This window comes from Canis lupus, chromosome 5, assembly GCF_048164855.1.
Source record: "Canis lupus baileyi chromosome 5, mCanLup2.hap1, whole genome shotgun sequence".
NCBI classification, from domain to species: Eukaryota; Metazoa; Chordata; class Mammalia; order Carnivora; family Canidae; genus Canis; species Canis lupus.
In genome coordinates, this window is record NC_132842.1 from 3,552,776 (window position 1) to 3,624,864 (window position 72,089).

Here is a 72,089-nt window from a genome sequence, read left to right on the forward strand (position 1 = left end):
AGTATAGTCAACATACAATGTTATATTAGTTTCAGGTGTACAATATAGTGATTTGACAACCCTATGTGTTATATATGCTCATCACAAGTGTAGCTACTGTCTGTCACCGCACAATGCTATTACAATACCACTGACTACATTTCCTATGCTGTACCTTTCATTGCCGTAACTTATTCATTCCATAGCTGGAAGCCTCTATCCACCCCCCTCCGTACCCATTTTGCCCATTCCCTCCACCCCTCAACCCCTCTGGAAACCATCAGTTTGTTCTCTACAATTATGGCTCTATTTCTCCTTTGTTTTGTTTTTTAGATTCCACGTATAACTGAAATCATATGGTATTTGTCTTTGTCTGACTTATTTCACTTAGCATAATACTCTCTAGTCCATCCTTGTTATTGCAAATGACAAGAGCTCATTCTTTTTTGTGTCCAAGTAATCCATTGTATATGTATACCATATCTTCTTTATCTATTCATCTATCAATGGATATGGATTGCTTCCATATCTTGGCTATTGTAAACAGTGCTGCAATAAATATAGAAGTGCATATATCTTTTCAAATTAATGTTTTCATTTTGGGGAGAGTAAATAACCAGAACTGGAATTACTGGGTTGAATGATATTTCTATTTTTAATTTATTGAGAAACCTCCATGCTGTTTTAGACAGTGATTATATTAATTTACACCTTCTCACCAATAGTACACAAGGATTTCCTTTTCTCCAATCCCTGCTGACACTTATTTTTTGTCCTTTGAATACTAGCTATTCTGATTGTTGTGAGGTGATATCTCATTGTGGTTTTGATTTGCATTTCCCTGATGATTAGTGATGTTGAGCATCTATTCATGTGTCTGTTGGCCATCTGTATATCTTTTTTGGAAAAATGTCTATTCTGATCCTCTGCCCATTTTTTAATTGGATTTTTTGCTTTTGGTGTTGAGTTATATAAATCTTATATATTTTGGGTATTAACCTTTTATGAGATATATCATTTGAAAATATCTCCTTCCATTCAGTAGGTTACCTTTTTGTTTTGTTGATGCTTTCCTTCACTGTGTACAAGCTTTGTATTTTGGTGTAGTCTTAATAGTTTATTTTTGTTTTCATTTCCCTTGCCTGAGGGGACTTATCTAGAAAAAGAATATTGCTAAAGCCATAGTCAAAATGATTACTGCCTAGATTTTCTTCTATGAGTTTTATGGTCTTTAATCCATTTTGAGTTTAGTTTTCTGTATGCTGTAAGAAAGTAGTCCAGGTGCATTCTTTTTCATGTGGCTGTCCAGTTTTCTGAACACAATGTATTAAAAAGGCTCTTTTTACCCCATTATATATTCTTGCCTCCTGTGTCATAGATTAATTGACCATCTAAGTATGAGTTTATTTCTGGGCTCTTTATTCTGTTCCAGTGATCTATGTATCTATTTATATGCCAGTATTATATTGTTTTGATTTCTATATCTTTATAGAATATCTTGAAATTTGGGACTGTAATACCTCCGCTTTGTTCTTTTTTCTCAAAATTGATTTGGTTATTCAGGATCTTTTGTGGTTCCTTACAAGCTTTGGGATTATTTTTTCTAGTTCTGTGAAAAATACATTTTGAAAGGTATTGAATTGCATCTGTAGATTGCTTTGGGTAGTATGGACATTTTAACAATATTAATTCTTGCAACCCATGAATATGGTATATCTTTCCATTTATTTATGTTATCTTCAATTTCTTTCATCATTGCTTTATAATTTCCCAAGTTTAAGGAAACTTTCACTTCTTCAATTGAGTTTACTCCTATGTAATTTATTATTTTTGCTGCAGTTTTAAGTGGAATTTCTTTCTGATCTTTTGCCATTAGTATATAGACATGCAACAGATTTCTGAATATTAATTTTTTATCCTGCAACTTTACTGAATTCACTTATTCTAATATTTTTTTTTTATTGGAGTATTTAGGGTTTTCTATGTATAATACCACGTATCTACTAATAGTGACATTTTTGCCTCTTCCTTACTAATTTGGAAAGCTTTTATTTCCTTTTCTTGTATGATTGTTATTGCTATGATTTTCATTTTTATGTTAAATAAAAGTGATGAGGGTAGACATCTTTGTCTTGTGTTAATGTTCAGAATGATGTGTATGTGTGTGACTGTGTATGATATGTGTGCATGCATGGTGTGTATGAGCATGTATGTGTATGTAAAATAGGTACTGTAAGATTCTCTGTGATGATGTGTCTATGGGATTTGCATTTCTGGAAGCTCCCACTTTCAGAAATACTTGAGGATACTATGTAGTCTCTCCAGTACTTCTGCCAGGATTTCTATCTTTAAAAAGAAAAATTCCTATGACTGAATCTTTTTATGGTTTGTGTGTGTGTGTGTGTGTGTGTGTGTGTGTGTGTGTGAAAATTAATAAGATGCTGAAATCCTTTTAAATATCTTATATTCAAATTACTTTTAAAATAAAATATAGGGTATTTATTTTACCATAAATGATGAGATGCTTATCTACCTAATTTTGTGCTTGCTTTTTTTCTTATACATCCTCAAGATTCTCCGTTTCCAGCTTGTTTCTAGCAATGCAAACAAAATGGTTTTAGGTGTCAAAACATAACACCCATTACTTTTTTCTTCAAGTTCAGTAATTGAGAGTTAAGAACCAGAAGAAAGATAAATATAGATCAAAAGTCAGCTTCTTTACTGATAAGTCCAGTTGGAGAATGTGTGTCTTGATTTGTGAGCAAAAGAACTTGTTCAAATGTTCCACCTGGATTAGATGGAATTATGCCCTTGTCACTGGTGGCCTTGGGCATCTCCAAGTTGCTATCTGTAGCAGGCACCAACTACAAGGCAGAGAGAGAATCAAGCATTATGTCCACTGTAGGCAGGCTGGCTTTCAGGAGGGTAAGCAGAAAACACTGACGTCAGTTTCCTCTACTGACTCATTAGTTAAAAAGTCACTCATCACCAGATGCCAAATGAGCTGGGGGACAGGAATGAGAGGCAGGGAGGGCAAGTTCCACTCAAGTGCTTCCTTGTGGAAACATAAAGAGTGAGTGCTGAATAAAGAGCAAACAAAATTGGTTAATTCTTTGAATCACAATATGCAGTAAGACAAGTGATTTATGTAGAGACTTGATTCTGCAGTTAGTATATTTATCTATGGTAGGATGTATTCCTTTTTGCCAAGACAGTCTTATTTGTGCCTATTGGCCTATAATAGCTGCTAATAATAATAATAAACTCAATCCTGTTTCAGTGTGGATGATAAATTATATGGTCCCCATAGCTTCTGGGGATGAAAAGGTCAATAGATTGGCCTCCTTAGATACCCTGAGAGTAAACTCATACTTGTGTTATTCTTGGAGTTTTCGATTATTTTCCAGGATATTCATTTGGTGGAATTTCATATTAGTGAGAACTGAAACTATTCATCATTGTGAACAATAACGACAGTGTTTGCAGCAATGTGAAACCACCACTTCCCATGTGACTTTGGTGAAGACCTTTCCAGACTGCATATGATGTCTTTCTGGACCAGACATTTTTTCATTTCAGAGATGATGATTTAAAGAGAATATCCTCCTTTTCCATGACCACAGCTGCAGCGTTTATTGACAGGTTTTGTCTTTTATGACATAGGGATTATGATGGCATTAAGTCTCCAGAAAGCAAGGGATTCCTAGGGGAAGGGAAACTAAGAAACAAACTGAGGAGTGAAGGATAGAGGTAGAACTTAAGAAGACATTATGAGTTGTCCTGGAGAAGTGATATTTACAGCAGGATATAGAAAATTATTCCAGCCCCATAGCATGGGAATGAAATGGCTGTGTGACTGGAATTCAAGGCAAACTATTTGCCTGCTCTCTCTGTTAAGCTATAAGAGGGCAAATTGTTATCAGCAAGGTTGCACATGCTCACATATATTGCCCCTGGTGTTGAGAGGAAAAATTTAAAATGTCTATTAAAAGTGTTGTAATTCAAGGTCAGGATTTGAGTTTCTTCTATTAATTGATGAAAATTTGCTAGGCTCTGTCAGAAGCCATTTCTTCATCAGGGCCCCAAACTAAAAGAGATATTAACTAGGTAGCTGGGCTACTATTTTTAGTAATCCCCATCCTGACATGCTGTGCTGATATATTAATTTCTGACTCAGCGTTTGAGAAATACTTTGGCTGCAATTAAAGTTCTGTAAGTCTGAGGTGTTATACAGAGAACTAAGGTAAAAATTAAGCATTTGCATCTGCATATTTCTTTAGACTGTGTGACACTGCACTATACTGAGGAAGTAAGAAGAAAATGTTCAGCTATCAATGGCTATGTTTGCATAGAATTTTAATCTGTAAGAGTTAGAAAGGACTCTTAAAGATAATTTACTCCCAGGCTTCATTTTACTGATGAGGAAACAGGATCATAGACCCAAAGAAAGATTAGTTCCTAGACAGAGTAAGAGCAAAAACCAAGAGGTGAAAGGAGATGTATTAAGAAATAAAAGAGACTCAATATGATTATAGCATAGAGTATGATAGAACGAGGGCAGAAGGAGGCAACTTGGAAGGGATAAGTAGAAACCAAACCTGGGAATAGAAGAAGGTCTTAGAAGCCATGCCACAGATTGGGGAGTTTATCCTACATGTGCCCAAAAGAGCCGAAGTAAAAAAGGGGCTGCTTCGGGATCCCTGGGTGGCGCAGCGGTTTGGTGCCTGCCTTTGGCCCAGGGCGCGATCCTGGAGACCCGGGATCGAATCCCACATCGGGCTTCCGGTGCATGGAGCCTGCTTCTTCCTCTGCCTGTATCTCTGCCTCTCTCTCTCTCTCTGTGACTATCATTAAAAAAAAAAAAAAAAAAAAAATTAAAAAAAAAAAAAAGAGGCTGCTTCTAGAGGGCTGAGGACACATGTCTCTTCCCCTCTTGACTCCACTTCCTTTTATAACATAAAATAAGCCTTTAAAAGATTATATGTATAAGAGAACTGGAAGGTTAGAGAGTAAGTTATCTTTGGATAACCTGCTCTTAACTATTTGGAGAAATAGTAAAAGATAATTTCCACAAAGGGGAGACAATTGTCAGCCTTAAGAATACAAGAATACTTCCAGTACTATGTACAATGAGTGACGAAAGACCAAACCACTTTCTCCAGGAGACCACCTGGAGAAAGCACAGGTTTTCAGAAAAGAGGGAAACAACTTACTTACAGAAGAAAAAGAATCCCACTTGTGGCAGAATTCTCATTAATGAAGACAATGAAGCCCTTTCCAAAAGTGGGTCTACCTGACTGACTGAGCACATACCCCTTCTTTACTTCCTTCCCTGCCAAAAGAGGGGAATGTACATTCAACCTTAAATTTCACATGGTAAAGGAGCATTCAAGTTCATGAGAAATAAGACAATTTGATACACGCATGGACTCAGGATTTACTGTACACTAATCATCCCTGAAAAAATGATTCAATAGCAGCATCAAAATAAAAAATAAAGTTAAGAAATAATGATGGTCACAGTAAATAGGGAGTAAGTAACAATCCAGAACTAAAATCAGTGGTGTTTATCAACCCAGGTGTGGTGAGAGAAGAGTGAGTGTGACAACACACTAAGGATCCTTCTATTTCTAAAGAGAATACTGAAATAAGCATATTTAGTTTTGCGTGTAGAAATTTTAAGAGTGACTTATTACTATAAGAATATTAGAATTTATCACTTCTGGATCACTAGAAGGGAAAAATGCAATGAAGAAAAACTGATCAGTAGTACCAATGCAAAAAAATAAAATAAATAAAAACAAAAATTAAAAAGAAGGAACAGACAGGGTGCCTGAGTAGCTCAGTCAGTGTCAAAATCAAGTGTGTCTTGATTTTGGCCCAGATCATGATCTCAGGGTTGTGAGATCAAGCCCTGGTCTGGCTCCACACCATACGTGGGTCCTGCTTAAGATTCTTTTTCTCCCATTGCCCCTGGCCTCCAGCCCCTCACTCATGCCCTCTCTCTCTCAAAAATACATAAAGAGCTTTAAAAAAAGGACAGAAACCAACAAGAATGAATGTTAAATAGAAAAAATATTATAGAATTAAGTTTGAATTAATGTGAATTATGTTCCACTTTTCAAAAATGATCACTTTCAGACAAACATATCAAAAACCTGTATAACAGAAAAATGTTGAAAATAATAAATAATAATAAAAATATGTTTTTCCCTCAAATAAACTATACCTCAATCTCATGAACAAATCTGATGCAGTACTAGAGAAATTTAATCATAATTAATTAAAAAAATTTTACTTGATTATGGTGTATTAAACTTAGGAATACAAGGATGTTTCAACATTAGAAAATATATTACTGTGACTAATTATAAGTAGACAAAATATCACATTCAATTGTATAAAATAGTTGTATTCTCTTCAATGCAGTACTTTTTTCTTATCTATTTACATTTCTTTATATACTCTGGAAATTAACCTTCCTCTGATATTTACATTGCAAGTGTTTTCTTCCAATGTCTTATATTTTGAATAATTTGGAATGATATTGTTTTTGAAGACTGAGAATGTCTTATTTTCTGGGTTTTTATATCTTATTGAAAATAGATTTTCTTTTTATCTTTTAAATTCTTCTGTATTTTCTTCTACTACTTTTATAATTTTGTTTTGCTACATTGCCATTTGTAAAAACAATAACCTGGGAACAAACTAAATGTCATTGACAAAATCATGGTGCATTCATACAATGGGACACTCGGTATGAGTTCAAATGAATAAGCAGGATTATATGAATGTGATGCGGAAAATGTGAGAGTTACATGAATACAATATGAAAAGAGCTCTAATACATGTTAAGTGAAAAAACGAAATCACAGAATGAAATATAATGATTACATTAATGGAAAAGATGTCTTTATAGAATAGACATGCACAGAGAGTGTCTAAAGTGATACATACTATTGCACACCAAAAAGTGGCCACTTCTGAGAAGGTGAATTAAAGTTTTCACTCTGGTTTGATATCAAGAACATAATGTTAGAATAAAGAATAAGAAAGAGGAAAAATAAAGATATAGGAAACATGTCCTATGATAATCTTAATAGCTGCTCTTTTGAGCAGCATCAGATTTGAGCCAGGTTTTTGTCCTCCTGGCACATACCTCTCTGAACTTAGCCTGTGTAACCATCAGAGCACTGGACTCATAGCCAGCAGAGCACTGGACTCATAGCCAGCAGGTGGTAGTAACCTGGCTTCTCAACTGTCATAAAAATTTCATGAACTCAGTTGATACTTGGAGAGTCGCCATAAGGCAGGAACCAGATCACCAGATAGAGAGACCTAGTTCAAGAGACCTCGGTTCAAATCCTAACTCTGCCCTTCCAAATTTCTTTATCTGTTTGTAGGAGAGGAACAATAATGTATACCTTATTGGGTGAAGGTAGGGTAAAGTAATATATTTGTAGCATGGTGCCTAGTAATTATTTCTTCTTTTGGATTATAAAAATAAGTTTTTAATGTTCTTTATGGTTTTAATGTTTTATGGGTCTTTTGAAGCTGAGGAAGGTGGGATAGTTCTTTTTAGTCATTTACATCAGATACATGAGCAGCGTTTATTATGGTAGCCTCTCACTAAGGCCTGCTGGATTAGATTAATTATGTGCTATGGATTAAACTGGATTTTAATTATGGGCTCAAATAAGATCCTGGTGTGATTATCCAAGGCAATGTTAAGACTTTATTTTTTTCTAATGGTTCTGATAGAAAGAGTGGAAGGTTATTCTTGGAACATGAAAAAGGCATAAATAGCCACAGTTTGTTTAATTACAACTAGGAAGAGATCAGAGGGAAGAAAAATGATGAGGTATATGATCCCATACTATGCTAATTAGAAATTTTCAATATGTTGATTTGCAAAATACTATTCAATACATATCAGGTATTTTTGCAAAGACCTTGAAGAGGCAAATTACACTGTTTTATGAGCCTCTACTTTCTTTGAAGGTAGTAACTTTCCAAACTACACTGGTCAGGGGTGAAAAAACAACTTTCTGCAAATATTCTGCAGTCAGGTTTTTGCAATCATGGTGAATGAAGTGAAAGTGCCGATTAAGGGCTCTTCAGGAAAGTGACATGTGCAGAATTGTAATACGAAGGTGGCAATAATTCAACCATTGGGTCATTTACTTTGGCAACTATCTACTGCAGGTGACAAGGCCACAGCCTTGTGAGAGTCATCCCAATTATGTTCCACAGCATTTGCTTATTACTCCATTTCTACTCCTTATGTAATTTTGCTCTTTACTCTAGTTGTTTGCATATTTGTCTCTCCAATAAGGTTTTAAGCTGTGTGAAGGCATAAACTAGATATGCATTCACACTTTATCCTACAACATTTAGCATTAGCTAAATTAGCTAATTTGCACTTTGCCCTAATAGCTGCTTAATAAATGCTTGGTGAATTGAATTTTCAAATATCTGGTGTCCTGTAGATTTATTCTTTGGATTCTAGTTTAAACAGTTGGCTATAAGCATAGGCAGAGATAGGGAGAAAGTTTTGTGCTTGGTCTGAGAGAATTTGAAACTGACTCTTTTTTAAAGCTATTGGCTCCCATTTTACATTTGACAAAATTGCTTGAGTGCATTTCTGGTCAGGAGCTATAGTTGTAGAATAGCACCCAAGTTAGTCTGATTTTTAAAAATGCCAAAGGAGGAGGAATCAATCAAAGGAACTGAAATCAGGTCTTAGGTGACTGATTCTAATTTTGAACACCTCTTGGTATCAGTAAATCCTTTGTTCTTTCTAACTCCAATCTCACAAAATACATTTTAATCCCTTTTTTTCTTCCCTTTTCTCAAGGGAGAGATGGGCTTTGGTCATTTTACTATGTTATGTCAAAATAGCATTTATGCTCTTTACCATGGCAGCAAGATTATCTCTTAGCCCCTGGTAAGGTCTGTTTTTTCCATTAACTGGTGAACTGCAGAGTTAGAAGCCATCAATGTAGATTACATTTTGAAGCTCTGCTGTCACTATGTGCCTGATTAATTTATTTAGCTCTGATATTAGTCCAGAGGCAGAAAGGTTCAGTTTGGTAAAAAACGTTAACTGCCTCCTTCATTTGGGCTGATTGATTGGTAGCTAAACAGAAGGCATATATATATATATTTTTTTTGGCCCAAGATTAATGGAAATTCCACTTCAGATGCTCCCACTGAACACATAAGCTTTGTTATACTCATGCAAGAATGGTGGGGAGGGGGTGGGGAGCTCAGATCAGGTTTCTTCTGTTCTTAACTATTCTTAACAGCGTTTTCAGAATCTTAGTTTTCCTCTTCTCTCAGCTAGCAAGGAGAGCTGGTGACAAGACATTGACTTTGAATTGGAGGATGGGATTGAAGACTGATCAGCTTCTTCCCCAGTCAATGCATTAATAAACAGCTCAGAAAATAACACGTCAACTCAGATTTCCTCTCTCAGCAGTGAATAACATTTCAGAATACTTTGGAGGTGCTCACAAATGCAGTGAATTATTTGTGATTGATCCGCACTTCTCCCCCTAGTATGCAAATTCATTTCCTCTTCCTCTTCCTAAGCAGATTTAATATTTCCTGCTTATCTGAGTACCATTTTCCAGGGAAGGAATCATATCTTTATCCTGCATTTTAGCTTTGCAAGTATAAATGCTTGATGTAACCATAAATGGACTGAATTTTATGTGAACCAGTTAAAACTTGGGACAAAACAATGAAACAATTGAAGCCATTTAAGAAAATGTTACCTAATTGTAAAATTATCTTCTAATATTAAGCAGTTACTTAAATATCAAGCAAAGTAAATTTCTGTTACCTGCTACTCAGGCTGAAACCAGAGGTATTAAAAGGGATGCTTATAACTTTACAGGAAGAATTAAGCTTTAAATCTGAATAGAGATCAATGTATAATAATCATAGCTAACATTTATCAAGTGATTATGCAATAAGGCAAGTTTAGAGAGTTAAGTAAATTGACCCAAGGTTACATGGGCAAGAAATAGAGAAGGTAGGACTTGAACTGGAACCTACTGGCTTTAGGTGAATACAGTAAGTCACTTATCAAAGTCTGTATCAACATACTTATCAAATGTATCAACATTTCCTGATAGACTATGAGTGATTGAAACATGTTCCTGTTGACCACCAACTGCTTAACACCAGCTTCTGGGATACTGTTCCTCAATATGTGTAGTTGGTATCAGTATTACTCTTATCTTAACATTTGCTTTTATTTTAATTCTAGAATATTTGCAAATACATGTATTTCAGCTGATGAATAGGTGATTGTCTTAGCAGGAAAAAACAATGCCACTTCAGGCCTCAAATTGGCCTTGAAGAATGGACAGGGTATGGAATAATTAAAAGGAGTGATGATGGTAAGCTGAGGAATCTGCTGCCATACGCTATAGCCTAATGGAACTGAGCCTTTCAACATTATCCTCAAAAGGCAGAAAATAGTTTTCTTCTTAAGTGAATGAAGAACGTTATTCATTTAACTAATTGCAATGAACTTTACTGTAATTTTTATTTGTAGTCCTTTCAAATGCTTTAGTTTTATATAGTACTATGCATGAACATGTGTCAGTTTTGGGCTTTCCAGCATTTGAACACCCTTCTACTTGGGAGCTCTCCTTCATTATGCTGATCTTGGTAGAAGGGAAGGCCAAGATCCCCAACAAAAGCAAAAGGAGGGGATAAACAATCCTCTTTCCCCACTTCCTGCCTCTGGTGTGACCTGGACTTGGCTAATCATATGCTCCTTCCCAGCCCTGTGAGGTGATCTGTAGGAATTTATAGTGCTGGTGAGTGTTGGGAGAGGTAGCCCCAGCACTGGGGGCCTAGCCAGACCTTCTGGTGTAGCCGTAGCTGGGTTCTGAGCTACTAGACTTGCTCAGTTTTCTGCCAGTATTATTCCCTAAACTTCCCAGAATGTTTTGTGAACTCCCACTACCCAATATTTAATACATATTAAGTAAACCACAGTTTTTAAAATAATATTATTGAAATATCATTTATATTCTAATTCTCACAGTTGGCTTTTGATATATGTACTCACAAATCCCAACTGGTATAGGTTCCCTTTAAGAAATGTATAACTGAATTTTAAATATACAATGGAATGGTAAAAAATTAAGACAAATCTCATTAAAGAAAATTTATGAAACATAAAAAATCATCCATAATCACAGCATTCTAATATAATTATTACACATTTGTGGTTTTAAAATTATTTTTTTAACTTATACACATTTTCACAATTATCTCATGTCACATCCAGCTTTAAAAATATTCTTGTTGGGACCAGAGAGAATGGAATTCCATTTCAGAGAATGGAATTGGTCATGGGATTCTGGGAGATGCATTTCAAAAGTGTGTAATAATAAAGAGCCAGGATCAGATAATGCTCCTTCTTCCAATTAGCATTTATGGAGCTAAGCATTAGCCAACTTTAAGAGAAGTCCTGTTAGCAAATAAAGAACAATTGTGTGTAGAAGTTTCTTCATTTACACAAAGATGAGAATGTATGGGTCATGAGAGAAGGTCAATTTCTAAGGAGGAAGCTGTGTGGCAAAAGCCTATTCATGATCCTCTCCGATACATACATTCAAATTGTATGATCACATTTCAATTAGATTATGCAGATATGTTACTCACGTGCTCAATATAGGAAAATCATTCCTTAGCAGTCTCTATTCTCAAAGACTTTACAATCATATTGGTGTGATAAGATGTGTAACATTGGAGAACTAAAGAACATGACATGATGTATAGACATAAAATCTATGTAAGGGACAGGGGGATGTGTGTTTTCAGTGCCCAGAAAGGGCTCCATGGACTTAAGGGCACTTCAGATGTGCCTGCTGAATGATGGGCAGGGAGTACAGCTTGAAGGGCCAGTAATAGCTCAGAAGTGGTAGAAATGGAATGTTCTCCGACTAACTTCAGTTGTGTGATAAAGATAACTTGGATCAGTATTTCTCAAACTTTATGATCCTGAGATCCCTTTACATTTTTTAAAATTATTGAACATACCAAAGAATTTTTGTTTATGGGGGTAATTTCCATCAGTATTTATTAGATTTGAAATTAAAAATGAGAAATTTGGAAACATTTATTTATTACCATACTTAACATAACAATGCTAAATCTCTTCAAGTTAAAGTAAATCTTTTAATGAAATCTAATTATATTTTCTAAAACAAAACATTTTTGTGAAGAGTGACATTGTTTTTGCAAATCTTAAAAGAAGACAGCTGGTTCTTTCATCTGCTTCTGCGTTCAATCTGTTGGAATATGTTGTTTCGGTTGAAAAAGCTGAAGAAAATCTGTCCTCACATAGATATGTGGTTAGAAAGGGAAGTGTTTTAATAACATTTTCAAATAATTGTGAATAGTCTTCTGTGATATTACACTAGAATTTGACAAGAAGTAATTTTTTTAAAAAATATTTTATCTATTCATGAGAGACACAGAGAGAAACAGAGGCAGAGACACAGGCAGAGGGAGAAGCAGGCTCCATACAGGAAGTCTGATGTGGGACTCGATCCCAGGACTCCAGGATCACACCCTGAGCTGAAGGCAGGCTCTAAACCGCTGAGCCACCCACGGATCCCTGACAAGAAGTAATTTCTTAAAAATTAGTTGCAAGTATAGAATCTGAAATCATTACCAATAAAATTTTCATATTCTGCTACATTATAATACTCTGGCCTATTTGTGCACTTTGGATGGATCTTTTACCTGTGTGTAATTTTGTAACTTCGTGCATTGGTCATTTGGAAAATACTAGTTGACTGCATTGTATTGATATTCCAAATGCTGACTTATTCCATTAAACAACATCAAAGGGGATCCCTGGGTGGCGCAGCGGTTTGGCGCCTGCCTTTGGCCCAGGGCACGATCCTGGAGACTCAGGATCGAATCCCACGTCGGGCTCCCTGCGTGGAGCCTGCTTCTCCCTCTGCCTGTGTCTCTGCCTCTCTCTCCCTCTCTCTGTGTGACTATCATAAAAAACAAAAAACAAAAAACAAAAAACAAAAAAAAAAACAACATCAAAGATCACATTTGTTATATCATCCCTCCATCTCATTACAATAGCCTCTAACTACTGGGAAACTGTGAAGCCTATGGTGGCAGATACAAGTTTTCCAGCATTCTCATTTTTACTTGAGAACTAGATTTTTATCATTGGCAAGTTCTGTTAGTCTTCCCCTTGAAATGACAAGGTCATGTCATTCATTTTAGAGACAATGCCTGACAAATACCCAAATCTGAAGGACCATAATTTATCGGTCAACAGTTCTTTCAGGTAAAAATCTATTCCATGAAAAAGTGGCTTGTTCAAATGATTGAACAAGTACTTCCTCTGCTTTGGTATGCAGCAAAAGTGCTTTATTCATACTTCCTGTTTTGTCTTAATAAATCTTAAAAAGACGTACTCATGAGTTGAGATTTAATAAAATTAATCAATTTACTTATCATATTGAGGATATTCTTGAGTTTTTATGTGCATTGACTTTTTTTACTGACTGTGTTGCAATGAAGACTACAATGACTGGTCCCTACTACCTTTTGAAGCCTTGATTTGTGTGAAGTGGTCAGTAGTTCTACTCACCACTGCTTTTGTTTCATCAGTGCAAATGTTGTCAGAGTGGAAAAGGCAAATAATATCTTGGTGTTATTATGAAAATAGTTTTGACCACATGATACCCCTTCCCCTTAAAAAGTCTTGGGACCCTCAAAAGTGTGTAGAATGCACTTTGAGAACCACTGGCTTAGATTTAGAAGGTATGCTTATATACCAGGTATTTTGCTGTGATCTAAATGTACTAACTTATTTAGTTCTTACACTTCTTTTTAGGAAATCATATTACTATCCTTACTTTACTGAGGCCCAGAGGTTACCTTTCCAAGATCATGCAGGAGGGGCATGACAGAGGTATAATCTAGCTTTAAGTCATTGGTATGTGGCCTCACTTCTGAACCAAGTTGGATAATTGCCATCCATTCTGAATGGCAGCTTGAGTCTCACATTCATTGTAGATGGTCCTGTATCATCAGTGTCCTGATAGGAAAGAGGAACCAATGAGAAAGGCATGTATACAAGTATACATGTATACAAGTTCCTTCTGCTAGATACCTTCCACTGCCTTCAGAATGCACCCCCCACCCTTTCCCTAACCCTGTTGACTTGAAGTCCCTTAGAATAAGTGCCAGTGTGCACCTTCGTAAGCCTGGGCTTGAAGAGAAAAAGAGGAGGAGTTTGTTAGGTAATTTGGTAGAGGGATGCTATAGGTTAGCCTATAGCCACCCTAGAATGGGATCCTGGGGAATATTCATCAACCTCCTGATTCTCCATGCCTTCAGTTTTCTGATCCATCTCCTGCTGGAAACCAGAAAGCAAACGTGTTCCCTGAAGCAGTCCGTGGAAGGTATCTAACACAATGAACTCCTAAGAGTTCCTTGATTGGCATATCATATTTCGCCTTGTTTTTAAGTCTTATATTTTATTCATACAGTTGGAGGATGAACTGGTATTGGCCTACAATGGTGTTAAGGCCATATTATAGATGTCACAGTGATTCTTCCTGGCCTGTCATGGTGAGTAGGTCTTTCCCTATAGGTCTAGCTCTGGCTGCTCATTTACAGGGTTTGCATTTGGTTACCCACTTGTTTCCCGTTCCCTATCTGCCTGGATTGAAACTTTTGAGTCAGGAATTTGCCTTAGGATGGAGAGCCTTCAGTTCCCAATCTAAAGTACCTAAGTGGCAGTGGAAGCTGCTACATTATTTCTAGATCCTAACCTCAGGTGTCCATTTTTCTGACATCTTGTTAGTGACCTCTCTTCGACTGATTCAAAGACTTCGATCTCAAATGGCTTCTGCACTCCTCCCCAGCACTCTCCAGCCCTACTGGAGCCCATCACTTAGTAGTAACCACACTTGTTCTCTTTGGAGATACAAACATTAACTAAATAGTCTTTAGTAAATAACTAAAGAGTTGGAGGAGCACAGAGTTAAAGCACTTTTCCAGATGGCTAAGGGGCTGAGTCACCTATGTTCTGTTCTGTCCAGATACTTCCATTGAAGGTTACTGTAATGATTAATTTTTTGTGTCATCTTGACTGAATACGATGCCCAGCTGTTTGGTCAAACATCAGCCTAGTTGTTGCTATGAGTGTATTTCTTAGATGTGATTAACATTTAAATCAGTAGATTTTAAATAAAACCAATTACCCTACAAAATGTGGATGAGCCTTACCAATCACTTGAAGGCCTTAACTAAAAAGACTGATGTCTCTTGAGAAGGAAGGATTTCTGCCTCTAGGCTGCCTTCAGACTTGAATTTTAGTATCAACTCTTTCCTGGGTCTCCAGTCTGCTGATTTGCCCTGTAAATTTTGGGCTTGACAAGCTCCATAATAACATTAAATAATTCCTTAAAATAATTCTCTCTATATATACATTCTATTTGTTCTGTTTCTCTGGAGAACTCAGACTTAAATGGACATTGATTTATACCTGGAATCTAAATAGACAGGGCAAGTTATTCAAGAACACAACTTTATTGGCTAAAAAATGTGCAAATCTCTTAAGGAATTATAATGGTTAGTTTACTATTTTTAGGGGTAGCTGCATATTAGAATCACCTAGGGAGATTAAAAAAATACTGATGCCCAGGCCCCGCCTCAGATCGATGAAGAATCTCTCAGGAGTGACCCTGGCAGTGGGATTCTAAAAAGCTCTAGGGCAATATGTGAAGTCCAAGTCAAGAATCAGTGAATGTAGGCAGTCTCTGGGAAGAGTTAAAGCCAGTTCTGAGAAAATGCAGAGAGTCCTTCTTCCTGGGGCTCTCCTATGTAGCCACCTATAAGGGACAAATTAATCAGGAACAGTACTTATGATGATTATACCTCTTCACCCCTGGCATTCACTGCCAGCTCACTGGGAACTTTCAGTTTCAGGAAACCTATAATTTATGGAATTCCTTTGAAGATGCTTCTGTGAATAATGCATATCTTTCTACTGTCCATCAAATAATTTTGTCATTCTGAGTGGGTATGACCAATATGAATAGTCAGAATTGAGCTCCTGCTGGACTTGAAGGAGGATCACCCTTCTATTCATAATTACCTTATGTCATTGGAAAAAGAGCTTTGCCCTGGATTCACAAAAGACTTTGGCTTGACACACTACCTTAGCTTAACCATGTGCTTCTGTGCAGGCTAAAAAAAATAGTGTCTTTTGAACACTGACTAGAATTATATTCATTTCCTCCCAAAATAAATAGATTCTGTTGAACATATTCATTTTTCAAAGACCATTCAATATTAAGGAACATGCATCTGATCTTTAGGTAGGTGGTACAGTCAGAGCCAGATGAAGTGAGTAGAGGCAAATTAGTGAAGGTTGTGCCCCAGGACTAACCTCTCCTTAGTCCAAGGGGCTATCCCATTATTGCTACAAAGTTCCCTCCACTAGAACCTTGGCCTCTAACCCTTGTCCTAATTTATTGAGGTGAAGCTTGAAAGTGGAGCTATTTTTACCTTTTGGGCACAATGATAGCCAGCACCACATGGAGGAGTGTGCTGGGCAGCAAAGTTGCAAGGGGTGTGAGTGTTTGCCTTTGTTCTTTGTCCATGCATTTGCTCCCAGGCACAATTCGTGAGGTGGCTGGCCTGCAAAGGTGCCTGTGTACACTGTAGAGTACTTTGCCATGCTACTGCCCCCATCTGCAACAGTGCTACGGTCCACTTGCAATAATGGTATCATTTTACAGAGCATGGTCATCATGATGACTTCATGTTGTTCTCATTCTGTTCAAGCAACTGCAAATATCACCATTTGGGGGCAAGGAAAATCATAGAGAAATAATGACATCCTGTTTTGTGCCTGTCCTCACATGATTAGGGAATGGAAGCCCTAGGGCTAGAACCCTGACCCAATTCCTATTCTAACACTCTTAAAGTTAATGCTATATTTATCTGCTTCTCTTTACCAGGTGTTATTTGTGCTACCCCTAGAAAGAGAAAGAAAGATTCTTTGGAAAGAGAGGAAAGTTGGGGACAGCTGCCCTTGCCCTTGCTTTGGGCCCCTGTAAGCAGGTGGTATTTGAGGGGCTCCTCATTTGTAATGCCCAATAAAGGATAAAGAGAATGTGGCTCTGCCTTAGTGCTCACAGGCCCTGCTGGGCAGTGGAGGAGTGGAATAGCTCCTGGGGCCACCTGATTTCATTGTTAGAAGCGAAGTGCCCTGGGAGAGCCAGGTCTGGAGAGTCCCCATGGCTGGAAGGGGCTAAGGGACCAAAGAGAGGCTGAAATTTACTGCTACACTGGAGAACATGGAGAGAATGAGGGCAGGCAGGACATGGTTGGAGGGAGAGAGCCAGGAGAAGGCCAGCCTGCACTGGAGTGGTGGTAGCCCTGGCAGGAGGCCTTGTGTAGTGGGTGGCAGAACAGAGCTTTGCCAAAAGTGAAATTGGGTGTACATTTGTATAGCCCAGAAATGGTAGGACTGCATTTTTTCTTGTGTAATATGATCAATGTTTATTATTTTTTTTATTATTTTTTTTTCTCATTAAACTTTTGTTTTAATGGGTCTCAAAATTCTGTGACAGATTTTTGGTCAAGTTGTTTCCATTAAAAAGTACTGATTTTAAAAACTAATAACTTAAAACTGCCACACACGCACAAAAAAAAAAAAGCAAAAAAAAAAAACCAAAAAAAAACAAAAGGTCCACAAAACATTCTCCTTTCCTTCTGAAGGTTTTACGATGCATTGTTATCATTAACCAGTCTTTTATTATTAAACTTAAATGGCCAATTGACACAAACAGTTCTGAGACCGTTCTTCCACCACTGATTAAGACTGGGGTGGCAGGTATTGGGGATAATATTCATTTAGCCTTCTGAGCTTTCTGGGCAGACTTGGTGACTCTGCCAGCTCCAGCTGCCTTCTTGTCCACTGTTTTGATGACAGCAACCGTCTGTCTCATGTCACAAACAGCAAAACGGCCCAGAGGAGGATAGTCAGAGAAGCTCTCAACACACATAGGTTTGCCAGGAACCATATCAACAATGGCAGCATCCCCAGATTTCAAGAACTTGGGACCATCTTCCAGCTTCTTTCCAGAACGACGATCTATCTTTTCCTTCAGCTCAGCAAACTTGCAAGCAATGTGAGCTGTGTGACAATCCAGCACAGGTGCATATCCAGCACTGATTTGGCCTGGATGGTTCAGGATAATCACCTGAGCTGTGAAGCCAGCTGCTTCCATTGGTGGGTCATTTTTGCTGTCACCAGCCACGTTGCCACGACGAACATCTTTGACAGATACGTTCTTGACGTTGAAGCCCACATTGTCCCCAGGAAGAGCCTCACTCAAAGCTTCATGGTGCATTTCAACAGACTTTACTTCAGTTGTAACATTGACTGGAGCAAAGGTGACCACCATACCGGGCTTAAGAACAGCAGTCTCCACTCGACCCACTGAGACAGTACCAATACCACCAATTTTGTAGACGTCTTGGAGAGGCAGACGCAAGGGCTTATCAGTTGGACGAGTTGGTGGCAGAATGCAATCCAGGACTTCAAGCAGTGTGGTTCCGCTGGCATTCCCATCTTTACGGGTGACTTTCCATCCCTTGAACCAAGGCATGTTAGCACTTGGCTCCAGCATGTTGTCACCATTCCAACCAGAAATTGGCACAAATGCTACTGTGTCGGGGTTGTAGCCAATTTTCTTAATGTAGGTGCTGACTTCTTTAACGATTTCCTCGTATCTCTTCTGGCTGTAGGGTGGTTCAGTGGAATCCATTTTGTTAACACCAACAATTAGTTGTTTTACACCCAGCGTGTAAGCCAGAAGGGCATGCTCACGGGTCTGACCATTCTTGGAGATACCTGCTTCAAATTCACCAACACCAGCAGCAACAATCAGGACAGCACAGTCAGCCTGAGATGTGCCTGTAATCATGTTTTTGATAAAGTCTCTGTGTCCTGGGGCATCAATGATGGTCACATAATACTTGCTGGTCTCGAATTTCCACAGGGAGATATCAATGGTGATACCACGTTCACGTTCAGCTTTCAGTTTATCCAAGACCCAGGCATACTTGAAGGAGCCTTTTCCCATCTCAGCAGCCTCCTTCTCAAATTTTTCGATAGTTCTTTTGTCGATCCCACCACATTTGTAGATCAGATGGCCAGTAGTGGTAGACTTGCCCGAATCTACGTGTCCAATGACGACGATGTTGATGTGAGTCTTCTCCTTTCCCATTTTGGTTTAGGTTTAGCGGTGGTTTTCACGACACCTGTGTTCTGGCGGCAAACCCGTTGCGAAAAAGATCAATGTTTATTATTACAAGAACTTTATCTTCAACATTAGTAAAAGGAGAACAAACATTTGATTGATAGGAAGCCAGCTCACATTCTCTCAGTCCAGGTCGCATTGTTCCAAAGCCTGACCCCAGTGAGCATGTCAAGGGGGTGTCTGGGTGTCTGGTACCCTATAGACTCCATCAACTATTATCATCCCCCCAAAATCAATGCAAACTAATACTATTGTTGTGTCTGTCAACTTAGAAATGAAAACAGTATTACTCAAGGATAGTGAGAGATTTTTGTGAAAATGCATATTCAGGGACACTCACTGCAGCATTATCTATAGTAGCAAAAGCTGAAAACAAGCTAGGTATTCAAACAGGAGAACAGGTCAACATACAATCTTATAGTGAAGTTTTTAGAAATGTGTTTCAAAGAATATTGAATGACATGGAAAATGTTCAAAATAGATGGTAAATCAAAAAACAATAACATAAATCCATGTGTTCACTGTGTTTCCCATAATATAAAATGTGTGTGAATGTTTATATATGTATATTTATGCATAAAAACTCTTTAGGGAAATATAAAAATACTAGTGATTAATGCCAGAGAGTATGGGGTTAATGATGATTTTCATTTCTAATTTTTTACTTGTCTATATTCCTAAATTCTCTACACTGAGAATAGAAAATATCAGAGTACATCACCTATGAATGCTGTTTATTCTGAGACAACTATAGATTAACAGGAAATTGCAAAGAAATTCACAGGAAGTTCCCATGCACCTCTCTTTCAGCTTCCTTCAAGGTTAACATCTTACACAATTGCAGTACTATCAAAATCAGAACATTGACATTGGTATAATCTATACAGCTTCCTTGGATTTCACTTGTTTTGCACACATTCACTTGTCTGGATGTGTATATATCTGTGTGATTCTACTACATGCGTAGCCTCATGTATTCATCACCACAATCAAGGTGTGGAACTATAGCATCACCATAAGCTTCTTGTGCTGTCCCCTTCTAGCCACACTCACCTGCATTACTCTCCAGGTCCTGTCCACCACCAATCCATTCTCCACGAAATCTACTTTTTACTTGTGTATGTAGGGTTGGACACATATTTGTCAGGACATAAAATATGTTTATGTTGGCTACAGTCAGAAAAATTGAAAACTTCACTGTATGCTACAGAAAGATTATAGACGGGGGTAGGGGGCATAGAATCATCATACGTATTTTAGAGGTCATCTTGACAAGATGTGGACGATGAATTGAAAAGAAGAGTGAAGTAGGGGTAGGGAGGCCAGCTCTCGGCCCACACCTATGATGAGTTACTGAGTAATAATAAAGACCAACTTCTCTTCATTTGCTCATTCATTCCTTATTTCCTTTTTCCCTTCCTTCCTTAGATCATTAAATATGATCTATTATAATATGACATTTCTGTTATATAATTTATTACATATAATATATGAAATATCAAAATATTGTTGTATAATGACAACTGTATACCCACTAGTTAATTAGGATGGTGATATGGTTAATTATTTTGTGTAATAATTAATTACTTATTTTCAATTACTTATTTTTCACAATAATGAACTGCATTCATATTAGCTATAATAATGTTATAGTTCTGTTCATTGTTTTTTTTTTAAAGATTTTATTTATTTATTCATGAGAGACACAGAGAGAGAGAGAGAGAGGCAGAGACACAGGCAGAGGGAGAAGCAGACTTCATGCAGGAAGCCTGACATAGGACTCAATCCCGGGTGTCTAGGATCAGGCGCTGGGCTGAAGGCGGCACTAAACCGCGGAGCCAGCCGGGCTGCCCAGTTCTGTTCATTGTTACTTGTGTTTTATTTTCTTTACTATTAAGTTATTCTACACTGTGAATTTTAAAATTCAAAATATTGAGGTTGGTTGATTTAACTTGCTATCAGTAAAGCTTGTCATCAAAAAAGGGCAACAAGCAATCTAAACAAAAGACATTGTTAATGAGAAAATTAGGACATGAGCCATTTCATAGAAAGCAGTGAATTTTGGTTCTGGTTTATTATATGTTTACTATTAGCTCTCTTTGCACTTTTCATTGGTGGAGGTAAGTGGACATATGGAATGTATAAAGGGAATTTCAAAAGTACTTTGTAGGTGATGATATGACTATATCATACTTATACTCCAGACTGACATTTTTTGTTTGTTTGTTTATTTGTGGAGTCCATGATGGGTGAAGCCACATTTGGAGGACAAAGACAAATATGAGCCAAATGGACAGGCCCACTAATTAGGTGGTATGCAGAAATCTAAAAATAAAATGCTCAGGACTCAGATTTAGTGAATATACAGAGGTGTTAGTTGAGACACTAAGGAAAAGGATGTTGGCAAACTTGGGAAACCAAGGTAATCTTTGCCAGAAAGGCAGGTCGAAAATATTCCTCAAGATTCAGTGGTCAGTGTCAAAATCATAGGTCACATTTTTATTATAAGTATCAAATCTACTATATAAATACTGGCTTTTGTTACTACCATCAAAATGCTGTTGAATTTATAAGTACTTCTGCTTCTTTTTTTTTTTTAATTTAAATGAGCCAAGGCAAATCAGAGTAGGGTAGGGGGTGATAGTACTAGAAAGGCATTTGCTTCCTTTCCTTTTATCAAAATGGCTTGTGAACTATATTGTGCACTAGCTACATAGCCACATTCCAATTCTGTTTCACGTCCAGCACTATTTCAACTAATTCTTAAGCCTCTACCGACTATTCATTTGGTAGATCCCTGCTCTTCATGGGAACTCTTTGATGTTTCTAAAGTTTATTGTCTATAAAAATATATTTTTCTTTGCCTTCTTGCATTTTGACTCTGAATCCATGGTGAAATTTTAAGCATTTATCTCTTTTCTCATTAAACAATGACCTGGTCAGAGTGCCAAGATTTGTCTTAATGACGAAACCTTGCTCAGCCCTAAAATTTTTGGAGACGTGCGACTCTGACTTCCTCACAGTCTGCTGGATGGTCTCAGGAGCCTATTCCTCCTTTGGCAGGAAATGGAAAGAAGGTCATCCAGGAGATCTTCCTGCATTCTGGTCTGGGATTCTCTTTAAGTGTGGAACTGAAAAAAAAAATCAGGGTGTCTTGTTTCTATATAGACAATGCCTTGTTTTTACAGACTGAGCAGCATTATTCTCCTTTTCTTTCCAAGGTATTGAGTAATCATTTAAACATATTAGTTAATAGAAAATGATTGGTCAGGGAGCTGGATCTTTTTGGCAGTCTCTATAGCTGTCCTCTCCAAATTCTGCAGCTATGATAAATTGGAATTCTTTCATTTGTCCAGAGGAACTGGAGACTATGATTCTGCCATAGGTGAGTGATGCCTTATCAGAGCCCTAACTTCCCATGTGGTCAGGAAAGGAAGAGAGGCAAACAGAGGGCTGGCAATTATCCTGTTTCTGGGAACTGAGTTGCCAGTTTTTTGAAAATATTGGAGTAAAAACACTAGTGCAAAACAATATATACAGGAAAACTAATGGTTTGGAAGAATTGTCAGTGTATTTACTTCAGATGAAGCTTTGACCCTTTCTCTCTTTTTTCAAAAAATGTTTTCTGGAAGAAATGTCAAAAAATCCTAGTAGGGGAGGACTATGAAGACAGACCCTGGATAGTAGGTGAAGGAAGTACTTAGGCCTCCTAACCCATTGTAACTGCCAGCCCATCATGGTTGAGGAGACATTGATGTTGCTAACAGACAGCAGAGGTGGAAAGTTGCTTATGACACCTGTTATTCCTATGCATGTAGTGTTCTACTGTTCTTTATCTTTTTTTTTTTTTTTTTTTTAAGTATTTGTCTGTGATGGCATGAGAAAGGACTATGGGATGTGGGAAGATGAAATAGTTACCAGGTTTGAGCATAAATGGGATGACTTCTGTTCTATTAAACTAATAAATGCTGTGTATGATGTTCATGATTGGGTTATGTGGCTCACTTTCTAGACAGATGCAAATAACCAGAAATAAGAGCTAAATGCTGTGCAGAATTGGGGCACTTCTGGGTATCCCTGAACTCAGTGCTTATGGTACTATCTTAATGAACTGTGGAAGTCAGAATAATCAAATCTTTAAGCTGTGTCCAATTTCTCTTAAGAGAGATAGCCTCAGGCAAAATGCCTCAGGTTTCAGGAGGTAGCAGCTAAGCATGTAAGGGAGGATCATTATTATCAGCGAAAGGAGAGGTGACACTGAGCCTGTCACTTGCCTTCCCAAGCAACCTGGGGCTGTGTCAATGTGAGGGAGGGGAAATGAGCTTATTACCTTTGAGAAGCTAGCCAAAAACTTTCTTTTTTTTTTCTTTTTCTGCCTAACATATCCTAAAATGGAGCCAATGATGAACTGAGGAAAAAAGCAGAATTTGGGAAGAAAAGCTCATATTAACTGGATAATTGAATTAATTTTTCCTTTGGGACTTGAGTGTGTGTTTATGTGCATGCATGCATGCGTATGTAATGTTTGGTCAAAAATATGTGCCCCAAACCATAAAACAGACTCTTAACTATAGAGAACAAACTGAAAGTTGCTGGAAGGGAGGCAGTGCTGGACATTAAGGAGGGCACTTGTGATGAGCACTGGGTATTATATGTAAGTGATGAATTACTAATTTCTACTCCAGAAACTAATATTACATTATATATTAACTAATTTTAATTTAAATAAAAACTTGAAATAAAAAAAAATGTGCCCAAAACGGTACTAAGAAGGTAATTATGTAAGATTCTTTATGTTCAATGGACTTTATGTACAAATATGCTCTTTCAAAGGACACATAATTTGAATATGTATTTTCATTTTTATTGCTTTTCCAACTTTTGTATTCTCCAATAAGTATTTTTCTCTTAAATCGGAACCCATGATAAGTGAAATAGTCTCACATATAAATCACGTTCTATTTTTATTTTAGGAAAATATAAAATATTGTTATGAAAAAATAAGCAAATAAACTATATTTAAAATGAAAAATGGGTAATAAAGATTCAAGAATCACATCATGGTGAATTTTTATCATTTGTGAAATAACCCTCAGCTTTCCAACTAGGTTTCTGTTTTGTACAGTGTTATTTATATTATGACATTGTGCTTTTTTGTATTGTGGTCTAGAAATAACATGCTTCTCTCAATTGATTTTGAGAGGTAATCTTCTGACCCAGTCTCTAAGGTAAGCTATCTAAAACATGCCCCCAAATATGTTTAAAGTTATAAAATGGAAATAGGTAAAAAAAATAGGATGATGCTACATTTGTTTCCTTTGAATGAATATACTTGATTAATAAAGATATCATTTTCTCCATTATCCAGCATGGAATGTGGAGTTAAGAAATATTTATATAAAACTTAAATTATCATTCTTTCAGCTGATGTATGTTAGCATGCCTTGGTTAACACGCATATAATGTTTTTCTAAATGAAGCCCAATGAGAAATCTTTGGACTGTCTCGACTTAGCATTTTGAAGACCTTTTAGTATCAAGGGCATCCAAATGAAAATTATCTTTCCATTGAATAATCACCCATTTGTCTTCCCATAACTTCTGAAGTTTTTGATCTTCAGTTCCTCAACATAGACACCCACATCACTAAATAGCCCCTCAGCTCCCCAAATACTTCAACCTCTTGGGTCCCTCTCTGTCCCAGCAGTCATTCCTACTATGTGAGAATAGTCTACTGTTTCACACTCTTTCTTCAATAGCAAGGTCAAATTTCAAGGTCCACCCTCTAAAAAAAAATACTTTCTTGTTTACACATTAACTTAGCTTCTTTTTGATCCCACTCCTGCAGAAATTGAATTTGGTCACATTGCTCCCAGCATGCTGTGAGATTCTAGAGGAGAATTTGCACTATTTTATATTCTGTACCTGTTGAACATGGCAACTTTTAGAAGTCCATGATTCACATAGGGCCATACTTAGGAGTGATGGTTTTCTATCCCTTCCTCCAACAAAACTCCTCATATTTGTGCACAGGTGAAAATAAGAGCCTCACTACAGGAACAACCGAAAGGGGACAGTATATCTCATACAGGTTGCCTGAAGGACCTCTGGGAAGAGGGGGCGTGTCACCAGTGGGGTTTATCAGTTGATTGTATGTGCACTTGTATCTCTAGCAGAGCATGACCTCCTCCCCCATGGGCAGCCACAGGCAAGAGCAAAAGGTCAAAATCCCATAGGCTGAGTGTCTCTCTCCTTCTTATCCTATGGCTGCCTCTGATGACAGTCTGCCAATCAGCAGCATTTCTAAAATGGCATTGGAAAATTAAGAATTCACTGTGGACATTAAATAATTTAGGATATTGTCTCTAAATCTGGAGATGCTTGTTTGCTTGGAAAATATTAATTGTTCACATAGTTTGGTAATTCCAAAAAGTATACGTGGTAGATCAGCAAACATCACTGTCTTCACCAGAGTTGTTCTGCAGATGAAATAATGTTGTAAACATGGCACCATAACATGGTGCTTCAGGGCATGAGGTAGAAAGGACAAGGGATATGGTGAGGCTGATCGATGCAAACTGGAAAATGGAGTTGTGTTCTTTAGTCTCTCTGTAGGACTGTGTGTTGTGAAAAGAATATTTAGTTTGAGGTAAAAAATTGCTTTAACTACTTGCTATATGATTTGATGCAAATCATCTAATCTCTCCTTCCCCCAGTCTCCTCATCTATAAAATGGGGGTGAGAATAGTACCTGTTAAAGTTAAATACCTACTAACAGATTTAAGAGGTTGTGTGTGTGTGTGTGTGTGTGAGGCACTGTTCTAATAGCTTAATATTATTAACTCCTTTCATTCTCAAATCTACATAGTATTGTTATTATACCCATTTTACGGATATGAAAGCTGAGGAACAGAGAATAAGCAACTTGTAAGTGGTAGAATTGCAATTACTCAGGACATCTGCCCCAAAGCCATGAAGAGACATCTGTTCTCCAATACATTTCACAGGGTGGTTGTTCATCTCAAATTGTTTCTTTAGCTCGGATATAAAATATAAATATTAGATGTTATAATATTCAGGATGATGGAGATATAAATATATACCATTCTTTTACTGGCTTTTATTGGCTAGTGTGTAGTTGTGTTTTGAGGGGTTTGATTTGATCCATGCTCTATTCAAATCTGTGGTATAATAAACCATGCATTAATAGGATTATAAACATCCTGAAATGAAATAGCAAAAGCAATCTGCACATTAGAGATCAAGGTTAAACCTTTTTCAGCACTCAGATTGCATCTTTTTTGTTTCGGCCAGGGACAGCTCGAGAGGCAGCTGGGGTAGAGTTATTAAGAACAGGGCTTTGAACCTTGGGTCTGCCACTATTAGCTCCAGGATAATAGGAATATCACTCATTCTTTGTGTCTTCATTCTGTATTTATAAAATGTGAGTAACAGTGTTACTTTCCTTACAGGTTGTGATAAGGATTAAGATAACATGTGACCAGCATTTGGAAGAGCATCTGGCACATAGTGAGCTCTTTCTATAGATATTAGCTATTATTATTTATGTTCTTTCAGGATGTATACTTTCAGAATTAGTAGAAACCACATCTAAAACAGACAGACAGAGGCAGATTTTTCCCTGATAGTGTGTGTGTGTGTGTGTGTGTGTGTGTGTAAGGAAGGGAAGTATGGAAGACAGTGAGTGAGAAAATCTAAAATAATGTGTACTGTACATGAACTAGGCAAAAACTCAATAGACAGAGAGAGATGGTAGTGACTTGGCAGGCAAAAAAATGGATAATGCATTCTGGAGAAGATTTCAAACTCCCAGTGGGAGATCTGAAAAGGAATTCCAGAAAGAAAATGGACATGGACATGCCCCTGGCCTCTCTCAGGCCATCCCGGTCCTCACCCAGACACAGGTATGAACTGATACGGAAGGCAGGCGTCTGCCACAGGCTAGAGACTGGGGAATATGGCTCTAACTCATTCTCTCAGAGCTATGGAGGCACTATTCTACTGCATTTTTCTTTATGTCAGCTAACGTTGTTCAGGATAGACATTCAGGGCCCTCTAAAATAAGCTTATTTTTTGTAGTAGGCACTATCTGAGCTGAGCATATCTCCAAATTCAGCAGAAGAGAGTGCAGCTGTAGCTTACATTTCTTAGGTTACAACTGTCAGAAGACACTCTAAGATATTTCTCTATTAGCATCCTATTGTTAGTTTTTTGGATTCAAGGCATTGAAATAGTCTCAATCATACTACATTTAAATAAAAGTAAGGAAAACATACAATCACAGAGGATGGGAAGAAAGCCTGAATAGTAAACCAATTAAAAAGTGTATCTTAGGAGAAATTTTAACATTCATTGTTTCCAGTACAAAAAGGGACAAATTCTCCTAAGAGTTTTAGAACATATGATCTTACTAGACCTGCTTTACTGAAAATATTATGATTTTTAATTTCACACAATGTCTATGAAAACTATCACATTTTAAGATTTTATTTATTTATTCGTGAAAGACACACACACACAGAGAGAGAGAGAGAGAGAGGCAGAGACATAGGCAGAGGGAGAAGCAGGCTCCCCACAGGGATCCCAATGCGGGACTCAATCCCGGGCCCCAGGATAATGTCCTGAGCCGAAGGCAGAGACGCTCAACTGCTGAGCCATCCAGGCATCCCCAAACTATCGCATTTTAAATGTAATCTTATTTATATCATTAACTTGTTTAATAAGTAAATTATTTCTTAATGATTATCACAATCTAGATAGAATCAAATTAATATGCTATTATGTTTTTAAGAAAATAGTCAGTGCTTCTGTGTAGCAGATGGCTTGAAACAAACAGATGATGGATTACATGTGATTGTTTTTCTGAAATGCCAAGCCTTTTTTTAAAGTTATATATGTGGTTGGGGGAAAGGATGAAGGCCCAGTGGTGGTATAAAATAGAAACAATTTTGAAGTCATAATGACTGGATTCGAAGTCTTGGCCCTGTCACTTTCTAGCCTTGATATTTTAGACAAGTCAATAAACCTTCAAAGGTCTCCTTTGAAACCTTAGGTCTCCTTATCTGTAAAGTGCAAGTCTGACTCAGGGGAAGGTGAGAGAGGGTATATAGAATAGCAAGCAGTTCTTCATACCTGTTAGGGACTTAAAACATAGTGATTATTGTTGGTACTCTAGTGGTTTTTATAGTCTGCCTGCAAATTGTTTGATTCATCTCCCTTCAGAAAGTGGAACCTAATTGTCCTCCCTCTGGATGTGGACTGGACTTTGTGAGTCACTTATAATTAATCGAATGCGGTTGTAGTGATGATGTGTAATTTCCAAGACTAGGTCCTAAAAAGGAGGCTTTTGCTGTCAGCTGCCATGTTGCGATGATGTGTAAGCAGTCTGTGGAGAAGTACACATGGACACCAGGGTTGAGGAGAAACAGACCTTTTGCCAACGTTCATTTCCAACCTGCTGGCTATGAGTGAGCTGCCGTAGAAGTGGATCTTTCAACTCAGTCAAGCCTTCAGATGACTGCAGTCCTGGCCAACATCTTATCTGCAGTCTCCGGAGAGACCCTGAGTCAGAACTATCCTGATTCCTGTGCGATGATAAATGTTTCTTATTGTAAGTCACTACATTTTGAGGTAATTGGCTACACAGCAAAAGACAAATGGTACAATAAATACAGCAGCAAAACATCCCAGAGTGCCATGAAAAACCTGAATTAGTTTAGCAGCCCCTGCCTGTGTCTAGGCAGTTATGGTTGATGTTAAAAATGAAAGTGGTGATTAATTTGTTAACGATCCTTTTTTTTTTTTTTTTTTGTAAGCAAATGCTGACTTTGAACAAGGCCCTTCGGGGTCCTGGGAACTACATGAGCTGTAGGAATCAAGGTTAGTTACTAGGCAGAGACCGAGGCTCTCAATGGTCTTTATCCTCCAGATCTAACCAAGGTCTCAATGTTACCTCCTAAGGATCTTCTGCTCATCCATGTATCTCACTGTCACCACCCTTGGGCATACCACAATTGTCTCTCCCCAGGATCACTGGCTTCCTACTTGCATTCTCATCCTATTAAATAATACACCTCTATATTTATGAATTATAAGTAGCCAGACTGAACTATGTAAATTAAATTAATTTTTTTCCCTGCTTAGAACATTATGGTGTCTCTCCATCCACTTCAAAAACAGACCTTTCCTGGCCTATGGGACCCTATATGATTTGAATCTTACTTAACTTCCTTTTTGGATTTATTATCTCCTACCACTCTCTGTTGGTCAGCTACACTAGATTTCTTGTGGTTCCTCAACTTAGTGTGGGACATTATCAAAGAAAGAGTCCCAAGAAAGTCACCTCTCTCTGTATTCATGCGCTTCTGTGGCCCTCCCACATTGACTGACTTGCCCCTGTGACTTATTTTGACTTCTAAGACAAGAGCAAATATGATGTAGGTGGAGGCTTGATAAACACTACACATTGGGAACTTTTCTCTCCCTGGGTGCCTATGGAACAAAATATGCACTCAATTGGAATCTATGCTTCACTGAGGGCACATAGTCAATAAATAAGATGAATATAGAAGAAGTAGCATGTTAATAACTGTTATGGAGAAAATTAAGGAAGGAAATGGGAAATACGAAATCCTAGTGGTCAAGGGGCTGCATATTTACATAGAATGCCCAAGAAAGACTCTGACATTTGAGTAAAAACTGAAAGAGATGAGAAACAGACATTTGAGGAAAAGCACTCAAATATCAAATGCTAGTGAGATTAGCAAGTCCAAAGGTGCTGAGGCAGGATCTTGGTCACTGGTGATGGATTTTAAAAACATTGCATTCCATAATTTTCACAGTACACTAGTTCAAGAAGTAGAGAAAAAGCCATGTATTTTTCCTTCACAGAGGTGTCTTCATGACCAAAAAAACTGACCACAGCAGAAGATTAGCCAAACTTAAGCCTCACCAAGACACCTGGGAAGAGGAATAATAAACTGAATTCAAGTCAACATGTACATGACAGATACAAATAATTTTGTAAAAACGGGTTTGTTAAAAGTGGGAGAGAATAAGAGAGTCCTAAGGGTTCAAGTTAGAAACTGAGAAGAGGAAAAAGCAAGCAAGCAAAACACAATCCTGTCAAGTTCTAAACTTTTCTCAAGAATTTGCTTTGTTTGGCTGTTTCTCTTAGTGCAAAGGGGATCTTGGCCCATAATATTCTTGTCAAGGTTTATTATTTACCAAGGCTGCCAATTCATTGCTTTTTCTTCAGATAAGATGTATGATATTTTAATGATTCTTTTCATTTATTTTTTCATACATTTTCATATTTATCCAACAAATAATTATCATTGCACTGCAATAGGTTCTATAGAGATGGACAAATGAATATCTTGTCCTATATATCATGGCTTTCAAACTTGTTTGTGTAACAGAAAAAGCAACATATATAGTCAATAACTTAAACACTATAATGTTATATAATTAAAAAATATGAACACCTGTAAGTTAATATTCTGGTGAACATCCTTCCTTAAACTGCTGTTTTACTTGCTTGCTTGCTTTTTTCTTATGTTTGTTCATCATTTAGGTAGTTTTAAATACATTTTTGATAGGAAGATAAAGACTTCTCCATTATAAACATTAAAAATATATACCAAATCATATTAAATTAAAATTATGAATACTTGAACAGAGGATGGCTTTGTTAAATTATTAATGTAGGCAAGTAATAGAGGTTTAGAATTTAAATTGTTTTTGCTGTATTAAACAACATAATTTTTATTATCTTTGTGTATACATTTTCCAGATGTGGAAATATTAAACTACCTTATGTAAAGGCTGTACCAACAACATTACACAAAAGCTAGCTGTAAAGGAAAGCATGTTATGTATAGCATGGCATTTTGTGGTTCAAGTAAAGTTTATTATTGTTTTATTCTTATTGGTTTCTATAGATATGCCATGCAGAAATTGGAGGAGGGGCTAGCTAGAGAAATATTTGTTCTGTTAAAGTCTGTTGCTACTTCTAAAACAGCAGCGTCAATAAATAAATAAATAAATAAATAAATAAATAATAAATAGATAAATAAATAAATAAATAAATAAATAAATAAATAAACAGCAACATAATCTGAGTAGACAAAGAAAGAAAATATATACGTAATTTTGGGCGTAGATCCATACTTAATTTTTAGGCAAAGCCTCTGAAAGCGCTGTACACAGCAACTAATGGTGTGGTCTGTTTTCCTGCATGGTGGAACACTTTACTTTGCTAGGGAAAATAACATTGCCAAACAAAAATAGCATCTAATATGGTATTGGGCTCAATGCTTTATAATATTTCTCTTATTTTATGCTCACCAGTACTCTAAAAGGAATTATGTTAAAGTAACAGAGAAGTTGAAGTCACTAATGCAACCAGGATTTGATCTAGAAAGCTCAACTCCAAAGTCATGCTCTTGACATTAGTTATCTTGATTATTAATTATTATTAGTTACCTTGTAGATGTGTATATGAAAGTAAACTCTTAAGGAAATTTTAAACAAAATCAGTTTTGAGTGAGAAACTAAGTCAAGATACTGATAAAATATTGTTTTAATCCAAGGCTCACATTAATTTATTATTTATTCTTTTATTCAGAAAAATTTATAAGTAATTTCTATTTGTCAAGCACTGGGACACAGAGTGGTCACTAAGGTAGACGTGGACCTAAACTTCATAAAAAGATTGGACTGTGGGAGGAGAGGGAAGAAAGCATGCTGCCACAGGACCGTGGGGTGAAGCCTCTCAAGGAGAAGTCCAGGATCCTGTAGGATATGAGAAAGAGGACCCAAACTTCAACCTTAGGTCCAAGGTTTATCTCTAAAGCAGATAAAGGGTAAGTACAAGTGGTTAACTTTACATGTACAACTTCAAAACAAAATGTAATCCTGTCTAAGAATTCTGTTGGAAATATTAGACAACTCTGACATGCAAGGTTCATGGATAGGTTACTTTTTATTTTCTAACTGGCCTCATGGTATGACCAGAATTTCAGATAAAGCTTAGAAAAACATGTAATTTTTGGAAACTTGGCAGTTTTCTTTAGTTTAATGTTTTTCATAATTTATGGATCTCATGGGAAAGTTGTTTATCTCTGGTTTCTGGGATTTGCTACAACTTTATAGAAATTTTCTGACAGGCAGCTTTTGGAGAGATAGAGGTTTCCAAAATTTATATTTCAACCTTTTTATTAAAGTCTCTTGACACCAGATTTCCCAGCTGGTGAGCCAGATCCATTTAAATGGGCTTCACTGTGAAAACTGGGTGTGTCTCATGGTGATGGTCATGTTTAGCACTGCCTCATCAGAGCACCTTAATGGAGCAGCCTTGTCACTCAGACATCAGTGATCTTCTTGTGAAAGGGACTATTTGTCTTTGCTTTCTATGCATATTCCAGATGTGCACTGCCTGACAAGGTAGTTGCTCAGTGATTGTTAAATGAGAGAAGTGTACATCTGGGAAAACCTTAGAATATAGAAAGATACGTGGAATGATATTAGGTTGTCTGTTATAGCAGTCTTCTTTCCCTATTACAAGTCCCTTTATCTACTTCTCTCATAGGTGTGTAGTATCTGCATAAAAGGCCACCTTAGGTGAACACAATATGTTGAAATAGCTATAATTTCCACAGCCTATTTTGTTCTCCAATATCAAGTCACGCTGTCACACCTTTCAGTAAGTGGCATCACTATTTCTCAAAAATATCCTAGAGAAGCATTTGAAACATGTGCTTTGAGAGATGAGGTTATTTTTTCAAAATATAGTGTTTTTCTATGTGTTTATTTCAAGTAGGATAACAGAGAAGGATGGTATGTTCTAATGGTCTTTATAATTTGCACATCTTCAATTATAATTTATTGTAACTGAAAGGAATAGCCTCTAAAACATAGATTATAGGCTCTTCTGCTTTGAGCTTCTGACCTCAGAGGAATGCACATGGTATGTACTGGATCTGAGCACAGAATGTTTCTATCACAGCAGTAGAGGAGATATTATCAGCCAAATCATAAATGACGTTCACTATCTAATACCTTTTACTTCATTTGGTAAAAACATCGAAATAAATGATTTTAATCTGAGAATACCTCTTTTAAAGAAGCTTTGAGAGATTTAATGCTCCTAGACAAGCTAAAAGATACTAAAGTATTTGTTATAAGTGAGGAAAGCTATAAAACAATATAGAATAGGAAATGTACACCTGGTGACCTCTCCCCTACCTTAAAAGATAGTGAAAGGGATCTGATAGGAATGATAACTGTCACTGGTTATGGATGTTACACTTACTTTCTAATGGAAAGACAACAAAGGCCACACTCAGTGGGTTTTCAATGATCAGACGAAACCATTGAGAAGCATGAGATTCTTACCTGAACATTGGTTCAAAGAAGTGTTCTAGCACTGGGAAACACTTAACAATACATAGAGAAAGGAAACTCGGATTGATGTTTAGGTTGTCTACCTAAAATGATCACAAGAGAGATATAGATGGAAAACTATTCTGCACATTATTTTTTTCCAGCAATATAGTATTGGCTTTGTAGTGCATCTTTAACCTAAATGTTCAGGTGGCATCTGTAAAACTATAGATTCTTTTACCCTTAATCAGAATGCCTTCAGTAATTGTGACACTAGTGTATAAACAATTGTTTCTGTACTGTGTATATGGGTATATGTACAATTTTATCATATTAACTTTAATTCAGTTGAATTAAAATTATAAACTAGAAATGTGGTTTGTGTATATATGTGTGTTATGAACCTAAATAATTATTGAACATTTTATGTGAAATGTATCTTGTTCAGAATGATAGCTATCATTGTAGGAAAGTAGAATAAGTTAAACTCACATGTCATTTGATTTCAATATTTAAAATTTGAATAATATAAGTGATTTTTTTCTTATTTGCTTTATGCTGATATTCATAGCTGTACAAATCATTTTTATGCTAATACTATTTCTGGTGAATATAAAATGAATATTTTGAAGTAATATGTTCCCATAATGATCTACTAATAGCTATTTTACTAAAGCCATAAATAGGTGGACATAATGATGGATAATGTGTTTGAGAACTTTTATGATTTGGGGAATATAAAATAGTGTGAGGTACATCAGCTTCAAAAGCAAAAATCCTAGGAAACATAATTATCTATTAACTATGTCTTTGGTTTGTTATAGGGGATATTCTCAGTAACTGCTAAAGGTGTGTGTGTGTCTGTGTGTATACATATTTATCTATATCTCTTATACAAATGTATACTTCATTCTTCAAGTTACAGTTATTTCATACTTTCCCGCATGATTAATGTAAATCAGCTTCCATTGTTTAAATACATAGATCTTGTTTCAAATTAATGTACAAGATTTGTGAGCAATTGGTAATCAGTCTTATTTGATCTGAGTGCATGAATATGATGTAGTATGCTTATTTCTGTTTTAAAATGTAGTTGTACTTTCAACGTGCTTTGGAGTTCCTTCCTAATACCTTTTATTGTGGTGCTTTAGTCCATGGAAACTCTAAGATAATTAGGAATTTTTATCCAAGAGGAGAAAAATAACAATACTTTTTTTCCTGAAGAGTTTCTTTGCTCAGTTTAAAATGTTTATGTGAGAAAAGGCAATTGAAGAACATATTTCACATAAGTACTAAATTGTTTTTAACTAATTACTTTTATGTCACAGTGTAGAAACGTATATTAAATCCATACATTTAAAGACACATTCTTTAGTATGTCAATTGTTAGATATTTTCTTAGTATTTACAATTAAAAATTAAGATATCTAAGGTTAGTTTGAGTGTCTTTCTAATCTAGGTGACAATTTTTGTTTGTAGGAAATTGGATTCTTCTCCATATAGAATTTTGAAAAGAAGATATTTATATACATATTTTATTTTAATTTAATGCACCTTTTCTTCTGATACGTGGGGCGCACTTTTGTTCTGATAACTCAAGTCCATCTTCAGCTCAGGATTTTCTTTTTTCCTTTTTGATTATTTATTGTCTACCATTTACTCTTTTCTCCTGACACTTTTAATAAGTCAATATTGTATGTTCTGGATCTGTATTTCTTGTCTCTTAAGCTCTCTTCTTACATTCCATCTTGTTTTCTTTTCAAATTATGGAAGAATTACTCAAGATGAGATTTCAAGTCACCAGTTGAGTTTTCTGAAGCAACTGTTATGCAATTGCATCTTTTTTTTTTTTTTTGGTTTTTAAATTTCACCAAATATATTTTTAAATTCCAAAAGGACTTTCTAGTTCTCTGATGGTTCCTTGGCATAGCAGCCTTTTCTTTTGTGGATGTGATAGTCTTTGAAACCAAGATTCATGAGTCCTGTTTAAAAAATAACTTGTCCTATTTCTTCATTTTTCTATTCTTTTTAAAAAGTTTTTATTTATATTCCAGTTAGTTAACATGCAGTGTTATATTAGTTTCAAGTGTACAATACAGTGATTCAACAGTTCTTTTTTATAATATTAAATTTGTTTTTTATTGGTGTTCAATTTACCAACATACAGAATAACACCCAGTGCTCATCCCATCAAGTGCCCCCCTCAGTGCCCGTCACCCATTCACCCCCACCTCCTGCCCTCCTCCCCTTCCACCACCCCTAGTTCGTTTCCCAGAGTTAGGAGTCTTTGTGTTCTGTCTCCCTTTCTGATATTTCCCACACATTTCTTCTCCCTTCCCTTATATTCCCTTTCACTATTATTTATATTCCCCAAATGAATGAGAACATACACTGTTTGTCCTTCTCTGATTGACTTACTTCACTCAGCATAATACCCTCCAGTTCCATCCACGTTGAAGCAAATGGTGGGTATTTGTCGTTTCTAATGGCTGAGTAATATTCCATTGTATACATAAACCACATCTTCTTTATCCATTCATCTTCTGATGGACACCGAGGCTCCTTCCACAGTTTGGCTATTGTGGACATCGCTGCTAGAAACATCGGGGTGCAGGTGTCCTGGCGTTTCATTGCATCTGAATCTTTGGGGTAAATCCCCAACAGTGCAAGTGCTGGGTCATCGGGCAGGTCTATTTTTAACTCTTTGAGGAACCTCCACACAGTTTTCCAGAGTGGCTGCACCAGTTCACATTCCCACCAACAGTGTAAGAGGGTTCCCTTTTCTCCGCACCCTCTCCAACATTTGTGGTTTCCTCCCATGTTAATGTTCCCCATTCTGACTGGTGTGAGGTGGTATCTCATTGTGGTTTTGATTTGTATTTCCCTGATGGCAAGTGATGTGGAGCATTTTCTCATGTGCGTGTTGGCCATGTCTATGTCTTCCTCTGTGAGATTTCTCTTCATGTCTTTTGCCCATTTCATGATTGGATTGTTTGTCTCTTTGGTGTTGAGTTTAATAAGTTCTTTATAGATCTTGGAAACTAGCCCTTTATCTGATGCATCATTTGCAAATATCTTCTCCCATTCTGTAGGTTGTCTTTTAGTTTTGTTGACTGTATCCTTTGCTGTGCAGAAGCTTCTTATCTTGATGAAGTCCCAATAGTTCATTTTTGCTTTTGGTTTTTTCTGCCTTCCTGGATGTATCTTGCAAGAAGTTACTGTGGCCGAGTTCAAAAAGGGTGTTGCCTGTGTTCTTCTCTAGGATTTTGATGGACTCTTGTCTCACATTTAGATCTTTCATCCATTTTGAGTTCATCTTTATGTCTGGTGCAAGAGAGTGGTCTAGTTTCATTCTTCTGCATGTGGATGTCCAATTTTCCCAGCACCATTTATTGAAGAAACTGTCTTTCTTCCAGTGGATAGTCTTTCCTCCCTTATCAAATATTAGTTGACCATAAAGTTGAGGGTCCACTTCTGGATTCTCTATTCTGTTCCACTGATCTATGTGTCTGTTTTTGTGCCAGTACCACACTGTCTTGATGACCACAGCTTTGGAGTACAACCTGAAATCTGGCATTGTGATGCCCCCAGATATGGTTTTCTTTTTTAAAATTCCCCTGGCTATTCGGGGTCTTTTCTGATTCCACACAAATCTTAAAATAATTTGTTCTAACTCTCTGAAGAAAGTCCATGGCATTTTGATAGGGATTGCATTAAACGTGTATATTGCCCTGGGTAACATTGACATTTTCACAATATTAATTCTGCCAATCCATGAGCATGGAATATTTTTCCATCTCTTTGTGTCTTCCTCAATTTCTTTCAGAAGTGTTCTATAGTTTTGAGGGTAGAGATCCTTTACATCTTTGGTTAGGTTTATTCCTAGGTATCTTATGCTTTTGGGTGCAATTGTAAATGTGATTGACTCCTTAATTTCTCTTTCTTCAGTCTCATTGTTAGTGTATAGAAATGCCACTGATTTCTGGGCATTGATTTTGTATCCTGCCACGCTACCGAATTGCTGTATGAGTTCTAGCAATCTTGGGGTGGAGGCTTTTGTGTTTTCTATGTAGAGTATCATGTCATCGGCGAAGAGGGAGAGTTTGACTTCTTCTTTGCCAATTTGAATGCCTTTAATAATGTCTTTTTGTTGTCTGATTGCTGAGGCTAGGACTTCCAGTACTATGTTGAATAGCAGTGGTGAGAGTGGACATCCCTGTCTTGTTCCTGATCTTAGGGGAAAGGCTCCCAGTGCTTCCCCTTTGAGAAATGATGTTTGCTGTGGGCTTTTCGTACATGGCTTTTAAGATGTTGAGGAATGTTCCATCTATCCCTACATTCTGAAGAGTTTTGATCAGGAATGGATGCTGTATTTTGTCAAATGCTTTCTCTGCATCTAATGAGAGGATCATATGGTTCTTGGTTTTTCTCTTGCTGATATGATGAATCACATTGATTGTTTTACGAGTGTTGAACCAGCCTTGTGTCCCGGGGATAAATCCTACTTGGTCATGGTGAATAATTTTCTTAATGTGTTGTTGGATCCTATTGGCTAGTATCTTGTTGAGAATTTTTGCATCCATGTTCATCAGGGATATTGGTCTGTATTTCAACTTTTTGGTGGGGTCTTTGTCTGGTTTTGGAATTAAGGTGATGCTGGCCTCATAGAACGACTTCGGAAGTACTCCATCTCTTTCTATCTTTCCAAACAGCTTTAGTAGAATAGGTATGGTTTCTTCTTTAAACTTTTGATAGAATTCCCCGGAAGCCATCTGGCCCTGGACTCTTGTGTCTTGGGAGGTTTTTGATGACTGCTTCAATTTCCACCCTGGTTATCGGCCTGTTCAGGTTTTCTATTTCTTCCTGTTCCAGTTTTGGTAGTTTGTGGCTTTCCAGGAATGCATCCATTTTTCTAGATTGCCTAATTTATTGGCGTATAGCTGTTCATAATATGTTTTTAAAATCGTTTGTATTTCCTTGGTGTTGGTAGTGATCTCTCCTTTCTCATTCATGATTTTATTAATTTGAGTCTTCTTTCTCTTCTTTTTAATAAGGTTGGCTAATGGTTTATCTATCTTATTAATTCTTTCAAAGAACCAACTCCTGGTTCTGTTGATCTGTTCCACAGTTCTTCTGGTCTCGATTTCGTTGAGTTCTGCTCGAATCTTTATTATTTCTCTTCTTCTCCTGGGTGTAGGATCTATTTGCTGTTTTTTCTCTAGCTCTTTTAGGTGTAAGGTTAGCTTTTGTATTTGAGTTCTTTCCAGTTTTTGGATGGATGCTTGTATTGCGATGTATTTCCCCCTTAGGACTGCTTTCGCTGCATCCCAAAGATTTTGAACGGTTGTATCTTCATTCTCATTAGTTTCCATGAATCTTTTTAATTCTTCCTTAATTTCCTGGTTGACCCTTTCATCTTTTAGCAGGATGGTCCTTAACCTCCACGTGTTTGAGGTCCTTCCAAACTTCTTGTTGTGATTTAGTTCTAATTTCAAGGCATTATGGTCTGAGAATATGCAGGGGACAATCCCAATCTTTTGGTATCGGTTCAGATCCGATTTGTGACCCAATATGTGGTCTATTCTGGAGAAAGTTCCATGTGCACTTGAGAAGAATGTGTATTCAGTTGAGTTTGGATGTAAAGTTCTGTAGATATCTGTGAAATCCATCTGGTCCAGTGTATCATTTAAAGCTCTCGTTTCTTTGGAGATGTTGTGCTTAGAAGACCTATCGAGTATAGAAAGAGCTAGATTGAAGTCACCAAGTATAAGTGTATTATTATCTAAGTATTTCTTCACTTTGGTTAATAATTGATTTATATATTTGGCAGCTCCCACATTCGGGGCATATATATTGAGGATTGTTAAGTCCTCTTGTTGGATAGATCCTTTAAGTATGATATAGTGTCCCTCTTCATCTCTCACTACAGTCTTCGGGGTAAATTTTAGTTTATCTGATATAAGGATGGCTACCCCTGCTTTCTTTTGAGGACCATTCAAATGGTAAATGGTTCTCCAACCTTTTATTTTCAGGCTGTAGGTGTCCTTCTGTCTAAAATGAGTCTCTTGTAGACAGCAAATAGATGGGTCCTGCTTTTTTATCCAGTCTGAAACTCTGCGCCTTTTGATGGGGTCATTAAGCCCGTTCACGTTCAGAGTTACTATTGAAAGATATGAGTTTAGTGTCATCATGATATGTATTCAGTCCTTGTTTTTGTCGATTGTTCCACTGAACTTCTTCTTAAAGGGGAATTTTAAGAGTCCCCCTTAAAATTTCTTGCAGAGCTGGTTTGGTGGTCACATATTCTTTCAGTTACTGCCTGTCTTGGAAGCTCTTTATCTCTCCTTCCATTTTGAATGAGAGCCTTGCTGGATAAAGTATTCTTGGTTGCATGTTCTTCTCATTTAGGACCCTGAATATATCCTGCCAGCCCTTTCTGGCCTGCCAGGTCTCTGTGGAGAGGTCTGCTGTTACCCTAATACTCCTCCCCATAAAAGTCAGGGATTTCTTGTCTCTTGCTGCTTTAAGGATCTTCTCTTTATCTCTGGAATTTGCAAGCTTCACTATTACATGTCGAGGTGTTGGAACGGTTTTTATTGATTTTAGGGGGGGATCTCTCTATTTCCTGGATCTGAATGCCTGTTTCCCTTCCCAGATTAGGAAAGTTTTCAGCTAGAATTTGTTCAAATACATATTCTGGCCCTCTGTCCCTTTCGGCGCCCTCGGGAACACCAATGAAACGTAACTTTTTCTTCCTCAGGCTGTCGTTTATTTCCCTTAATCTATCTTCATGGTCTTTTAATTGTCTCTTTTTTCCTCAGTTTCCCTCTTTGCCATCAACTTGTCTTCTATGTCACTCACTCGTTCTTCCACCTCGTTAACCCTCGTCGTTAGGACTCTAGTTTGGATTGCATCTCATTCAATTGATTTTTAATTTCTGCCTGATTAGCTCTAAATTCTGCAGTCATGAAGTCTCTTGAGTCCTTTATGCTTTTTTCTAGAGCCACCAGTAGCTGTATAATAGTGCTTCTGAGTTGGCTTTCTGACACTGAATTGTAATCCAGATTTTGTAACTCTGTGGGAGAGAGGACTGTTTCTGATTCTTTCTTTTGAGGTGAGGTTTTCCTTCTAGTCATTTTGCTCAGTGCAGAGTGGCCAGAAGCAAGTTGTATTGGGAAAAGGAGAAAAAGAGAGGAGAGAAAGAAGGAAGAAAAGAGAAAGAGAAAAAAAAGGAAGAAAAAAACGACAAAAAAGAAGAAAAAGAGAAAGAAAATGAAAGAAAGGAGAAAAAAGGGGGGTGGGGGAAGGAAACAAATCAAAAAGCAAAACAAAACAAAACAAAACAAAACAACAACAACAAAAAAAGAACCACGGGGGAATATCCTCTGATTCTGTGTACTTTAAGTCCCTTGGCTTCCCCTGGAAGTTGTCCGTCCAGCTGGTCTTCTGGGGGAGGGGCCTGTTGTGCTGATTTTCAGGTGTTAGCACTTGGGGGAGCTGCTCTGGCCCGGCCTGGTGCAGGGCTCAGTGGGGGTTGTTTACCCCGTGAGGCCCCAGAAGCAACAACCCCAGTGGCAGGGCCAGCTCTGCAGCCCTGGAGTCAGCTCCCGCAGTAACCACGGAGCTCTCTGTCTGCAGGGCCTGGAGGCTCCGGGGCGGGGCCGCTGATCTGCTCAGCTCGGGGCAGGAGCGTCCTCGCTGTCCTGGGCCCTCCCGGCCTCTGCCTGTCCCGGGGGAGGCGGGATCCTGGGCTGTGTCCCGGCGCCCTGTGCTCCGGGGCCTGCGCTGGTGGATTCGCGCTCCCGCCCCGCAGCCCCCTCCGCGGAGCCGCCGCCCGAGCCCCTCCGAGCTGCTCCTGGAACCGCGCAGCCCCCTCCACAGAGCCTCTTCCTCTGCCCAAGCCCCCCTCCCCCAGCTGCTCCCGCCCCGCAGTCCCCTCCGCGGAGCCGCCCCCGAGCCCCCCGAGCTGCTCCCGCCCCGCAGCCCGCGCTGCAGCCCTTAGGGAGCTCGGTGCACTCTCCTGGGGCGCAGGTGCCTGTTAGTGTCCCCGGGAGCCCGAGGGCATCCCCGCCCTCCCGGGTCCTGCTCCACCTCCCTGCGAGCCCCTTTCCCCCGGGAAGGTTGGTGCAGCTCCTGCTTCTCCGGGACGGGGCTCTCCTGTCCTGGGGACACTCGCCCCGGCCTCAGCCCGGCTCCTCGCGGGACCCTCCCCCTTGGAGGCCTTTTGTTTCTTTATTTCTTTTTTCCCGTCTTCTTACCTTGATAGAAGCTGAATTCTCCTCACTGTAGCATTCCAGCTGGTCTCTCTTTAAATCTCAGGCCGAATTCATAGATTTCCAGGATGATTTTAAGGTTATCTAAGTAATTTGGTGGGGACAGGTGACTTGGGGACCCCACTCTTCCACCGTCTTGGCCCCCCCCCCCCGATTCAACAGTTCTATACCTAACAAGTGCATTCCTTAGTCCCCATCACCTATTTCACCCATCCCCCACCCACCTCCCCTCTGGTAACCATCAATTTATTCTCTATAGCTGTTTCTTGGTTTGCCTCTCTCTTTTTTTCCCCTTTGCTCATTTGTTTCTTAAATTCCACATAAAGTGAGATCGTATAGTATTTGTCTTTCTCTGACCAACTTATTAAACTTAGCAGAGTAATCTCTAGCACCATCCACATCCTTGCAAATGGCAAGACTTCATTCCTTTTTCACGGCTGAGCAATATTACATTATATATACCACATCTTCTTTATCCATTCATCAGTCTATGGATGCTTGGGCTGCTTCCATAATTTGGTTATTATAGGTAATGCTACTATAAATATCAGGGTGTATGTTCCTTTTGAATTAGAATTTTTGTATTCTTTGGTTAAGTACTTAGTAGTGCAATTGTTAGATCATAACGGAGTTCTATTTTTAATTTTTTGAGGAACCTCTGTACTGTTTTTCAGAGTGGCTGCCCCAATTTGCATCTCGACCAATAGTGTAAGGGGGCTCCCCTTTCTCCACATCCTCACCAATACCTGTTGTTTCTTGTGTCATTGATTTTAGATATTCTGACAGGTGTGAGGTGATATCTCATGGTAGCTTTGATTTGTATTTCCCTGATGATCAGGGAGGTTGAGCATCTTTTCATGTGACTGTTGGCCATCTGTTTGTATTCTTTGGAAAAATATCTATGCATGCCTTTTGCCCATTTTTTAATTGGATCATTTGGTTTTTAGGTGTTGAGTTTTATAAGTTCATTATATGTTTTGGATACTAATCCTTTATCAGGTATGTAATTTGCAAATATATTCTCCCAACAAGTAAGTTACCTTGTAGTTTTATTGATTGCTTTCTTCACTGTACAGAAGCTTTTTAATTCGATGTAGTTATAATAGTTTATTTTGATATTGTTTCCCTTGCCTCAGGATTCATATCTTGTAAGAAGTTGCTATGTGTTCTCTTTTAATATTTTTATGTGTTCAGTTCTCAAATTTAGGTCTTTAATCTATTTTGAGTTTATTTTTGTGTATGGTGTAAAAAAGTGGCCAACTTTCCTTCTTTTGCATGTTGCTGTCCAGTTTTCCCAGCACTACTTGTTGAATAGACTGTCTTTTTCCCATTGGATATTCTATCCTGCTTTGTCAAGGATTAGCACTGTTCCATGTACTTGGGAAATGATAATTAAAAAAAAAAAACAGGTAACAATACTTGGTCACGGGAAAATTATATTCTAGTGGGGAGAGAAAAACAAGGAATAAACTTACAAAACACAGGGCACCTGGGTGGCTCAGTGGTTGAGCATCTACCTTTGGCTCAGGGCATGATCTCAGGGTCGTGGGATCGAGTCCCACATTGGGATCCCTGCAGGGAGGCTGCTTCTCCCTCTGCCTATGTCTCTGCCTCTCTCTCTCGTGTCTCTCATGAATAAATAAATACAATCTTTAAAAAAATAAACATAGAAAATACAGATGATAAGAGCTATGGAAAAAAATAGAACAAGGCGTAGAGTATTGGAAGTGCTGACTGGAAAGGGAGGTTGCAATTGTAAGTTGAATAAAGGAATCAGGATGGGTCTTCTTGAGAGGATGACATTTGACCAAGGACCTGCCCGAAGTGGGTGAAGAAACAAGCCAAGGAGATATCAGATAAGGAGTGCTTCAATCCAAGGAAGCAATAGGTGTGATGAGACCAAAGCTGAGATGTGTCTAAGAATGTTCCAGGAACAGCAAGGAGACAACTATAACTACAGTGACTGGATTGAGGGGAGAAGAATTGGTGATAAGGTCAAGGAATGATATGGAACTAAATAATCTGAGATTTTGTGAACTTTTGCTTTTAGTCTGATTAAAGTGGAGAGCCATCAGAAGGTTTTGAGGAAAGCAATGACTTAATTTAATTAATATTAAGAGAACCACACTGACTGCAATGTTGATAATAATAGCAAGAGGGCAAGAGTCAAAGCAAGAAAAGCAGTTTGAAAAGGCTATTGCAATTATCATAGGGGAACAGTCAGGGTACTTAGGCAAGATCATAGCAGTCAGTGCCAGCAGTGAGAAGCAGTGGGATTCTAGATGAATTGGAAAACAATTGGATTTGGTAGTATATTGTATGTGGGGTATGGGAGAAAAATACAAGCCAAGGATGTCTTCCAGATTACAGGTCTAAGTGTCGAAAAAGAAGAGTGGCTATAACTGAGACCTGAGAGAAAGTTTTAGGGAAAGACCAGGCGTTGAGTTTCGTACATGCTCTATTTGAAATACTTTTTAGACATCTGAATACAGAAGGACATTTGGATGTGTTCACATGCAGTTCGTGGGAGACATCCAGGGTAAAGATAATAGTTTGTGAGTCACAGGCTTAGTGCTGGCATTTAAAGCTATGAATTAACCGAAAACGCAAGTGTAGATGGAGAAGTCCAAACACCAAGTTTCCAGGTGGCTTTTCCTGGACCTACTGGTTGATGTGTTTCTGTTTAGGCTGTGTGGAAGGAGAGTATGGTGATAGATCATGGACCCCCTCAAGTAAGGAAGTAGGAAGAAAGACCCCTACAAGTGGAGCACGTCGGGAGATACCTCTGCCATCTTTGACAGGTTATTGCTCATTTGGTGACAGGGGTGTGAAAAACCTAAAGTTAGACAGAGGACTGCCTTGCGTGTCCCTAGTCTTAATGTCCATGGTAGGGGTGCACTGTGGCAGGTTTATTTCACTGAGAGGATCAGTATTGCCAAAAGAAACATAACAAATGCCGCACTTGCTCTCTGTGTGCACAGAACATAGCATGAGCTCAGCAGTCAGTGCTTTCAGTGGGTTTGCAGAGTTCTATGAAGTGGGAGTTTTTTCTGGAGTTTAGTTAAGAAAATGCATTCATTCAACTTATCTAGAAGCCTCTCATTGACTTGAATTGGGTCTTTGGCCACTCACCTATATAATTGCTTTGTTCTGGCAATACAGTCTTTTATTTTTATTTTACAGTAATTACACAGTTTCTGAATCATCAATATAATCTTAATCCGTCTGTTTATAATGGACTTGTGAATGTGTGCATGTGCACTTATGTGAGGATGTGAGGTACCATTCAATGAGATGTGGAAAAAGTGGAAAGGTGGATGTGGACTTGTCTTGAAGTAGAGCCATTTAACATGTTTCATTGTGTTTCGGAAAAGATATGTTTAAATAACTATTTAAAAATTTTCTCTAAAGGCACAGGAGATTATAAAATTACCAATCATAAGAGATCCAAGTACATATTTAAAATATATTTTACTTTTAGTCCTAGATATTGAAATGTTAAAAATATCAAGAAGTTTAAAGTCTCTGGAGTCATTATAGCTACAACTGTGTAAACAGCTTGTTTCAAGTTATATCAAAGGAAGAGTTAACCTTATTAGATGTAGCTCTAACAGTAAGAGAGCAAAAAGTATGGCAACAATTGTATCTGAAGATTAAACTGAGGGATGCTGTCTTTTTAAAGGCTACAATTAAATGAAAGTTTATTTGGTGAAATTTTCATTTGTGATGCAGTATTTCTTCTTATAGTTTACTAATATGGTTTATATTTTGGATCTATAACCAATTTTGCTGCCCAAAGTATAAAATGAAAAAGCAGTTAAAATATCAAATTTAGAAATACAATGCATCTGACCATGGGGACATTCTAATTGATCATATTATTCGTGATGTGACAGAAGCAATATAGTGGAGTGGAAAGGAGGCATACAATTTTGGGCATACTAAACAAGAAAAAAAAAAGATGACATAGAAAATCCCTTGCCACTGTGCTTTGATGCCAAATCATAGTACTCAATTTATATTTGAAGTAATTTCCATAATTAACAATCCCACTCTTTCAAAATAATATACCGTACTTTAGTTGGTTTAGGAAATAAAGTTGAGTTACTTCAAAAAAAATTGTGAAAGAGGTTACTGATAAGACAAAAATAGAAGATATACACTAAATATGTATTTAACATACAGAATTCCTCAAAATGGATTGTAGTCTTAGTATTTCTATGCCTGAACCACACTGTTGGTCCTAAAATGGAAAGTTTAAGCAGCTGATTTTAGGTTTGATTAAGGCATTTGTGATATACATAACTTTTGGCACTTCAGTAATTAAATCCCCTTGGAAAAGAGTCAAATCTAGGCTTCTCCCAATATTTTACTTGTTACATAGTACTTTTAATGAGTTACTTATGAAGGAATGCTGTGCTGGCTATTTTCCATTAGACACACCCCCAGGCCAACCTGCTTTTTTCTGTCTTGCCGAATACCAGGCAATCTGGCTCCAATGGACCATACTACCCCAGTGCCTTTGCCAGTATCAGGTAGTGACGTGCTACCAGTGTGAAGCGCCAGCCAGAGGCTAGGTGGAGAAAGAGAGAGAAGTGGGAAAATTTACCTTCTTCCCTGTTTCTATGTTTTGTATTTGGAAAAAGTTGTCTCACTCCACATGTGTGCAGCTTCTGTTCTTCCTCCAGAGTTCCAGCTCAACAGGGATCTGGTCACATTATCCATCACCCATCTTTGCCTCTTCTGCCCTAAGGGTGGTATTAGCTTCCCACAGTTAAACATTTCTGGGTGCCTCAGTCCTTTGTAGGTACCCTTAACCCTGTGCACACCTCTATAGTTGTCTCACTAAAGTCTCTTCAATTGAGTCATCACAGTGGAATTATTTTCCTGCTGTCACCCTCACTGGCACCAGCACAATGATGCTGATATTGTGTGACAGACCAAATAACATGATGTACCTCCTAAGTGCTTGCTTTATGATCGGGGCTATAGGCACAACAGAGATTTGAATATATTCTGCGATGACTTCTGCACCGCTCAGTAAGAGTAATAGTTAATAGCTTGGTTACTACAACAATTATGAGGTAATGGCCAGGTAGCCCTGCATTTTGAGACTAAAATAGGTAAGGATGTCAGTGATAATTATCCTATGTACAGGCAATAGCTTCAAGAGAAAAAAGAGAGCCTGTTGACTCTTGACCAATAACTAGACTTCCCCAGTCCAATTGACCATTCTAGTATTCAATCCAGACCCCATAAAAGGAACGTCATTGTGTCTATTTCAACTTCTTAATTTCTTCCCAGCAAAATTTTTATACATCATCTAGATAATTAGAGGATGACCATGATAAAAGTTCTTCATCAGAGGTGAAATCTTGAGGATACAGCAAAGGAAAATGCACATTCTAATTACTAGTAGAAATACCTTTTAGAAGCAATACTATTTTTTCAGAAGAGCTAAAAAAATGGCAGCTACCCCTGGGTCCTGCATATTTGGTGCAGGGATCTCTTGAGATTCCTGGATTCCTTTTACTTAGTACCTATACTAGCTTAGTCTACATTTGCCTCTACAGATAAATTCTCTGTCCTGGCCTTTTCTCCCTTATGTGTAAGGGAGATATTCCTATAGGCTTCATTTCCTGGGCTCCATGACTGGCAGTTTTCTTTTAGATTTGGCTAATGGCAGACACTGGCTGAAAATCAAAGACCCAGAGGAAAGAGATAGATGGGGGATGATCTTCCCTCCTCTCCCGTGTCTGTGCCTGTGCTCGTGTTCCTCAGTGACAGAAGTTCCTGCTGGGTGTCTCTGCCCTCCTGATGCTCTCACAGGGCTTTGACAGCACATTTTCATCTCCCTGCCTTTTCAGCCCTCCTGGTGTTCACAGTTTTTCACTGTTCCAAGTCTGGGTGTCTCAATATTCCTTGCTAAGATACCTTAACATTTTCTACAACTCTCTTATAACTCCCTTGTTGAAGTACTTTTATTTGAAACATCTGCATTGGATTTCTTTGTGTTCTTTACTCTTTCTTGAATTCGTATTATTTTACTAGTGTTAGCTCTGAAATAATAGGCCATTGCTTTACTGTTGCAATGTTAGTTGCAATAATGCTTATCATATCATTTTGAGAATAATGCTATTAGAGCAGAAGCAAGCTTAGTAGCATTTATACATAAAAATTGAGCAATGGATGTATTTTTTTGTAATTAGAAAAACAACAACAACAACAACAACAAATAAAGTCAATAATAATCCCAAAGCAACCTTCTTAGTAGCTGAGAACACACTTAGCAGTCATGGGTTGAAAAATCTTTGTAAATGTCCAAAGAGTAGAGAACTTTACTTTGCAAACAACGGTGCTGCACCTAGTTTTACAAGCTGAATAAAAATTAGCTATTTTCCTGGTTTATAAAAAGACAAACTATGTAACCCTTTGGATGTATTTTTTTTTATATCTTTTAGTCTAGGCTTTCCCTTTAGTCTAAGTTTCTATATTAATATAACACATTTTTTAAAACTACATTGTCATTACTGAATAGAATTATATAACAATTTTACATAAATTGTTATATGGTAACAATAATTGTATACAATTATTTGATAAAGATATTAAAATTTTAATATTTTATTTTAGAGGCATATATAAACATTTACAATAGTGTTGTAAGCAGAATTGGAAAAATATGGGCTGAGTGTCTCGAAGGGCTGACTGAGAAAGAAAAGAAAAAAACAAAAAAACAAGCCAAATCTCAAAATAGGATGTGAGTCTTTGGCCAGCAAAAGCAAAGAATAGAGAGAGCAGAGAACAATTAAGTTTTAGGGTAAGCAACTAACTTACTCTCTTTTCTCAATTAAATCAGTAGAAGCTTAATGGTACTAAACCTTGGATTTAAAAAAAAAAACAACTAATTTAATGGGCTGAAATGAAAGAATGGACTACAGATTCTTGCAAGGTGGCAACAAAGCTGTTAGCAGATCAAAAAAATTGGAAGATGAATTGATTGTAGCAAGGAGGGCAATTCCACAGCAATGTGGGGCATTTTGACAAAGCAATTTTAAATAATGAGGTTTAACAGAACTGCACAAAAATGACCCTATCATTCTTTATTCTTTATCAAAGAATAAAGTCATGTTTTAAAGTTATATCCCTGCCTCCTGCTCTACCCCCATGCACCACGTCTATGAGTCTCTTTTATTCATTTTTATATTGTTTACATTTTTATAAGCAGCTATTATTTCTTTTAGTTTAGCTACATTTTATTTTGAAGATTTTAAAACTATTTTTATTACTACCAGTACTGAGATATGTAACTTTTACAATAAAAAAAAACCAAAGATATTTTTAGTTTGTGAATTTTTAACAATCTTATTGAGATACAATTCACATACCATAAAATTCACTCTTTTAAAGGGTACAATTCAGTGATTTGTTGTGTATTACAGATATGTGCAACTGTTCCCATAGTCCGCTTTAGAAAATTTTCACTACTGCAAAAAGAAACTCCTTATCCTTTAGTTCTTCTTCTTCCATTCCTCATTCTTCTAAGCCCTAAGCAATCACAAATCTACTTTTGCTCTGTATTTCAGTTCTAGAAGTTTCATATGAATGGAATCATATGCTATGTGATATTTTGCAACTGGCTTTTTTCAGTTAGAATAATCTTTGCAAGGGTCATCCATGTTACAGCATGTATTAATACTTCATTGCTTTTTACTGTCAAAAAATACACCATTATATGGCAGTACCACATTTGTGTATCCATCCATCGGTTGATGGACATTTGGATTGTTTCCACCTTTGGGCTATCATGAATAATACTATTAAACATTTGTGTACAAGTGTTTGTGTGGACATGTTTTCATTTCTCTTGGGTAAATATCTAGTAGTGGTATTCTAGGTCATATGGTAACTCTAAGTTTAGCCATTTGAGGAATTACCAGACTGTTTTTCAAAGTGTCTCCACTATTTTACATTCCTTTCAGCAGTGTTTGAGGGAATTCTCTGCATTATTTTCAACTTTTGTTATTATTCAACATTTTGATTACAGCTATCCTAGTATAGATGAAATCATATAGTATTGTTTTGATTTGCATTTCCCAATTAGGAAATTAGGTCGAACATTCTTTAATATGTTTATTGGTCATTTTATATCTTCTTTGGAGAAATGTGTGTTCAGAGACTTTACCCATTTTTATCCGAGTCACTTATCTTTTTATTATTGAGTTGTTAAAGTTCTTTATATATTCTGGATGCAAATACCTTTTCAGATATATAATTTGCAAACATTTTTCCTATTCTGAAAATTGTGTTTTCACTTTCTTGGTAGTGTTCTTTGAAGCACAAAATCACTTTATTGATAGCATCCTTAAAAGCACAAAAGTTTTTTTTTGCGGGGGGGGCACTTGAGTAGCTCAGTTGGTTAAGTGTCTGCCTTTGGCTCAGGTCTGGGATCAAGGCCCTGTTGGGCTCCCTGCTCAGCTAGAGCCTGCTTCTCCCTCTGCTCCTCCCCCCATTTGTGCTCACACACACACTCTCTCTCAAATAAATAAAATCTTTAAAAAATAAGGCACAAAACTTTTCATTTTGACAAAGTAGAATTTGTCTAATATTTTCTTTTGTTGTTTGTGCTTTTTGGTGTCATGTCAAAGAAACTATAGCCAAATCTATGGTCATAAAGATTTACCTCTATGTTTTCTGATGAGTTTAAAGTTTTAGCTTTTACATTTAAGTCTCTGATCCACTTTGAATTAGTTTCTGTATGTGATGTGAAATAAAGCGTGTAAGTTTATACTTTTCATAAGACTATCAAGTTCTCCATCATCATTTGTTGAAAAGTCTATTCTTTCCTCATTGAGCAATCTTTTACCCTTCTCAAAATCAGTTATATGTCTGAACTCTCAATTTTATTTGACTAACTAAAGATCTACCTTTACATCGGTACCACACTCTCTTGATTACTGTTCTTCTGTAGTAAGTTCAAAATTAAGATATGTGAGTCTTCCAACTTTATCCTTTATTTTCAAGATAGTTTTGCCTATTTTAGGTCACTTGCAATTCCACATGAATTTTAGAATTAGCTTGCCAATTTTCAAAAGCTGGGATTCAGATAGAGATTGCATTGAATTATAAACCAATTTGGGGAATTTTGCCATCTTAAATTAAATCTTTCAATCTATGAATATGAATAATTATCATTTATTTAGATCTTTTAAAATTTCTTTCAATAGTTTTATAGTTTTTAGAGTATAAGATTTGTATCTCTTTGGTTAAATATACTCCTTAAGTATTTTATTTTTTTAAATGCTGTTGTAAATGGAATTGTGCTCTCATTTCATTTTCAGATTGTTCATTGCTAATGTATAGAAATGCAATTGACTTTTATGATGATCTTGTATCCTGCAACCTTGCTGAACTCTTTTATTAGTTCTAACAGTTTTTGGTAGATTCCTTAGACTTGTCAATATCTAGATCATGTCATACACAAATAGAATGTTTTGCTTCTTTCCTTCTGACCTAAATGCATTTTATTTATTTTTTCATTCCTAATTGTTCTGATAAGAATTTTCAGTACAATGTTGAATAGAAGTGGTGAGAGCAGGCACTTAGTATTGTTCCTGATCTTAAGAAAAATTTAGTCTTTCATCAGTAAATATGTTAGTTTTTCGTAGATTCCCCTTATTACATTGAGAAATTTCACTTGTATTCCTACTTTCTTGAGTCTGTATATATATAAAATCAGAAACGGGTGTTGGATATTGTCAAATGTATTTTCTGCAACTATTGATATAATTATGTGATTTTGGTTTTATTAATTCATTGGTATGATGCTTTCCCATTATGAATTTTCAGATGTTAAACCAATCTTGCATTTTTTGATAAATCCAATTTGATTATGAGGTATAATTCCTTTTATATGTTGCTGGATTTTATTTGCTAATGTTTTATAAAGGATTTTTGTTTCTATATATATAAGGGATATTGTCTGTAGTGTGTTTTCTTTGTGATGTCTTTGGTTTTGGTATCACGGTAATACTGGCTTCATACAATGAGTTGATAAGTATTACCATCTTAACTCTGGGAAACAAACTGAAGGTTGCTGGAGGGGAAGTGGGTAAGGAGATGAGGTAACAGTGATGGGCTTTTTTTTTTTTTTTTTTTTTTTTGAGTGATGGGCTTTAAGGAGGACACTTGTGGGTGTTCTATGCAACTGATGAATCACTAAATTCTACATCTGAAACGAATAATACAGTATATGTTAATTAAATTTAATTTAAATAAAACATTTTTTAAAATAAAATGTTTTTAGATGTGTTTTATGGCCTAGCATATGGCCTATTCTGGAAAAGTGTATTTCCATGTGCACTTAGGGGCAAAGCTCTGCTGCTGTTTGGTAGTGTGTTTATAGATGTCTCTCAGGTTTAGTTTGTTATTATGTCTTTTTTTAAAAAGATTTTATTTATTTATTTATTTATTTATTTATTTATTTATTTATTTATTCATGAGAGACACAGAGAGAGGCAGAGACATAGGCAGAGGGCAAAGCAGTCTCCTTGCAGGGGAGCACGATGTAGGACTTGATCCCAGGACCCTGGGATCAGGACCCTTTTGGCTCAGGTCTTGAGCCAAAGTCAGACACTCACCCACTGAGCCACCCAGGTGCCCCTGTTGTAAGTATATTTATCACTTGCTTTTATCCTGAAAAATTTTCTTTAGTGTTTTTTGTAGGTTTTTTTCAACAAATTTGTATAGATTTTATGTAAATTATATATAAATTATTAATATATTTTTATACTTTAATGGTTTTTAATTTAATATATATTTAATAATTCTGATAAATTTTTCTGGGAGTGAGTCTCAATCTGTCATGCCAGAGTGAAATCTCATTTTTAGTGGATTTGCCTCTTGAATGAGCTACCGGTCCATTCTTCATAGTCAAAGATGTTCTATATATGAACTATATTATTAAGAGAAATGTAATTGCAGATTTCTTGTACAACTATGAATCACTTTTTTGCTTTTATATCAATATTTCCAATTATGTATTGTTGAATATAAAGAAGAAATCTAGGAAGTTGTGATGTAGAACTTTCAAAATATAGACTTCTTGGAGAAAAAGCAGGGAGTTTGCTCAGAGTGGCTGGTTGTTTTGGAGGTAAAACATTATCATTGACCGTGGCTCTCAGTACTCTAGTTGGTCTGACCAACCTCTGCCCATCTCTGACTCTGCATTCTTCACCCACATCTTTTTGCTGACGCCCACCTTATAGGCTGCAGGTCTGCAATGGGTAAAGCTCAAGGAGAGAATGGTTTTGTATGTAAATTACTAGTATAAAAGCTTATCTTATAATATTTTATTTTTTTAGATTGCATCACAATGTTGAAGGTCAAAGAGTCCCTGGTATTGAAATGCCTGGAGGTCAAAATTGTTAATTGAAATGCCACCAGGTCAAAATTGTTACAAATATGTTCCACAGAGAAGATATTTTTAGCAACTTCTAGGCATTGGTGGGGCTTGGGTGAAGGAAGGGAAAGATTGAGACATGTATACCAATAAGGTGTTCAGAGAACCTTGGGAAGAGGATCAATTTCAGGGAATTCAGGTAAGTCTCAGAAAATGAAGAAGCTATCATGTATCAACAGTATCACACAATCCAGGGATCCTATATGGTGAGGTGATATGATTTTTATGAGTTTACGTAATTCAATAATTCTCAGTGATTCTTTGCAGTTCAGATTAAATACTAGAATGTCGTAGCAACTTGGTTCTCCTGTTAAAAAGATCTTTTAATGTAACTTTTTGCAGATTTTAAATATTTTCAGTGGAGCTGGAAAAGGAGAATACATTATTCCATGGAACTACTTGCTGTGGACAATTAATAAAAAAAATGGGGTGAAACAATATTACTGTATTTATTTATTAAAAAAATAAAATACCAGTTAGTTGTCCATGCCAGATTAGAATAAAACCAATTATAACTCTTGAGAATTATTGAATTAAGACAGAGGGGTTAGGCCTTGAGTTTGACACACATTGCTTTGGGCCATTTGTGTTTTCTCATACCACAAGTGTCAAGTGCCATTTGGGAGTCAAAACTTTTGAAGGGAAAATGCAAAAATATAAGGACTGTATCATTCTTACTACTCTCATTAAATTCAACTGAACTCTATATCCTTTTACATTGGATGCTTCAACAACATTTTATCAACTTAACTGTGCACAGTCTCTTAGTTTTCTGGCACTTAAAGATAAGTAGAATTAAGTTAGTGTTTTCTTGGAGGTTCTGTTTATAATAAAGAAGGTATTCTTAAGACTTTGGCTAGAGATGTATCAATATTAGTTTGGAAAAATTGTTTTTTCTCATATATAGCCCATAAATTGAAATAGAAACACTCCAGTTTATTGTCCAGTGTATACATACATACATGTACTTTTATGCATATGCATACACGCATATATATATATGTGTGTGTGTTGGTATGTGTGCGTGTTTGTATGTTAGTGAAAATCTAACAGTATCTATTAAAGGCTTATTAGTTAATTTATAGCTCAGTACCTCTGTAGTCTTTTTTATGATGTTTTGCATTCCTTAGAAACCACATGATAGGTACTTATATAAAAAGATTATTCAGCACTTTATACTTTGCACTATGACAATGGGAGGATAAAGGAGAAAGCTAAAAATGCCTGCAATCCATTCAAAATTATTTGTCAAATGAAATGCCTTGAGTTGGCATGTGGTTCTTTAAAAAAATAAGATAATTTTATGGATCATTTTAATGATTAATTCAAAGTAAAGTATCAAACATTGTCCTATTCATCGTTCTTTTAGTAGTCATTTGTTAATCTATTTTTATTTAAAAAATAATGTATGTACAGCATATACTTCATTAGGAAGGACTTTCAGAGTTCTCAGATGAGGCTGTAGTGGATTCAGGCATTTATTCAGAATGAGACCAGATGTTTTCCCAGGAGTCTTGCATTCCTAACCACAGGCCAACGTCTGCCAGATTTGAGCGTTAGGTCTCAAAAACTAAACACACTGGGCTTAATGCAAATTAAATTAGAATGAAAAAAGTAATTATCCAGGACTTAACAATGTCCAAGTAAAGAAACTGAAATGACTGTCCTTCATACAAGGATGCGTTGCTGATCTGCTATTAACAAGGTAAGTTCCTGTGAGATATTTTTCTTGGGTTGTAGCTGTGAGGGGTAGGGCTGAATTATCTGCGTCTTCTCAGGCTTCCTGTCCCCTTATTCCTAAAGGTACAATTGAGAAAACAGCTGGATGGACTTAAGGAATAACTTCCTTAACAAAAACTGCATAACAGGAGATATGGCTTAATACATCTACAAAAATAAGCATTGGCCTATGTGCTGAAAATAGTTCTGCTAGGTGGGAGGGCAGGTGGAGGCCATGCTGATAAAATGTAGGGCAATCTTGGTCACACAAATCATGTCGTGGGCCAAAAATATTTTCTCCTTTCCTTTCTCTGCTGACTTTTTTGTTTGTTTGTTTCCATAGGAATTTGGCAGGGAAGGGAGACTGAGGTGAGGGAAACTGATGATTTACTACATTTGCTTAACATGGATTCATTTATTTATCTGAGCTAGCACTGATCTCACATCCTGAAGATTTACTGTGCAGTTGAATAGTGTGGAGGACAATTCAGGGCACTGTGGTGAGAACCCATAATGTTGAAATCTGAGGCTAGATCTAATTCCCATGTAAATCCTGCTTGCTTTTGACGTTTTTGTGCTGGGGGAGATGTGATTTTGTTTGGGTTATATCTGAACTACACTGTATCATCTGTGTCAGGATTAACTTCATCTGCAAGAAAGCATAGATTCTTGGAGATAAAGAATTTTAGAGCTGGAAAAGATATGTGTTTAGGTTCCTGATTTTATAAATAGGAAACTAAGCGACTTGCTCAAGGTCACACAACCTGTTAATGTCTCTCCCCAGAAAACACGACAGCTTTTAGTAACTTGGGAGATTGCTTTTTAACCAGATTGTAAAACACATGAGTTCTGAAATACCTGAGATTTCTCTGGCTACAGTCCTGATTTGGACAGCTTCTTTGATGCCTGTCTTTTCTTGAACAATCCCAAACACAACAATAAGCTTTCTGGAATCTTTTAGCTATGCATGAGAGTAGGTACATTTGTGGCAACTGAAAATCTCAAAGGATATAGCTATAGGACTCATATTGTGATAGTGCAAAAAACATGATATTATTTTTAAAGTATTCTGTTTAGCTGCAAACATGTCATACAAGCTACATGAGTTTGTTGTGGGAGGTATACACTCATAATGTGAATTTATAAGTGAATAGTTAAGGAGTTGTCAGAAAAGACAATGCCATATGTTTATATTCATCTTTTGAAATGTTCTATTCTTCCTCATGCTCATAATAAATTTGAGTGCAGTAGAATTCAATGGGTACCTCTGCTTCACTTGTTTTATATTAAACAAGTATTTATAGATACCTTTCTGTCTATCTGATACTCATTTTCCCCATATGAGATTTTTTCCCACAAGAATTTAAGTTGAAATGAGGAGAGTTTATTTTCCTGAATCACAGAATTTTATAGCAGGAATGTATGTTAAAGACCGCCTCTACTTTTCTATTTACTCTTAGGAAGCTAAATAAGACCACTTATTTGAGATGTGGAACTGGGATTAGATTTTTTAGAGTTAACATGTGCTCCTTAGTTAGTGTCTTACTATGTGAAACTGTTATTTCATAAGTGAGAATTGTGAAAAAAAAAGTTTAGGACAAGCTCTACTGTCTTGGGCAAAAGCAATCTTTGTTCTTGATACAACTAGTAAGTTCACATTAAGATATGACCTACAGATATGTTTTCAAAACTGAAAATCTATCTCATTACTCCTATGAAAGGACAAATTCAATTTATATCACTTTAAAGTTAGGAAAAGATCTTGTAAATATACTTCTAAAGAGAGTGCACAAGTATAGAACCATAAGCATGCCAGTTTTACTAGGAGAATTACATTTAGACTCTGGCTCTTTAGGACTTGCCAGTTGGGTTTGGCTGCTGAATGTACATGGAAAAGCCTTTGGGTTTTAAAATCATGGATTGAGATCTAGGAGTCATCCTACCCTATCCTCATTTCATAGATGAGAACAATGATTGCTATTAGAGTTGTGGCTTCTCCAAGAACCTATATCAATTTTAGTGGTTTAGCAGCAAAGCTCATTGATTTAGGTTTCTGACTTCCACTCAGCTGTCGGGCCATGTACTATACTCTTTCCATAGTCAAATATTCCAAGATTCTCAAAAGTATAAGCTACCTGAACATGGTCTCCACATAGACATTTTCTTCCTAAAGCAAAGAAGCTGTGGCGTAGCCATGGTGTTCAAAGTAAGTTTGAAACTTGAAACCTATGGATGCCTCATTCAAGTTCCAGACTTCTGTCCTTTGCATGCAATCAGCCTGCCTTCTCTGAGAAACCCAAACTTTTAAGCAAGATTGAATGTGTTTAATTGCTGTTTAGATTAGTCAGGTTCCTCCATGGAGCATGTAAATCCCAGCAGGTATCTGGAACAAACTACAATCTTCGCCTAATCTAAGCTCTCATTTAAAGTTTTTCTATAAAATATGAATTTGTGAATGAGAGTTGATGGCAAGAGACTGGGGAGTTGTAGGATATTGAATGAGCTGTCACATTACCATAACCTGATTTAGATCCCCAGAAGGCAATTGTGCCTGGAATTTTCTGGGCTGAAATGCTGATAGGAGAGTTCTACCCTAAAGAGGTTATGACAGACCCGGCCTCAGGAGTGACTGTTAGGGCAATGAGTTGTGACTGGAGGTGAAATTCATGGGTATGTAAAGGAATGTTTTCAGGGAAGGACATTACTGGAGCAAAGAAGGAAAGTTAAATTTGGAATTTTAAGAGCATAGGAAATTTCAAGATCAGAATAACTTGTAGCAGGTGCATTGAATCATAAATCATGAATTAAAAAAATACCATCACACGTCAGTCATCACAGTAGAGTAGGCTGAGGCATTGATTAACTGTTACCTTTTTGGGAGCTTTTTGGGAGCAAAAGCTTAAATTTCCAGTTCCGTGGGCAATGTTTGGCCGAGACTTCATATATCCAAGCTAAGAGGGTGGACTAACCACTTGGTAGTAGATTTCTTATAATTTAACTGAAGCAGCAGTTCAGAGGTCTCCTTTGTTGACAGGGAAACACTTGCAGTGAGCTTCATGATCTCCCCCACTTTTATTCTATGCTATGGTTTTGAGGGGTACAAAGAAGAATACTTACTCCCCTAGAGGGTCACTAATTCTGCTTGGAGAACATGGCCTAGGCTCAGTGCTGACTCACTGTATTATCTTGATGGGGCAAGTGAGGTCCCCAGAAGCAGGGACTTCACTAAGGTCTCACACATACTGAGGCATGGAGTAAAAAGCTAACATTGATTGAGGGCTTACCCTATACCAAGTACTTTTCTAAGTACTTTTACACATACTAACTAATTTAGATCTCAGGATTCCTTCCTACAGTGTGTGCTGTATCAGTCTCTACTTTGAAATAATGGAAGCTTAGATAACTTGCCCAGCCTGCACAGGTAGGATGTGGTGGGTTTGGGGTTTGAACGAAAGAAGTTTTATTGCATAGCTCCTGATTAACTGCATCCTTTCCCTTATATCCAGTTCCTGTTGTCCATTAGAGCACCTCTGCTCCTTCCTTTAGACAAAGGAATCATGGCTCAAATAAAATTTGTCATATTTTCCCACAGTTATATCATGCCCTAGAAATAATGATGTCACTACAGATATATTGCCTTATTAAGTAATTTTTTTGAGGTGCTGCTTCAGATAGCTCAATTTACAAAAGATTTATCATTATCTACTGGTCAATCTTTTCCCTGAGATTGAACCAAAGATTGGTCATGGAAATAGAGGAAGATTCAAGATTTTGCTCCTAAAATGCACCAGAATGGTATTATTCCATTAATACCTCAGTTACTAAATAAACTCCATGTGATTATGGTTTTTTGAAGTCATGATTTGTGATACAATGTACCCTCTACACATTATTCTGACCCTGAAATTGCCAATGCTCTGAAAATTTCAAGTTTAACCCTTTATTTTGGGTCCCAGAATTATTCCATTCTTATCAACCCTCTGCTCAAAAGAAACTCTTGGATTTAAAAATAAAGAATAAAGTGACCCCCCAAAAAGGGGAGTATAAATCCCAGAAGATATTAAAGGTATTCATGCCCAGACTGTTCATTCTAAACCACATGAACGATGCCACCAATAGTTGCTTGTGGCCAGTCATTTGTTGGCAGCCAGAGCCAGAGGTAGCCCATGGTTTTCTGTGGTGTCTAGTCTGAAAATTAACTGCATGCAACTATATTTTTGAGTAGGCCATTTTGATTAGATCTTATTCATTCACATTTATATATTCATTCATTTACTGCATTCCTAGTATGACTAGTACAGGAAAGTCTCTACTAGAAGAGTTTGTACTTTACAATGACTATGGTACTGTGTAATAATTAGACAAGATTACAAGTAAGGAATTATCTGAACAATTTTCATCAATTATGTAGATGGAAAAAATCGAAAGTGAATGAATCACTCAACATAAGAACAATTGTATCTCAATTACAGCTCACTTATAAATTGCCTACTTGGAACCCAAAACATACTTTTTTCCAGGTTGGATCAGAGAAATTGCCGCTGAATGATGTTTTCCTCTTCATTTAAGTGAAGAAGAAGATGGTAAGAAAACAGAAAGGAGGATGGTAAGAAAGAGAGTAAGCATGAGGCAGAAAATGCTGGCAGTAACATGATCTAACCCTGACCTGGGCAAGTTCATTTATCTGTGTGAGCCTCAGTTTCTTTGTCTGTAAAAGAAATAATATTTTCTAACTCTCAGAAGCATGAAGCATCGGGCAAAGTGGCCAATACCTGCTTTCTTGGGTAGGAACTTTCTGCAACTCCTCTACTGTCTAGTGCCCTAATTTACAGACCTCTAAACTTCTCCGTCAACGTTAGCCAAAATTAGCACCTTTTCGCAAATTATCTTTCGCCAAAGTTACCTGCCTTTCCTTTCCATTTGTTCAAAACTCTGATTAACTCAGGATTGTTGATCTCAACTGGGTTGTTAGGAGGAAAACAACGAACTCACACAAATGCATGAAGGGCTTGACAGTCTCTGAAATCTCCTCAAGTTAGTTGCATTAAAAAAAACTGCTTATTATCCAGAAAGCATGTCTCAGTGATGCGATTTCAGTCAGCATGCCAAAGTGAAGTCAAAACTTCAGGCACAGTAGGGGAAAGATATTTTTGGGCTAGTGAAGGTCAGCTCATTCTGCGTACCTGTCCCTGGTCAGCTCCATGCTGCATTTCCTTTTTCACAGTATCTTTCCTTTCTTTACTTCTGAACCTCCAATTTCTCTAAAGCTTTTTGCTTGCCCAGAATGGCTTTTTGGCAGGAGCACCAGGGGTTCCAGAGGTGAGGAGACAAAGGGAGGAAGGGGCATTTGCACATGCTGTTTATATTCCTGAGTCATTTATAGGTAAGAGTTGTCTCTACTAGCATTTCAGATGCTCTTTACAAGGCTGTGATAATAGCTGTGGGATTGTTTAGATATGACTTTGGATCAAAATGTTCATTGGCAATGAAAGTATAAATTAATGGAACCTCGAGAAAGACTTTCCATGGCCTTACAGATAGGTTTTATAAGAAAGATTGACTTAAAAATATTTTTTAACAAACTGCAAACCTTTCATGTTTGAATTGGCTTGGATCTCAGAGATTTATTTTGTCCTAGTCCTTCATTTTAAATACAAGGAAACCAAATCCCAGAAAGGGAAACATGAACAGCCTATATAAATTGCTCTTGTTCTCATTTCCTCTGGCTCTTCTGCCAAGCTGGGAGTACAGGCGTGGAATGACAGTGGTGAGGTGCATCCATATTACTCACTGGAAAGCAAATTCCTCCCCAGTTGATAAGCTTTAGAAAGAAGCTGCTGAATAAAAGAAAGTAGAGCACTAAATATGTGGCAACTTCTCTGAAGTGTGAGGCCAGGAATCAGGAAGGCCATCTTGCACTTTTGAGTGCTCAGAACTAGCAAAAGGCCGTCTCAGTAACGTGGCTCAACTCCTGGCTCACATTAGCAGTGGTGGTGTAGAAGATGTAGAAATGGTGCCTGAAGGATTGTTTGGGGAGCTCACCCCATTCTATACAGGGCTATATGTAACACCATAACCCCCAATGTTTCCTCTTCATATGCTAAATAAGGAAAAATGATTATAATTTGTCAAAAAAGCTAACAATACTTGGCTGTACCTCACAAAATGGATGGGAGTATCAAATAATCTATGTAAAATACTTTATAAACAAGTGCACACAAATGCAAGATGTTCTCACCCCGACTACCTTACACATGACATTTTCACTCTGTCTTTCCTCTTTCAGAATTGATTAAGTTTTTCTTCAGGCTGGCAGAATTCTCATGATGTCAATCCATGAGTAGAGGTTCAGTTTTTTATGCTTGGGACTTAAATGCATTGCCAGGGGGAGTATGGAGGGTCAGAATCAAAGCTCAGTAGATTTCTAGTTATCACTGCTCCTTCACATTCCTCTGAAAAGTGCAGGTCAGTGGGCAAATGCTTTAGTGCCTGCTGGGGATATCTGACCCCGAAAATAGTGAAAAAATTAAATTAAGATTTTTTTATTGTGCCCCCAGCAAAAACAGTTACTGAACCAGTCAAATGTTAGTGAGACTGAAGCCTACAGTCATAATTGTGATTCTAGGCCAGTTCTTAGAACATGTGCCTTCCCCTCAATAAAATGTTCTAATCATTTTATATAATTTTTGATCTTCCATGGAAAATACCATCATTTCTTCGGCTGAATCCTTGAATTTCCACTTCTCTGTAGCTTGGCATTTTAACTTAATGAAACATTAATCGTTGCAAAGGAATTAAAGAAGAACAAAATAATTGTCATTGCTCTGTCCTTCACCAAGCCAGTACTTGACCTGTGTATCCATATTTCATATGTAAACAATGATAATTTCTCCATTATGTAAAAAGTATATAGATATATGACCCAGTCAATTAAGGAAACTATCCAAGGGCATATTCATTTCAAAATTGCCCAGTTGAATAACTGAGTGCATTCACTTTATTTTATAATGTATGTGTGTTTGAAGATTTAATAAGAAGTTGGAACCTTTATATTTTGCTTAAATCGACTTGAAGGCTTTATATAAGTTACTCATAATGTTTCGATTGACCTTAATGATGCGTATTGCAAAAGGCTATCATAAATGTTTTCAACGACTCACAGAACAGGAATCTTCTTGCAGTAAGGTAGGATTTTTGCCACTCTGACATAGGGATGGATGGGCAGAAAATAGTATACAAGATCACGGAGGATGGAGCAACTTCCAGGGTCCAGAATATAGACAAAGACAAAGCACGGAGAAGAGTAAACAAAACTGAGGGTTGGGAACATGGTGGAGGGGTGGTCAGAGATAAAGAGCCTTCTAGATATAAGAAATCAGCTCTCAGAGAAGCAAAAATAGGCCAGTCATTTTTAATGAGGGAAGTGGGTCAGGACCCCTGTGATCACAGCACACCAACCACTCCACATCACTCAAGTTGTTTTTAGTCCAACTTGAGCATTTTGCAAGTTTAATTAATGCTATGGAGCTTCTCCAAAAACATGTACACTTTTCTTGCAGTTTAAGGACATGGTTCATTGCTGTAATACTTTAAGTATCTGTAGACTACAACATGAAAACTATTCTTATTTGATGCAAAGCCTTTTTTAGTTAGATCTGCCTTACTGTATGGTCATGGTTGAAGGTTAATTATCATATACTGCATCTACCTCATTCTTAAGATAAATCTTAGGCAAATTCCTATGTTTCTGTTTCCCCTACTAATGAGGGATTTTCATAACCCCTTGCTATTTCTTTTACCTATCTGAAAAACCAAAAAAACAATGCAAAACCACAACAAAACAAAACACAAATGGCCAGACAAGGAAAATGAGTGATAGTTTTCTGAGGTTGCCCAACTGTAAACTCTTCTTTGTGTATCTCCTTTAAGAATTTGGACAATGAGGACAATGAAGGTTGAGCATCTGCCTTCAGCCCAGGGCATGATTCTGGAGTCCCAGGATCGAGTCCCACATAAGGCTCCCTGCATGGGCTCCCTGCATCATTATTAGCACTTCCCTCTCTGCCTACATCTCTGCCTCTGTCTCTCTGTGTCTTTCATGAATAAATAAAGGAAAATCTTAAAAAAAACAATTTGGACAATGAGTGTCAAGAACATCAGTAGCATTTTTAGACTATTTTATATGTGACTTTACTCAACCTGCTGGGATCTATTATAGAAACCTTCATATGCATTCTAAGCTGTGGAAGCAGATCCTCCGTCACTTGAAGTACACATTTCTCCACATCTGGGCCTCAGGGTCATCAGGAAGCCTTCTGTAAGTTGTGTATTGTGAGCAGTGATTGGCCTCTCGCTATTGGGGTGATAGGGCCAATATTTTGGATCTACACTTTGGTCAGAGGTAGGTTTTCTGGACTCTATATTCACTTAAATGGAGCAGAAAAATAAATAAGCGATGAATAATAATTTACATCAAGCATGAAGTTTCACCTGAGATACTTCAAAATAATTGGGTGAGATGCTTAATTTTATTCAATTTTCTTACTAGTTCACTATGGGCAATTTTTTTTGTAATGCATTTTATGCAGTGCAGTTAAGACAATGATTTTTTTCTCCTCTAAAAATAGAAGACATTCATTTCAAATTCATTCCTTTAAGACTGTAACTTTTACATTTAAAAAATCTGACATTTATGTTTATGCTACTCATGATTTTTACTAATTGTTATGTGTTTGGAAGTAAAGTCCTTTATGGCTTTTATATAATGGCATTGGGACCACATAGGTCGTGTCATACAGGCAGCAGATGGGAAAGACAACAAACAGAGAAGCAAGTGAATATGAACACAACACTATTTATGTGACATTCTATTTAAAAATGCATAATCTGGATCTAAACAGAAGGAAATAATCTGAGAAATTTGAAGTGAAGAACATGTCTCAAAATGATATCTCTATTCTTAAAACATGTCAAAATCATGAAAACATAAAGAATGATGAAGTGTTTCAGATTAAGGAACATTATTAGGGCAACTGGCAAAATTTGAATATATATTAGATCAATGTTTAATTTCCTGAATATTATAATTATAGTTTAGTTACATAACAATAGATCTTTGTGTTTATGAAGTATACATCTAGACATGAGGTCTGCAACTAACTCACTTAGGTTCATTGGGATTAAATAAATTAAACAAATTTCCAGAATTTTTTTAACTAATTACTTTGACCATATCCTTACTTCTCACACATTCAACCCTTGGTAACCACCGCTCTATTTTCTGAGTGTCTTAGAGTCCACATATAAGTGGGATCAGACAGTATTTGGCTTTTTCTGTCTGACTGATTACACTTAGGAAATCCTGCAATTTGTGACACCATAGATGAACTTTGAGGGCATTTTACTTTTTTCTCATGGTGGAATAATGTTCCATTGTATATATTTAAGTCACATTTTTATCAATTCATCAGTTGATGAACACTTAGATTGTTTCCATATCTTAGTTATTGTAAATAATGCTGCAATGAGCATGGGAGTGCCAATATCTATTTAATATCCTGGTTTCATTTCCTTTAATTATAACTAAAAGTAGGATTGCTGGATTTTGGTTGTTCCATTTTTAATTGTTTGATGACCTTCCATACTGTGCACAATCTCTGTATCTTTGCCTGTATTTGTTATCTGTCTTTTCAATGATAGCCATTAGGTGTGAGGTGATATCCCACTATAATTTTGATTTGCATTTCCTTGATGAATAGTGATGTCCAGTACCTTTTTTAAAAAAAAAGAAAAAGATTTTATTTATTTATTCATGAGACACACACACACACACACACACACACACACACACAGAGGCAGAGATACAGGCAGAGGGAGAAGCAGGCTCCATGCAGGGAGCCCGACGTGGGACTTGATCCTGGGTCTCTAGGATCAGGTCCTGGGCTGAAGGTGGCTCTAAACTGCTGAGCCACCCGGGCTGCCCTGTCCAGTACCTTTTCATGTTTCTGTTGGCCATTTGCATGTCTTTTTGGAAAAATGCCTATTCAGTACCTCAACCTATTTTTCAATTAATTTTTTTCTTTTGCTCTTGAGTTGTATGAGTTCTTTATATATTTCAGATATTAGCCCATTATCAGATATATAATTTGCAATTTTTCCCCTTTCATAAATTTTTTCATTTTGTGGACTTTTTTGCTGGGCAGAAGCTTTTTAGTTGGATATAATTCTATTACTTTTTTTGTTTTGTTGACTCTTTTTTTTTTTTGAACTCTTGGTTGTTCAGGAATGTGTTGGTTATTTCCACATAATGGTGAATTTTCCAGTTTTCCTCCTGTTATTGATTTCTAGTTTCATACCATTGTGGTTAGAAAAGATACTTGGTATAATTTCAATCTTCTTAAAATTTCAAAGATTTTTTTTGTTATCATTGACCTATTCTGTGATTTATCATGGAGAATGTTCTGTGGGTGCTTGAGAAGTACATATACTTTGTTGCTGTTGGATGAAATATTCTGTATATATCTGTTAGGTCAATTTGGTCTAAGTATGGTGCAAATCCAACATTTCTTTGGTGATTTTCTGTCTAGATTACCCATTATTGAAAGCAAGGTATGAAATCTCCTACTATTATATTTCTGTTTTCCTTTTAGATCTATTAGTATTTGCTTAATATACTGAAGTGCTATAACACTGGGTGCAGTGTTATAAATTTCACATATCCATATATAATTTATAACGAATTTATGATTATTCACCCCCTTATAATTATATAATGGCCTTCTTTGTCTCTTGTTACCCTTTTTGGCTGAAATGTACTTTGTCTGATATAAATATAGCTACCCCTGCCCTCTTTTAGTTTTTACTTGCGTGGGATATATTTTTCCATACTTTCACTTTGAATTTATGTGTGTCCTTAAAGCTGAAGTGAGTCTTTTGTAGACAGCAGTTAGTTATTGTTTTCTGATCTGTTCAGTAACTTTGTCTTTTGGTTGAAGAATTCAATCCATTTACATTTAAAGTAATCGTTGATAGGTTATGCCCTTCTAATGGCGTCTTATTAATTATTTTCTGACTGTTTTATAGTTGATTTTGTACCTTTCTCTTTTGTTGCCTTCCTTTCTGAATTCATGATTTTCTGTATTGGTATGCTTTGATTCCTTTCTCTTTATGCTCTTTTGTGAATCTTTTGCAGCATTTTGCTTGTATTACTATAAAACTTATCTAAAAAATATATATATGATATATATATATCCTATATGCTGACATTTAAGCTGATAGCTTCAATCATGTATGAAGCACTACCCTTTTAATACCCTCTTTTATATTTTTAATGTCATAATTTATATTTTTGTATTGCATATTCGTTAAAAATATTATAGTTATAACTATTTTTATTATTTTGTCCTGTAATCTTTATGCTAGTTAAGTAGTTAATACATCATCATATTATAGTGATAGTGTATTCAAAATCTGACTATATGCTTACTTTTACCAGTGGGTTGTATATTTCCATATGTTTTCATGTCACTGATTAACAGCTTAAAGAACTCCTTTCAGCAGTTTTTGTAAGGGGTGTTTACTGGTATGGATTCCCTCAGCTTTTATTTATTAGGGAGTCTTTATCTTGCCTTTATTTCTGAAGGACAACTTTGCAGCATGAAGTATTCTTGGTTGCTAGTTCTTTCTTTCAGCACTTTGAATATAGCATCCTATTCTCTCTGGCTTGCAAGGCTTGTGCTAAGAAGTCTGCTGAGAGCCTTATGGGGGTTTCCTTATTGGAGAGAAAGTTTTTTTTTCTTGCTGTTTTTAAAATCCTGTTTCTTTGACAGGCAGTTTTATTTCAATGTGTCTGAGAGGAGGTTTTTTTGGATTGAAATTTGGGGATTACCTATAAGCTTCATGAACTTAGTTGTCCAAATCTCTCCTCAGGTTTGGGAAATTTTCAGCCATTATTTCTTTAAATAAACAGTCTGCCTCTTTCTCCTTCTCTTCTCCTCTGGGACTTCAGTGATAAATACATTATTTGTCTTAATAGTATCCTGTAAATCTTATATGCTTTCTTTATTCCTTTTCATTCATTTTTCTTTTGTTCCTCAGATTAGATACTTTCAATTGATCTTCTCTAGCTCATTGATTCTTTCTTCTGGTTGGCCAGCTTTGCTGTTGAAACTCTGTGCAATTCTTCAGTTCCATCATTACCAAAATTTCTGTTTGGTTCTTTTTCATGATGTCTGCCTCTTTGTGGAACTTCTCATTTTGTTCTTGTATTATTTTCCTGATATCGTTAAATTGTTTTTCTCTGTTCTCTTGTAACTTTCTAATTCTTTTGAACTATTTGTTGAGAAACTCCTGGATCTCCTCTTTTGGGGGCCCGTTATAGGAGGGTTAGTACATTTCTTCAGTAGAGTCATGTTTCCTTGATTCTTCATGATACCTGTAGCCTTGTGTAGGTGTCTAAACATTCAAAGGAACAGTAACCTCTTCCAGATTTTATGGACTTGCTTTGGCCAGGGAAGACTTTCACCTATGAGTTGGGGCATGCTGGAGTGTGTTATGACCCCGTCCGTGTTTAATGATGAAGGGTGCCAGGTATGGATGTGTGTGGTATCATCACATCTGTGGGGGCATGATGTCCCTTTGGCTCAGGCCACTGGGGTCCATTGCATTGACAATTGTTGATCCTTGCCAAGTATTGTGTGGGGTCTATAGTTGCTTTAAAATCTGTTGAGGCACTCAGTGGCACCTCAGGGCTAGCAACAAGGGATGAGGGCAGGCAGTGGTGGGAGCTGGAGCTGGTGATTAACACACTTGGTTGCAGGTGCCAAGTGTATTTGCTTATTTAGTGGCAGGAGCCAGTTGCAGACATGCATCTAGTGCTGGAGATAAGGGCAGACAGCATGGTCTGGGACCAACTGCCGGCTCACTGGCAGCTGCAGGGGCCCCAGCTGTTGACATGTTCTCCCATGGCTTCACAATCTCTCTCATAAGCATGTGCACTGCAGTGGATTCTAGTGATGAGAGTCAGGCTATGAACACACAGGTCAGTAGCTGGAGGGACCAGCTATAGGTGAGCATGGTGGTATAGGCTGGTCTGGATTCTCAAGCATCTTTGGAGGCCCTGACTATAGGCTTTCCTTTTTGGTGATGCACAATTTCCCCTTGGGTATGTATAATGCAGTAGAAGTGGGGAATGGGGATCAGGCCAGCAGCATACATAACTATATAGCCAAAAGGGCTAGCCCTGAGTCTATACACAGCAGAGGGGGGCAGCTGTGGGATCTAGGCTGGCATCTTGCCCTTGTGAAACCACAGAGCCTGAGGTGGTTGCTGGTTCCATGGCTCCAACAAGGTCTGGGGTAGGTCGGAGTGGGGGGTGGAGAGGAATTCAAGTGACTGTCAGTGATTACAGATACCTATGAGGCAAACGTTGGTTAAGTGTGAAATTATCCTCAGATTTTTTGTTCCACTGTGTTGCTAAAATTTCTTAAGTGGTTTCCAGAGCTCTTTCAGAACTGTTCTTGTTCATGGATAACTGTCTAATTGTTATTTGTTGGGGGATAGAGGTTGGGGTCTCTTACGTTACATTTTGATGACATCAGTCTGCAACTTTTAAATGTTTCATAACAAAACAGTATCTCTGTGTGTGATAGAGACTACACAAATGGGATAAAATGTCAACAATTTTAATTTCAGTGAATGTCATTTTTCAACTCTTTAAGTTTAAAATTCCTTCAGGGTTCTATTAGTTGAAATATTTCAACTATACTTTGAAATAAAAAATAAAAGAAAAATAGAAAAAGATGAGAGTATGTCCTAGGGAGCACTGGATTCCATCTGACACTGCATTCACTTGGATTTTTTTTTTCTTTAAAGATTTTACTTATTTGAGAGAGGGAGAGAGAGAATGAGCAAGGGGGAAGGGCAGAGGAAGAAGCAGACTCTCCATTTAGTAGAGATCTCACCACTGGGCTCAGTCCCAGGACCCTGAGATCATGACCTGAACTTAAGGCAGCCACTTAACCAACTGAGCCACCCAGGTGCCACTGGATTTTTTCTTAAATATCTCATTCAGAAAGAGTGATCACTCCAGAATCTAAACCTAAGTCTGTCAAACCCTACAGCCCATGTTCTTTTTATTAATTTTTACTATCAAATAAGTTGTCTGTTATATTCCTTACTTAAAGATTCATGGGCCAAGTTCCAGTCTACTCAGAATCAGGAAAAGCTTCTTCTGCTGAGTCGTGGTAATTTTACAGGTGACGCCCCGTGTAAACCTTCTTCTTTGAGATCACAGTCAGAAAGTACCACTCAAAGACCAGATCCATTCAGCTGAAGTCCTGCTCTATTTCTTTGAAATAATGTAAATTACTTAATCTCTTTAAACTCTACTTTCCACGTCTGTATTGAGAGAGATAATGCATGTAGAGCATTTAATAGATATAACTAGTCAAAAAGTATAATCTAATATTCAATAACATTTTGTGAATAACTACTTAGTTTATGCTTTATATCATAGTTAATCAATCCGTGCCTTTTGGTGAACAGTTTTCTTTTTCCTTCTCAAAATAATCACTAACAATATTTGTCAGGACACTCTAGATTATGTGGTAACAAAACCCCCTCAAATATCCATGGCTTAACGGGATAAACAAAAAGCCCTGAGATTGGCAAGAATTTTGTTCCATTCAGATATTTTGCCTAATATCAAGTGGAGGTAACCTCCACCCCTTATTGTCAGGAACACACATCTTTTTCAGCTGAAGTAGCAAGGAAGAGAGACCCTGGAGAATCACATGTAGGATTTTCATTGCCTCTACTAGGAAGTGACACATGCCACTTTCCCTCACATTTCCTTGGTGTACATTATGCACTAGGGCTGAGAAAAGCATCTTCCACAGGCACAGAAGGAGACAACTGGTATAGTGACAATTATAATCTCTCCATTGAGTTCCTTGCATTACATATTGCCTATTTTCTTAATCTTGCTTTAAAATATCTTTTGTTTATTTGTGTATGATTATAAATTGTTTAAAACCAAATCTTTTTGGGATCCCTGGGTGGCGCAGCGGTTTGGCGCCTGCCTTTGGCCCAGGGCGTGATCCTGGAGACCCGGGATCGAGTCCCACGTCGGGCTCCCTGCATGGAGCCTGCTTCTCCCTCTGCCTCTGTCTCTGCCTCTCTCTCTCTCTCTCTCTGACTATCATAAATAAAAAAATATATATATTTAAAAAAAAAACAAATCTTTTTTATGAAAAGAGCCTGTAGCAAATGACTTCTTGAGATTTTGTTCTTGGGAATTTGAATTTGTTCATCATTTTGCTATTTCTACTTGATATTTTTGTGTTATTTGAATAATTCTTTGTCACATTAAGAATTTATATCTATTGTGCTTTGTTAGTTTCAAGGAAATTATGCCTGGAGATTTAGTCATCTTTCCAGAACTATTCCACCAAAAACCCATCATCAAATTGCTCACAGTTATTACTACTGTTTACATCCTTCATGGAAGTTAATACTTTCTGGATGTAACACTTAATGGAAGAAGATTGATCTACATAGAGCAATGATTATAATACACTTTTTTATACTGATATTATGCTAAAAAATGAGTGTTTTTCAAAATCCAACCTATTTTAATTGTGGCTAGGCACCATGAAAAACAAGCTGGTATAAAGCCCTCAAAAAGAGTTGGTTGTAAAACATACATTTGAGTAATGCCAACAATAAATCAGAAATCTCCACAAGTTTATGATTATGAAAATGGAAATAATGTGGCTCAGTTTGAAAAGGGGTTCAGAACTTCAAATGCTTAATCTCTTATTTTTTATTTTTTATTTTAAGAATTGTTCTGTAAACATGATGCCTCTCAGCCTGTCTTATTATTTTTGCTTCCATGTGGTCAGGAGCATAAGAGGCATCTTATTTCTCAAGATATTTTGAAATTTCAGTTTCAGATCCTACTGAGTAATAGACATGGTAGAAGCAAATAAAAACAAAGGGTTTATTACTGTGAATTTTTAAAAAGTATATTCTTTTAAATATAAGAATGGGGCAGCCCCCATGGCTTAGCGGTTTAGTGCCGCCTTCTGCCCCGGACGTGATCCTGGAGACCCGGGATCAAGTCCCACGTTGGGCTCCCTGCTCCCTGCCTTTTCTCGCTCTGCTTGTGTCGTGCTTCTTTGTATCTCTCTGTCTCTCTGTCTCTCTCTCTCTCTGAAATAAATAAATAAATAAATAAATAAATAAATAAATAAATAAAATCTTTAAAAAAATCTTTAAAAAAAATATAAGAATGTACTCAATTTGAATTTGGGTTCTTAGGAGGTCAAAGGTATTCCAAGGCACTAGGTAGTGGAAAAATGGGAATGCCACCTTCACCTCCAAGTGCTAGAATTGGTGCACACTCTCTCCCTTCCAGAAAGTGGACAATGTAAAGAAAACAAAGACCTGAAGATCTGTCAGGAATAGTGTGAAATGACACTTAAACCCCAAACTCGCAAGCCCACAGCCCACAAATACAGTCTACTCACAAATCTGTTAATTCTGCATCCAAAGCTCCTCTTGAATTGCTCCTTTTCTGTTATCAGCCCAGGTCAAGCCAGCGTCTTCTCTTGTTCAAAGTGCTGGGCCCTCATGGCAGCCTGATGATCTCCATTCTAGATCTTGCCCTGGTGTAGCCTCTATTCTGAGCTGAGAGAGCCTAGAAGCTCTGGTTGATGATAGTCCCCTACCACCTTTCTCCTCCTGGACACAATTCAGTGGCTATCTACTGACCACAGGATGAAGTCTCGAGTTCTCACTCGGGTCTGGGAGGCTTGTCCTCTTCAGCTTCCTCAGTTACCAATTGTCAGCTTGTTTTCTTCATCTCAGCTGTGTTCCTCCTCTGTCATATAGCAGGACCTTTCTATCT